The sequence below is a fragment of the Citrus clementina genome, unplaced genomic scaffold (assembly GCF_000493195.1).
Source record: "Citrus clementina cultivar Clemenules unplaced genomic scaffold, Citrus_clementina_v1.0 scaffold_4, whole genome shotgun sequence".
NCBI lineage: Eukaryota > Viridiplantae > Streptophyta > Magnoliopsida > Sapindales > Rutaceae > Citrus > Citrus x clementina.
In genome coordinates, this window is record NW_006262274.1 from 4,355,152 (window position 1) to 4,427,240 (window position 72,089).

General features: G+C 33.4%; 3 protein-coding genes and 1 non-coding gene across 4 annotated transcripts; all 4 read right to left on the bottom strand.

Annotated features, from left to right (window-relative positions):
- Window positions 1-7,517: 7,517 nt before the first annotated feature.
- On the bottom strand, window positions 7,518-7,624 carry LOC112099362. Its single transcript, XR_002906166.1, has one exon. It is a non-coding gene; the product is annotated as a small nucleolar RNA R71 (small nucleolar RNA).
- A 10,638-nt stretch (window positions 7,625-18,262) lies between these two features.
- LOC18045032 lies at window positions 18,263-21,148 on the bottom strand. The gene is made up of 3 exons (XM_024186076.1): window positions 20,150-21,148; window positions 19,557-20,064; window positions 18,263-18,519 (listed from the first exon to the last, which is right to left on the bottom strand). Exons 1-3 carry the CDS (start codon window positions 21,146-21,148, stop codon window positions 18,263-18,265), a joined length of 1,764 nt encoding a protein of 587 aa, XP_024041844.1.
- Window positions 21,149-21,944: 796 nt separating this feature from the next.
- Window positions 21,945-22,666, bottom strand: LOC112099288. The gene has a single exon (XM_024186598.1). The coding sequence runs from the start codon at window positions 22,506-22,508 to the stop codon at window positions 22,065-22,067; it is 444 nt and encodes a 147-aa protein (XP_024042366.1). The 5' UTR covers window positions 22,509-22,666; the 3' UTR covers window positions 21,945-22,064.
- Window positions 22,667-23,994: 1,328 nt separating this feature from the next.
- On the bottom strand, window positions 23,995-50,976 carry LOC18045033 (caffeic acid 3-O-methyltransferase). The gene is made up of 4 exons (XM_006436249.2): window positions 50,773-50,976; window positions 48,412-48,481; window positions 24,387-24,451; window positions 23,995-24,291 (listed from the first exon to the last, which is right to left on the bottom strand). The coding sequence occupies exons 1-4, from the start codon at window positions 50,974-50,976 to the stop codon at window positions 23,995-23,997; spliced, it is 636 nt and encodes a 211-aa protein (XP_006436312.2).
- Between the last annotated feature and the right edge of the window lie 21,113 nt (window positions 50,977-72,089).

Here is a 72,089-nt window from a genome sequence, read left to right on the forward strand (position 1 = left end):
AAAAAGCACACGAGATATCTTGAGCTTCTAATTTGCAAAACACAAAACATTGAATCATTACTTGTTCTTCATTTTTGAATATCTACTCTTTGAGTGAGCTTTATTGTAACTTTCATTTCCTCATCTCAATTGTAAGAGTTTAAGTGTGTGAGACACTTAAATGAAGAGATTGGGAGATAATCGCTTTGTTGTAAAGGTTCATTGACACATTGAAGTCAATTGTAAATGGTTGAAGCCTTGGAAAGACTTGGATAGTGAAATCCTCAAGCTTGGATCGCTTGGAGGCGTGGACGTAGGCGGGGTTTGCCGAACCACGTAAAATTTTGTGTGTTTGTTTCTCTTCTACCTTACTCATTAGTTATTGTGCTTTTATTGAACTTATTGCTTTCAATTTTTATTAAGACATTAGATTGCTTGTTGTGTGGATTGGCTAGGATAATTTTTAAAATTCCAATTCACCCCCCCTCTTGGGTTGCACACTTAAATTTCAAGCTTAACATGGCCAAATTTTAGGCAACACGAGCAACCACTCATGTTCTTGATTGGTGGGCACACCAACCTTCTCTTTAACCTCAAAATAATTCTAAGTTTAGATCAATAATTTCTTAAAGACATTTAAATAAATACTTGGTGTGCCATTTATTAGATATCTTAATCTTAAGAAAACTCTAATATTTTCATACCCAATACACATCCTAATGATTAACTATGATCAATGATGAATCAACTAGGCAATTTAAACAAAAAATTATTCTAAATTAATGAAACAAATTGTGAAAGTACCTAAGCCGCCAAAACCGTAAGTGAATAAACTTGTTGGAACCAAACTATAACTCACGTAATTGCCAATAGAAGTGAAAGAAATTGCTACCGGAAGTGAAGGTTACTCTATCAGAGCGATGTAGCTAAATTGGGCCGAGTATTGAGAGGTTTTTCCCATACTCTACTCGTGCGATGATGATCCCGACGAGTATTGAGAGTTATTTCCCCTGGGTACTATTTGGTGCAGTTTGTGATGTATGTATGTATGAATTCCATGTTTGCTGATGTATGTTATTCAATGTGGAGTTATGTCACATAATTATGCATAAGCGCTAGTACACTATATTATTATTATTATTTTAATATATATAATTACATCCACTCACTGAGCCGCAAGCTCACTATTTTCCTATTTACCCCTTTCCTCCCAGGATTTCGCAGGATTTCGTTCAGATCAATTCTAGTTAATTAAGGTTGGGCCACGAGATGTATTGCTACATGTCTTGCATTTTGAGCACGTTTATGTTGCTTATGTTTTATATGTAAATATACATGAAATGTCAATATGTACAATGAGACATAAGCTATGCAAGTTTTGAATTCATATATGGTTTTAGAAAAGGCACATAGGTGGTTATGTGTTTATAGGAAAGACCATATTTTATACACATTTTCATGAATTAAATTTGTGCTACAAGTTTTAATTATTAGTCCGTACGATTCACCTCAATTCTAACATGCAGTTTGGGGCGGGTCGTGTTAGATTTGCCCTTGAGCTCAGTGGCAACGGCTTTATATTATGGAGCAAGTTTCTTGCTCTGGGGGGCCCATGGTGCATAAAAAAGGACCATCACATGCTGATTCTTGGCTATAACATGACTAAAATTCTTGTCACTCGGTTTCACCGCATCTTCTTTTTCATCAATTGCCGGCGGCAACTTGTGCTTTTGATCATTGAAACTGTTGTAAGAATCTGAAAGTTCAACAGTGTTTCCGTAAGAGACTGGAGGAAGTTTCTTGAATACGGAAACACACAATACATAGCCTCCGTCATAATCTATTTTGTAAACACAGAAAGGCGAAAGACAAAAAAGAACGAACAAAAGAAAAATTGTAGTGGAGAGCATAAGGAGATAAGCTTTTGTTGACATTGTTTGAGCAGTTGGCCTTGTATTTGAGATCTTCAAATAATTGTTAGCTAATGACAAGAGAGAAGTAATTAAATGCTCCTTGTATTATTTATTTTCAAAGATGCAGACAAAAGGCTAAAAAAATTTTTTTTTTAAAGTATTTTGACTTCTATTCAGAAATTACATTATTAACACATTGTTGATAGAAACAAAACCCTCTAGCTTGACAAAGCACAATCGATAAAGACAAGAGCCACGTCTCTATCTCATAAAACCAGTGTTTCTGTAAACATCACTATGGAATAGTACTATCACCGAATCTTGATCATCTCTTATTACAATCTTTAAAATGCATCTGCTTGGACTTTGTATTAAAAACTTTCTGTATGTGAATGGAATGACTACATTTGTTCGCAAATTTAATTAAATTCTCCAATTAGTTCTTTCTTGATCAACTTCATTATTTCAGAGGCTTATGCAGAATTACACAAATTTACCACTAATCGGAGCAATAATGTCGAAGACATCTTGTTACAAATATCACATACTAATGAAAACTTGCTTCTCTTGCTTCCTTATTTCAATTGGGACCAAAGTGACATTTCTTTTGAGTTCAAAAAGGGAAAACATCTCTGTGTACCGTTTGTGTCACGTTCTCTTAATAGAAAAATATAACCCCAAAAGTTCTTGATTTTGGTAGTTTGGTCTTTGTATTAGAACTTGCAACCTGTTTCATGAGAAAAAATAATAAAAATTTGCTCTTATTTTTCTTGCAATCTAACAAGGTGCTTAACAATTTTGGTTACCAATTGATGTTTATCTATTGAATGCAGTTATCAATGAGTTAAATGAATATAATTAAAGGTCTAATACATATTTTTATATATAGAATATATGCCATAATTTAATGTGACCTCTGCCGTACTCGGAGCAAAAGAAACCCCTGCTAATGGCTGCATGTTTATACAACTCCTCAACGCAAGCGATATCGTAAACGACGTCGTCCCAGTTGTGGCATAACAACATCGTCACCTCGACTTCCTCGAACCTCCCTTGCAAATCCTTCAACACGCGCAGCAACTCCAGTACAGTCGCCACACGCGGCCTTGGCACCATATTTATTTATTTATTAATTCTATTAAATCCCATTTAATTTAAATTAAAAAATAATTAAAACAAAAGTCACATTACTTGTTTTTGTGTTATAGGGGCCCACCTTGTAAAATAACACAAGGTCCCTTACAGTTATAGTTATCTTGCTTATTAATCCAGTAGTGGTGCAGTCAATTAAATAAGCTAACTCGAAGATCATTTGGGAACATACAATAGTGGCTATAATAATTAGGCATGTAATTAAACTAGCCCAATTATTTAATTCCAAATCTACTCCACTAAAAGATTGGAACTGACCTCCATAATTGTATACTCGAATAATAATTCGTCCCAAGACACATCAATTTCTTTACTGCATAATCCTTTGTACTATATCATTAATTAAATCGATATCTTAATTGTCCAATTGATTTAATTACATCTTATTCCTTGATACTTATTGATTTTCTCTAATGATCATTTTCAACATACTAAATATGTTGACACACTCTGGCCAAAGAATTCTATGATCAAGTGCTGAAAATCCATCAAGAGATGTGTTGTACAAATTCTATATTGTTAATCTATAACTCCAATACTCATAATTGCTCCCACCAAGATACTGGGTAATCTTGACCACAATTGTGTGTCTTTCCCATTGGTAACTCAAATGGAATAACAATTACAATCATGAAATCATAACTAAGTTAAGATTAAGATTACGGTAAAAGCAATGCCTATGAGATTTAATAAGTCTGACAGTTATTTCAAGGTTAATTAAATCTCATATGTGATCTAACTCAATGTAGTCAATCTACATCAGTAAATTCATACATGATTAAGATAAATTATTCAATGAATTTACTACAGTCTAAACATAAATAGAGCGCCCAACTTTATTTATCAACTACGAATTTAATTTATCTAATCATAAAATGACTTGTATTTATGTCTTCTGTGAATCCATATGATGATTACATAAATACATATAATATGATTAAACGGACCTTATTCAAAATATTATACAATTGAAAATATCTCAAATATTTTATTAATCAGAAAATAAATTAATATGCTTTAAAAAAGCATATAATCCCAACACTATGGCCCCACCCAAGGACTCAAAATATAAAAACGCGGGCAAATCCGGCGCATGTCTTGGAATGACATACCATATGTAATGCTAATTATTTGGGATGAAATTTAAAATAAAATAAATTTAGTATGCTTACTCTTGCATAAAACATTTCTTCTTTTTTTTTTTGGTAGAGTTATTTTGCAACTAATAATTTAATTTATAAATATATTTTTGTTTTATCAATAATAACATTTAATTTGCAACTGTTGGGGATTCCTATTCCCTAGTGTTGGCTCGAGGAGAGCTTGGCAACAACCATTTCAACGAATCTATGACAAGTTTTATCGTGACAATTGATTTCTTTGCACTTGTTAATTGATTTCTTTGCACTTGATATACAATACATATCAAATTATATCAATTTTAAAGCTATATACTAAGAATTCTAACATAATCAAATGCAGATAGGAGCAATTAATTGACAATCAACATGCCAATTGGAAAAGTTAAACCTGTGTAAGGAATTTGTTGAGTATCCGCAACATAGTAGAAATATGGTAAAGTTATGATAAGACAACTGTGACAAAATAATATGTCAATATTCAATTATTGAATATAAATTATGACTCTATTTGGTATTGAGATGTTATGATATAAAAAAATGATAAAGTATGAATACGTAATAATTTTGAAAGTTATTATGACTTTTTATTATATAGATAAAACAAATTTGGTTTTTAGATTATAGCAGTAAGTATTTATTAAGCTAATTAGAGTTAGAATTTAAAAGCTATAGCTTCCAACAATAATTAAGCATGGCGAATATCTAAAAACAAGTCTACTAGAAAAACTTTTATTTCTACAAAATAAAAAATGCATGTGATATGTAATTTTTAAGGATTCGAAGTTATCGCTGCAGAGGAAACAAAAGAATTTTAAAAAGAGAATTGCTTTATGAAATAATTTGTTTGCATCCTTTATTCAAACAGCTTTAGGCTTTTTATAAGAGCCAATTGGAAACACGCAATCTACACTAGTAATTGCACTTGGAACAACAAAAGACACCCTAGACAATAACACATGAAATACAAGAAATAATAGGAAACATGGGTAATAATTTTGCACACATAGTTAATAGACCACTTGTCAAGTGCCCACTTATTTCAAAGCTCTTATTACTAAGTCCTAGACTCCCCTTCTCAAGCACATGGCTATCAGGTACCTGGGAAGCTTGTTAAATGCATGGTTCTTGCTCATCTTTGGGAGACATATCAGCATGCTTGGAAAGAGATACACGCAAGACAATCAACACAAGATTTGCTTTATTTCTAGGATGCATGGGCAAGCACTCTACTTATAGAACTCCATAACCCAGAGATTACCAATAGCACGTTCACAACTCATCCCACTAAAACCAGCGCCAGTAGCCAGGGTCATGAATTCATGCCTTGTTCTCTCCTTTCCATCGGGTCTTTGAATCATCATAAGCACGTCAAAATGGAAATTTGATTTTGATTCAATGCTTGTATTAGGAACTTCTGGAAGCATTAACTCCACAACGATTACCTTTCCATCTTCTGGAATGCTTTTGTAGCAATTCTTCAACAACTTCAAGCAATGTTCATCATTCCAATCGTGCAGTATTGTTAGAGTGCAATTTATGCACTAGTTTTGCATTGCTTACTTCTTTTAATATCGATGTTTTGCACTTAATAATAATGATTTACTTGTGTTTTACTTTTATAGGTGCAATTCTATTGATTTGTGATAAAATTGAGGTATAAGATGATGTTTAAAGATGATTGTTCTCTTGGAGAAATTATGAGCGGTAGAAGAACTTTGTTGATAAGGCGTGGGCGCGTGCTGTCAACTGCAAACCTGCAGTTTTTAGTTTAACGTGTTTTGTATTTTTGGTTATTTTTGTAATTACGAATTTAATATTTCAGATATTAGTATTTTATTTTAAATAGAATTCTAGAGTAGAAGAGAGAGAGAGTATTTAAGGGAGGAATCTATTGTGAAAAAGGGGGATTTTTTGGAGAAAAAGAAAGAAACCCTAGATCTTAATTTTTCTCTTATCTCTATAAAGAACTAAACCTATTTTTCTGGTTGAAGGATAATGAAGCTTTGATTCATCACTACTGTGAGATCTTTCTTGTGCTTTAATTGTTTTATTGCTTTTTGGGTATTTGTTTATTCTCTGAATTATTTTCATGATTATGTTTGTTAATTAGGTAATTGGCCACTATTTAATTATCAACTTAATCTATTGTCAATTAAAGGATTCATCGTATGAAGAATTTAATGTTTGTGACAAATAACATAGCAGAGAGTTGTGTTGTGAGAATAAACAATCTAATTTAAATGAATCATCATATGTGTTGATTAGGATTTGGGTCTCTCTGATTTTTCAGGCTGTCAATTGATTAAATCCTATGATCGTATCTAGGGTTGTCTATTGATTAGGGAAATATCCAACGGTCGTACCTTGGTTATCGACTAGTTAAGGAGAGATTGGCTATTAGAGGGTCTCAATAGCTATAACCGGTGTATTCATAAGTAATAATAATCTATATTTGAATCAATGATCAGTAGTCGAATCAAGCTGAGTTAATTCCTTCAACCATAGCTTTCTCCAATTTGAATTACAACTTTAATTTGCATTCTTGTTATTTTGATTTGATTTTTATTATTGTCAAAAATTCCCCCATTTTACGTTTTACGTTTCAAAAAGATTTAAATAATTATCGATCTCTGTGGACACGACCCTGCTCAATCACTATACACAATTTATTTAGAGTAGGAATTTATTTTTGTTGGCTTCGACAACCATCAAACTTTGGCGCCGTTGCCGGGGATTGGTGTCATTTATTTAATCATTTTTACGTTTTACTTGGTGTATGGTTCGTTCTTCTCGTACAGGTACACTTTCGTTTGATCCTGAAATTGAGAAGACAGCTCGCTAGTTTAGACAGCAGACGAAGCGAGCTAAGCAACGGTCCTCGTCGCCTTTGCTTTCTGAAATAGATACAGTACCTAATTCAGTTGAATCATCTAGCGATTTAGAAGAACAAATGATGGATAGAACTGCACCTATAGAAAGAACTCTTAGAGAGTTAGCTGAACCAAACTTGAATCAGCAACCACTCTGCATTCAATATGTAGACTTAGAGGTAAATTTTGAATTAAAGTCTGGTCTTATTCATTTGTTACCCAAGTTTTATGGTTTTGCAGGTGAAGATCCTCATAAACATCTTAAGGAGTTTCATGTTGTGTGTTCAAGTATGAGACCACAAGGCGTGACTGAAGAGCAGATTAAGCTGCGTGCTTTTCCGTTCTCTTTAGGTGGGTTAGCTAAAGATTGGTTGTACTACTTGCCTCCTGGATCGATTACAACGTGGAATGGTTTGAAGAAGCAGTTCCTCGAGAAGTACTTTCCTACTTCAAGAGCTGCTAACATCAGAAAAGACATTTGTGGGATCAGACAACTTCCTGGGGAGACTTTGTATGAGTATTGGGAGCGATTCAAACAATTGTGTGCCAGCTGTCCTCAGCATCAGATTTCTGATCAACTTCTTATTCAATATTTTTACGAAGGACTATCATTGATGGATAGGAGTATGATAGATGCTGCTAGTGGAGGCGTGTTGGTAAACAAGACCCCTACTCAAGCAAGGGAGCTGATATCAAATATGGCTGCCAATGCACAACAATTTGGCAACAGGCAAGATCTCACTTCAAGGAAGGTGAATGAGGTAAATATTTCTTCTGTTGAATAACGTTTAGATAAACTTACTTCTCTTATGGAAAAGTTTGTTGTAGGTAATGTGCAACAGGTGAAGACTTGTAGTATTTGTTACAATATGGGTCATTCAACTGATATGTGTCCTACACTTCAAGAAGAACCCATTGAACAAGCCAATGCAGTTGGAGGATTTCCAGGCATGCCTCAGAGGAGGTATGATCCTTATGCACAAACATACAATCTGGGATGGAAGGATCATCCCAACTTCAGCTATGGAGTTAGGCCGTCAGGATTCCCACAACAGTATCCACCAAGACAACCAGCACCTCCACAGTCAACCTCCAAGCCAGGTATATCTCTTGAAGAAATTGTTAAATCGCTTGCGACTAACACTCAATAATTTTAGCAGGCAACTACAGCAAGCATTCAGAACTTGGAGAACCAAATGAGTCAATTGGTGACTACAGTGAGCCGTCTGGAGTTTCAAGTATTAGGGAGATTGCCTTCACAATCTGAGGTGAATCCAAAGCAAAACGTTAGTGCTGTCATCCTTAAAAGTGGGAAAGAGTTGCAAGAGCCTAGTAAGAAAGTGACAAAGCATATAGAAGATGAGCTTGAGAAGAATGAATTGATGCCTCAATCTCAAGATGCGCAACCCAACAGAGTGAAACCCCTACATATTGTGATACCTCCTCCTTTTCCAAGCCTGTTTGTAAAATCCAAGAAGGAGGAACAAGAGAAAGACATCCTTGAGACATTTCGCAAGGTTGAGGTAAATATTCCTTTATTAGATGCTATAAAACAAATACCTCGATATGCTAAAGTCCTTAAGGAACTATGCACCTCTAAGAGAAAATTAAGAGGAGATGAAAAAGTTCACATGGGGGAGAATGTTTCAGTAGCTCTCCAAAAGAAACTACCTCCTAAGTGCAAGGATCCAGGCATGTTTACAATCCCTTGTAAAATTGGTAGTGTTAGAATTGAAAAGGCTTTGTTAGATCTAGGAGCTTCTATTAATGTCATGCCTCGTTCCATTTATTCATCTTTGAATGTTGGCCCATTAAAAGAAACTGGCGTGATAATTCAACTAGCTGATAGGTCTAATGCATATCCTGATGGGGTATTAGAAGATGTCTTAGTACAAGTTAATGAGTTGGTTTTTCCTGCTGATTTTTATGTACTTGATATGGAAGATGATAACTCCTCTAATTTTGTCCCAATTTTGCTAGGAAGACCTTTTCTTAAGACTGCTAGGACTAAAATGGATGTACATAAAGGGACTCTCACTATGGAGTTTGATGGAGAGGTTATAGAATTCAATATGAATGATGCCATGAAATATCCTAGTGAGGAACATTCGGTATTTTCTATGGATGTTATTAACCCTATAGCGCAGGAAGTTTTTTATAAGGAAAAGACGAAGACATTTCATGATAGAATGATTTTGAGAAAGGAGTTCTCTGTTGGTCAAAAAGTTCTTCTTTTTCATTCTAAGCTTAAACTTTTTCCGGGTAAATTACGTTCTTGCTGGGTTGGACCTTTTATTGTTACTAATGTTTTTCCTCATGGTGCAGTTGAGATTCGGAGTCCGACCTCTGACAAAGTTTTTAAGGTTAATGGTCATCGCTTAAAACGTTTTTATGAAGGTTTTTCGGTGAATATTGTGGAGGATGTGGCTCTCGAGAGTCCCAATTATAGAGATTGATGCATAAATGTGTCTAGCCAAAGACATAAAATAAAGGCGCTTTTTAGGAGGCAACCCAAAAGATTTATTTATTTTGATTTTAGTTATATCTTTTATTTTTAATTTTGATTCAGATTTTTTTTAATAATGCTTTTGCTTATTTTGACCAGAAGAAAATTTTCGATAAGGCGTGCCCACGTCTTAACTAATAAGTACTTCTGTGATTTTTAAAGTAAAATAGTTTTAAGGCGTGCCCACGTGCTTATTAGAAAAGTACTTCTGAAATTTTTAGTGTCTCAAAGTGATTCATCACTTAAAAAAAAAAATCACAAATCACTGTTCATAAATCCCTAATTCAAAAAAAATAAAATTCACTGTTGATTATCTTTTTCTCCCGCAGCAACCAGCAGCTGCAGCCCACGCAGTAGCAGCAACCGTGCGAAATCAGCAGCAATTGTGCGCGCAACACATCCCACGCAGCAGCAGCAGCCGTGCGCCCCGCCAGCAGCACGCAACACAGCAGTGCGCAAGCAGCCCCAAGCCGCGCAGCAAGCTCCAACTGAGCAGCAACGCAACGCAACCAGCCTACGCACTGTATTCCAGCCGGGTAAATCGAAATCCGTGAGTGCAATTATTGTAACAATGCTGAAGAGGAAAGCATCTATTTCCAAGTCATCGAAAAAGACACCCGTCGCAAAGAAATCTAAGATTGCCGCTCCCACTATGGTTCCATGGAATACAATTTTAGATTCACGCCATGCCGTGAGACAAAGATCGAAGCATGGAAAAGGCATGAGTGTTTTGCCACTTGCGGAATCCAATTTCGGAGGGTGCCTCGCATTCGCAACTCAACAAGAGAAAGAGAGGTACAAAGACATTTCCACGCGCAAAATACTTCCAGCTAAGTATATTCATTACCCGACTCTTGAAAAATTGAATGTTAAGGATAATTTTGATTATTTGATAGATAAGATTGGGTTGCGTAAGTTTATTGATGTTGATTGTTTGGGTTATGTTGAGTTGATTAGGGAGTTTTATGCTACTTTTCAATTTAATATGCCGAATGATTTTACTTTACATACCCCGGATGTCATTAAGTTTAGGTTAATGGGACGAAATTTTTCACACTCTATCATGGATTTTAACCTAGCTTTAGGATTCATTGATGATGATTATTCTTCTAGTGATGCATATTTAGGAACAACTTGTGACTTTAGCGAAAATTTTGAGCCTTATGGTCTTTGGCGTAATTTATCTGTTGATCACAATGCCTATGACCCAAGTAAATCAAAGAGTTCTTTCTTACGTGATCATGTTTTGAAATGTGTGCATCGATTCTTAGCATATATTTTTTTAGGCAAGAAAGATCACTCAGGAGTTTTCTCTAAAACTGAATTTTATTTTATCTGGTCCATGTTAAATGATGTAAGGCCTAATTTAGGTTTTTGGTTAGCGGATCAATTTCAAAGTGTGCTTAAACGGTATAGGACTTTATTTCTTGGTCCATACATTACTTTGTTAGCTATAAACCTATGTGTGCTTAATCCCGACAATAATGATTTACATCCTGCTTGCAAAAAAGAATTTTTGGATATGTCTGTGTTTGAAAGAACAAGTGTGGTCGAATTCAAGGAGGGGAGATTTCAGTTTACTGAACCAGGACCCACTCAACTTCCGAAGAAGCTTTATGCTAGGAGTGGTGCTACCTCTGATGACGAGTTTGACGACGACACTGCTGCCCCGCCAACTATTCCTTCTACATCCGCACCATCTTTGAGCATTCAGTTAGAGAAAATGGAGCATAAGCTGAACAAGATGGAGCAGAATTTGGCCGCATACTTCGAGAGTGTGGGATTTACCCCACCATTTTCGCCAAACCCATAGACGTTATGTGGATCAAAGCTCACAATTCAGGGAAGTTTCTTTTTACCCTTAATCTTTTATCCTTACGCTTTAATTTTTATGTGAGCTTTGATTATCTTACATTGGGGACAATGTAAGTTCTTGGTGTGGGGGAGGGATTTTTGCATTATTGATGCCTGGAATTATTATTTTCACTCTACTCATCCTTAAATGATTTTGGAGTTAGTATGCTTCATATATTATTATTTTTCTTTTCTTTTCCTTATCACTACTTTTTTCCCATCTATCTCAAATTATTCATGTCTATTTTTATTTTACCATACTCTTTCATCACTCACATTTTATCTTTCACTTTTCATATTACTACATACATCTTTCTCACTTCTTATCATTTTTACCTTTTCTTTTATATATCACTCATACCTTCTTCTCATTCTGCACCACTATTGATGGTTGATTCATTTGAAGAGTGTACATGATTTGATGGCAAATTTACCTGTAGTTGCATCACAAACCGAGATATATTATGAAAGAATTTTGAGAAAATATATCATTGCTCACCTCGAAATGCTGTTGCAATACAGGTGAATGTTGATGCAGTGTTGTGTATATCTTCTCAAGTAAGCCTATGGTGCATCCACTTGATCGCCCAGCAGATCCACCTGGAATCCAAGCCACGTAATGAATCTTAAGAAAATTTGCTTGAAACACACTTAAAATGTACATTCATCAAATCCAAGTTAAATTCAGTTTGTTTAACCAAAAAAAAAAAAACTAAGGTGAATAAAACTGAAATTGCAGCTCAAAACCTCAGTTTCAGCCTTCTGGAGATTCTTGCTTCTTCTGATAAATGCTGTTCTGTAGAGTAATTCCCGTTTTTGTATTGAGGAAACAAGTTGTTGTATTATGAAGCAAATCAGTTGGTAAAACGACCAGCCGATGTCGCGTTTTGGAAAGCAACACACTTACTCTTTTGAACGACATGAATGAAGGTCGTTTTGGTTTAAGTGATGCACGAGAGTTTCACGTGCACGATAAGTTGCTTTCTTGGTTCGTTAGAATCAGTTAATTTACATGCCAGTCACGTGGGTTTCTGGGTTCGTTACTGATTCATTAACAAGCTGTTATATGCAGCTGATTCTAACAACAGAAAGAGAGTGAGAGTGAGAGCTATTGTGAGTTGAGGAGATTGAAACAAAGGCTTCTTGAAAGACTCTGTAATCAGCTTGAAAAGCTCTCTGTAACTTCTGTGAACAATCAATAGAATTGGGTTCTGTTTCTCCCGTGGATGTAAGCTAGATTGAAGCTAGCTGAACCACGTTAACTCTTGTTCTTTTCTTAATTCTTTTTAGTTCTAGACTCTTTGTGTATTCTGCTGGATTGATTCTTGGTGCATCTTGTTTGTTTGATTGTGATCTTGGAGAAGTGTTTCGAGTTGATTGGATAATTAGTCACTCTTAAACACTACAATTGGTATCAGAGCCTGGATTCCAAATCAGACACAAGTATGGCTAGTTCAAAGATCGATCTAGAGAAGTTTACAGGGAAGAATGACTTCAACATGTGGAAGGTTAAGATGGAGGCACTACTGATCACTCAAGGGCTAGGTGATGCCTTAGAACCTATCATCAAGAAAGAAGGATTAGAAGCCTCTACATCATCATCATCACTAAAACGATAACAAGCTGCTGAGATTGACAAAAAGGCAAGGAGTACCATAAACTTGAGTTTTGGAGACTCGGTGATTAGGGAAGTTGCAAGAGAAAGAACAGTGGTTGATCTATGGGCTAAGCTTGAAAGGGTGTATATGACTAAATCATTAGCCAACAGACTTTACATCAAGAAAATGATGTTCACACTAAAGATGGCTGAAGGACCATCTCTCGAAGACCACATTGATGAATTCAACCAAGTCTGTAATACACTGGAAATAATTGATGAAGGTTTAGATGATGAAGGTAAAGCATTGCTTCTGGTTAGTTCACTTCCATCCTCATATTCAAACTTTGTTGCACTCATGTATGGGAGACAGACTTTATCATTGGATGAAGTTAAGGCTGCCCTGAATACTAGAGGGCTGCAAGAAAAGTCAGGGAATATGAACTCTGGAGAAGTGTTGGCAGTAAAAGCAAGAACTGATAAGTATGATGGGAAGAAAAAGAAGCAAGGGAACAATAAACAAAATACTAAAGGCAAGAAATGTTTTCAATGCCAGAAAGAAGGGCATTTCAAGAGAGATTGCCCAGAACTCAAGAACAAGAAAAAAGAATAAAATGGAGCTGCTGCTACTGCTGAGAAAGAGGGGTATGAGTCAGCAGGAGTATGTATGGCTACAGAGCATGTGCAAAAAGGTACCTGGATTCTAGATTCAGGTTGTACATTTCATATGTGCCCCTTTAAAGATTACCTATTAAACTATCATGAAACTGATGGAGGAAACGTTATGATGGGTAACAATGTTGTTTGTAAGATTGTGGGGATAAGAAATGTAAACTTAAAATTGCATGATGGAACAATAAAAGAGTTAAGGGAAGTTAGGTATGTTCCTGAACTTAAAAAGAACTTAATATCTCTAGGTATGCTTGACCAAATGGGGCATAGCATTAAGCTTTAATCTGGTGAGTTGAGAATTTCAAATGGAGATGGGGTAGTTATGAAAGGTTACAAAAGAAATGGGGTTTATGTTTTGAATGGGGAAGCTATAACTGGTGTGTCAGGAGTGTCAATCAGTTCGAGCTGTGATAACACTTTGCTGTGGCACCTTAGATTAGGACATATGAGCTTGAGAGGTCTGAAAAAATTACAGAAGCAAGGGGTTCTAGGCAGCAGTCAAATCTCAGAACTGGATTTTTGTGAAGACTGTGTACTAGGCAAAGCTACAAGAAATAGCTTTGGAAAATAAGTTCATTCAACAAAAGGCATCCTTGAATACATACACTCAGATTTATGGGGACCAGCACAGATAATTTCACTAGGTGGCAACATTTATTTCTTGTCTTTAATAAATGATTATTCAAGGAGAGTATGGGTTTATGTCTTAAAACATAAGGATCAAGTATTTGGCAAATTCAGAGAGTGAAAATCCCTGGTTGAAAATCAAATTGGATTGAAGGTGAAGAAACTCAGAACTGACAATGGTCTTGAGTTTTGCAATCAGGAGTTTGATAGCTACTGTGCAGATCATGGCATTGCAAGGCATAGAACTGTAAGGCTGACTCCTCAACAAAATAGGTTAGCTGAAAGAATGAATAGAACCCTGATGGACAGAGTAAGAAGCATGATGATCCAGTCACAACTTCCCAAAGGATTGTGGGCTGAGACTCTGTTAACAGCAAGTTATCTGGTAAATCTAAGTCCCTCTGCAGCATTTGACTTCAAAACCCCATTTGAGAAATGGCATGGAAAACCAGCAGACTATAGCAGCCTCAAAGTATTTGGATGTCCAACTTATGCACATGTGAGTCAAGGGAAGTTAGCTCCAAGAGCCCTTAAAGGAAAGTTCATTGGGTATCCTGAAGGTGTTAAGGGATTCAAACTGTGGTGTACAGACCTTAATCCCCCCAAGTGCATAATCAGTAGAGATGTAATATTCAATGAGAAAGTTGTACTGGAAATAAAGAAACCTACTGACACAGATGCACAAAAGGATAAGGAGAGAACCAAGATTCAGTTTGAGGTGGAGCCCTTCACCAGAGAAGCTTCAGAAGATAAAGATGAATCTTATCAAGGAGCTACTGATCAAGAAACTGATCATGTAAAACAGACTGAAGCTCAGTATCAGGAGTACCAGCTGACAAGAGACAGAGAAAGAAGGAAAGAGAAAGCACCTGTCAGATATGGATACGCAGATCTGATAGCCTATGCATTGACAGCATCTCATCAAATTGATGATGATGAACCCAAGAACTACAAAGAGGCTATCAAGGACCATACAAAGATGAGTGGAAAAAGGCCATGGATGAAGAAATCTATTCACTGAAGAAGAACAATACATGGGAGCTGGTTAAAAGACCTGCCAACAGCAGAACAGTAGGATGTAAATGGATCTACAAAGTCAAAGATGGACTAACAGATACTGAACTTAGAAGATTCAAAGCTAGGTTAGTACCTAAAGGTTACACACAGAGGGCTGGAGTGGATTTCAAATATGTGTTCTCACCAGTAGTTAGACATACATCAATCAGAGTGCTACTGGCTTTAACAGTTGTAAAAGACATGGAGCTTGATCAACTCGATGTCAAGACAGCCTTTCTGCATAGAAGACTAAATGAGGACATCTTGATGACATAACCTGAAGGGTACACAAGTCCTGAATCTGCTGACTGTGTGTGTCTGCTGAGGAGGTCACTGTATGGGTTGAAACAATCACCCAGACAATGGTACCTTAGATTTGATGAGTTTATGGTCACTCATGGATATCTAAGATGCATCTATGATGTATGTGTTTACTACAAGATCATACAATCAAGTAATTACATATATCTGCTGTTATATGTAGATGATATGTTGATTGCTTGTAGTGAAAGAGAAGAGATTGAGGCTTTGAAGCAACTGCTCAATTCAGAATTTGATATGAAAGACTTGGGTCCAGTTAAGAAGATTTTGGGAATGGAAATAATAAGGAACATGAAGAAGGGTACTATGATTCTGTCTCAAATGAAGTATCTAGAGAAGGTATTTGGAGCTTTTGAGATGTCAAGTAGCAAGTCAGTAGTAACCCCTCTAGCATCTCACTTTAAGCTGTCTTGTTCACAATGTCCCAGTACAGATGAAAAGAGAAGTGAAATGATAAAAGTTCCTTATGCAAATGTTGTTGGTTGCATGATATATGCAATGGTACTTACAAGACCAGATTTAGCTCATGCTTTAAGTGTTGTAAGTAGGTTTATGGCTACACCTGGAAATGAGCACTGGAAGGTTGTTAAATGGGTGCTGAGGTATCTGAAAGGTACACAAGAGTATGGCCTAGTATATGGAAAATCAGCTAGAAAGGTTGCAGGTCTCTGTGGTTATGTTGACTCAGACTATGCTGGGGACTTAAACAGAATGAGATCTTTAACTGGCTATATGTTTTTCTTGGATGGTTGCCTTGTTAACTGAAAAGCAAGTTTGCAGCATGTTGTTGCCTTGTTAACAACAGAGGTTGAATACACTACTGTAACAGAAGCTGTCAAGGAGGCTCTGTGGCTGAGAGGGTTGACAACAGAACTGGGAATGAAGCAGGAGACTGTTGAAGTTCATTGTGACAGCTCAAGTGCAATTTACTTGAGTAAGAACCCAGCCCACCATGAAGAAACTAAACATATAGATATAAAGTTACATTTCATCAGAAATGTAATCTCAAAAGGTGTGATTAGTATGGTGAAAGTGCATACAGATGATAATCTTGCCGACGTGCTTACTAAGGTCGTAACTACAGCTAAGTTCAAAAGTTGCTTGGAAAAAACTGGGCTGAGTGATTTCTAAAATACTCAGGTTGGAGAAACCAGGATCAGGGAGTGATTTGTTCAAGGTGGAGAATTGTTGTATTATGAAGCAAATCAGTTGGTAAAATGACCAGCTGATGTCGCGTTTTGGAAAGCAACACACTTACTCTTTTGAACGACATGAATGAAGGTCGTTTTAGTTTAAGTGATGCACGAGAGTTTCACGTGCACGGATAAGTTGCTTTCTTGGTTCGTTAGAATCAGTTAATTCACATGCCAGTCACTTGGGTTTCTGGGTTCGTTACTGATTCGTTAACAAGCTGTTATATACAGCTGATTCTGCCAACAGAAAGAGAGTGAGAGTGAGAGTGAGAGCTATTGTGAGTTGAGGAGATTAAAATAAAGGCTTCTTGAAAGACTATGTAATCAGCTTGAAAAGCTCTCTGTAACTTCTGTGAACAATCAATAGAATTGGGTTTTATTTCTCCCGTGGATGTAAGCTAGATTAAAGCTAGCTGCACCACGTTAACTCTTGTTCTTTTCTTAATTCTTTTTAGTTCTAGACTCTTTGTGTATTCTGCTGGATTGATTCTTGGTGCATCTTGCTTGTTTGATTGTGATCTTGGAGAAGTGTTTCGAGTTGATTGGATAATTAGTCACTCTTAAACACTACACAAGCTCAACAAGCAAATCTAATTGATGCTTCATCTCTTCCAACCTGTACAAAAGTAGCGCAGTAAAGGTCAATCACTTGTTCAAACAACTAATATTTGATGGAACATAAATATCGTAACACAAATAGCCATAGTCAATGTTCACAGTAAGATTAAATTAAAGCATTTGAGGGGAAATATAAATGTAAACTGAAGTACCTCAAAACTTTGTCTGCTAATTTTTCTTGTGCTTGGAGCTCAAAATTTCCAAATACTTGTGAAAACTCCAGTATAGGTGTAAACATGGAATCCAATTGGTTTCTAGAAATCTCTTCATTGTTTTGTTGGAAAGTTATGGAATTTTTGTCATGCACATTATCTGCAGGAATCATTTGATCATCAACTCTTTCTTTATCATATTCGGCTGTGCCTAAACTAGATTCCAACTCACTCATTATTGTCTTACTTGTAGCTAACCGATCTAGGCTTTCTCAAGTTTGCTTCTCACCGAAGTAAAAGTGGACTCATCCTCATCCATCAGTTCTTGAAAGATCTCATGCTCGTTCAGCTGTTCAGTTTCCATTTCCACCCAGTCAAGTTGTTTCTTGTGTTCATTTACTTCAGAACTTGCACTTACCATTAGATCTCTATCTTCTTCCAAACACTTCAATAACATATCTAGTTTTTCGATAAAACTATCCTCTCCATTTCCCTCAAAATTTCCGTCTATATTGTTGGCGGAACTTTTGTCTTGCTTCCGGGCTTCTCCTTCCGTGAAACATAGGCAAGCATCTTTCATCGTCTCACGAAAAACAAATTCCTGTATCTCCTATCTAAAGAGATACTCAATGTTGCAAGCATCTATCTCTTTCTTCCACTCATCAATAGTTTCCCCAAATAAAACCATATACACATTCTCCTTCACAAAATATTCCGTTATTATAAGTGACTTGTCAGGAACCTCAACCTCTTGGAGTTTTGTAAATGTGTAGTTCGCAATATTCACATCTCTGATGGTCTCATCAAAGACAGCACGAGAAACCTCTTCTGTTATAAGCTTGTCAATTCTATAGTTTCTGTTTTCAACTGATTTTGGGGTAGGAAAAGCCAAATCAATCTAGAACAATAAATTTATATTTTTGGGGAGATGGAGTACCTCACTAGTTTATTGTGTGCGGTGCGGTGTATCTGAAATTCGGGGGAGGTGAGAAGGGGAGAGAGAGTGGTAACAATGGTGAAAGGTCAAAACCAAGAGGGGTGTCCTTCAAAATGGGTTTCACGCCTGCAAAATAATGAAATAGAGATTAGAGGTGAAGCCGGAGTATCTCGGCGTTCACACTCCGACGCTCAAGTTAGCAAACTCAAGCTTTTATGGCAAAGAGAGCTGGCTAGCACTCTGTAAATTAAGGTTTAAGGTTGAAGAAAACCAATTTTTTGAAGTGTGAGTGTTAATGGTGAGTGAGAGCCTGATGGAGAATGAAACCTATGCGCCTTTATATATGGAGTACCTCAGCTGCCACGTGGCGTACCCTTTTTTGCTAACGTCCTTTTACCTCTTTATAATTTTTTGGGCCGTTATTTGCATGTTCGCGGCGTATCTCATCTTTTGGAAACATGGCGCGTGCTGGAGAATGGTCCAGGGTACTTCTGCAGTAGTTGTCGGGTAGGCGGCTAGGGACCACTATCCTTGGGACAGTGTCCTTCACTTTTGGCAGAGGTAGCAGGCGGCTGTCCCTCCTTTTTGCACGTCGTTTTTTATTCCTAATTCTGACAAAATCGAATAATATCTTTTAGGAGGCGGAGACGTTTCTCATGGTAGATATTTTCGGAGGATTCTCTTGCATCCGTTTTGCCGGGTACCTTGAATTACGTGGGGTATCTCCTATTACGCGGGGTACCCCTATTTGTATGGGGTACCTCTATTTGCATGGGATACCTCATATTATATGGGGTACCTCTATTTGTGTGGGATACCTCTAATTGTGCAGGGTACCTCTATTTATACGGGGTTCTTCAAGTCATATCGGGCATCTCGGATTGTGCAGGGTACCTCCAATTGTGCTGAAATCATTCCATTAGTTGACACGTGGCGTTCTGCTATCTTTCTTATTTTTCCCCCAAACAGTTTCCAATTTTCTCATTCCAATACTTGCAAATTTCCCGGTACAGGACTGAGCATATATCCTCACTTAAAGAGCATTCATCTCGAAAATGTTTTAATTTCTTATCCAGTGCAGAGCAAAACCCCTTAACTGCCTCACTGCATACAGTATAATATATTTCCTCTCTCATCTGAGCCTCAAACTTGTTACTTTCAACTTCCTCTTTCAACATCCTTATTTCAATTTGTAGTTCTTCATCGGCTGCATCAGCGACTGACCCGTTATTCATTTTCTTCCAGACGCCATCCAAATTGTCAATGTCCGAGTTCATTTCTTTTCTCACATCAGATTTCAATAGGTTTTTTGCTGCTGAGGATTCGTCCCATTGATCACCTCCATATTCTCCAAAAGTCTCAACCAACCTGGCATTGCAGTTCATTAAATTATCCAATCTTACAATAACTTCTTGGATTCTTCTTTTTAGGCTAACCGGATCCTTCTCTCTTCTTAAGTTTGAACACTCTTTTTTCTGGAAGCATTTCTCGCTTCAACCATTTAACCTCTTCACTTTTTCTTCGAATTATAAACTCGTGACTCTTTATGATCTTAGCAACAGATTGACCAACACCCTCTTCTGATTCTACTTCTTCAACCTTTGAGGAAAAATTCGCACAACTGTCTCCTTCTGATAAAGATCTTCGCAGCCTCGGAGGAATATTCCTCTCAATATTAGTTTTGGTTGAAGATTTTAAATTCTCATTCCCTTTTGCAGCTTTCAGTTGAGCCTCGTTCTGATTGATAAAGCTCTCAAGCTCATTACGCAAGCACGTAACCTCCGTCATCAAATCTGACAAATGCTCACTCAAGCTCATGAAAACTTGCTTCTCTTGCTTCCTCATTTCTATCTCAAAGTTCTCCTTAAAATCGTTAACAAAACCATTAATCAATGTACAAATTGCATCCTTCTCAATAGTCCACCTCCATTGCTGCTCCTGGGGCCCCAGCTCAGACAAAAAAATCGCATTCTGCATTTTCCCAAAAGCCTGATGCAAAGTCTCTTTCAAAATATTAATATCAGAACCCATCTGCTCAATCTTTTTGTGATCAATACCGCCATTCCTTTCCTCATCAATAACTTCATGCTCGATATGCAAGACTTGTTGATCAACTGAATGCATCAACTCAGAAATTTCACTATCTCTATCCTCATCCCGACTTCCAGGACTGCTCATACTGAGCTCAGCGACACCATCACTCTTTGTTCTTTCAATCTCCACGTTAGCATTTTGCAAAGCAACCAATTCTTTTTCCTTCGCATCCAATGCTTGCCTAAGCTTCAACTCATTTTCGAACCTCTCCGTCAATTCCTTATCCTTTTCGCGGAAAGCCATTTCTGAATCCTGAAGGCGACACGGGAGACGGTCTTTAATTTCTTCCAAGTCTGCCAGGACTTTTTCATGGCAGCTTTCAAACATGTTGTTGTCTGCATCCTCCTGGACAAATTTCATGCACCCTTCTAGCTGAATTACTGCGAGTTCATAGAATTTCGATATCTCATTCAAGCGCTGAATGACGCCATCTTTGGACTTTACTTTGCCGTGTGCTCTGTCCATGACGCCATCATTGTTGCATCTGTTAAAGAAATTCTTAGTGTGCCTCAAGCAATCCAAAAAGACCAGCCATTTTTTTTTTCTTTTTGTTTGGCTCATCTATTGAAAATGAAGCAATAGAAATGTGAATGAGATCTTCTATTTTTATGTTTCCTTGAAAATTGGTGATCTAATTGACTTATTCTAACTTGTTACTTGTTACACATATGTTGAAAATGTGACCAAAATTATTCCTATATTTCATTTAAATACTAATGCATATTACCATTTATGCAAAGATAATAAGGAATTGACAATTTTAGGGAACTCACGTTAATTTTTTACCTTTTTTTAATAGAATTTTTTATCATTAAATCAAATAGATTTGTTATAAATTTGAAGGTTATGAGACCTTTATTACTTGAAATGACTGGTTTGTCTTTCGTTTCCTTCGAGAGTCCGAAAAGTTCTAAACGTTCAACGTTCAAACCAATATTTTTTTTTTATTTTAACCACGAGGTATCCTGGGGAGGGTCCCAACTATGGGAGATACTTTTAAGTCCGTACCATAACTCAGACTAGAAGTCCCCGCTCGAATAGAGAGGCACAAATTCTCCCAAGAAAAGCGATTTTTCTGCGACTCAAACTGGGAAGCAAACCCAATCAAACCACTTAAGGGTGACTCCATTGCCAGTGGAGCCAACACTTTATTGGTAACGCTCAAGCTAATATAGACGGTTAAGATGTTCTCCTCAATTAATTTAAAAGGAAAATTACAGATAATATGTATGGATTGATGAAGGAGCAAAGGAACATTAAAAAGGTGTAATTAACATTGCCAACGAACGTGCCCAACATTAATTTATTAGTTGTTTCAAATAAAGCATCCACTTGGCATGCTATAATTGGTTGTTTCCTACAGCAGCCACTACAGATCTCATTAAGCGCCAGAATCTAACTCAGCGGTAGGGCGCGAACCATCACTGCCCTTGGCAGCGCGTGAGGCTCTTTCTCTCAGCCACTCCACCACCTCTCCAGAAACCAACTCAACGTTCTGCCCAGGCTCGCCAATCAGTTGATGCCACGTGACTGGATAAATCCTCAGTGTCTTATCCTTACTGGCTGCATGTTTATACAACTCTTCAACGCAGGTGGGATCGCAAACGACGTCGTCTTCCTCTTGGGGCTCATTGAGCATTTTTATACTCAAATCCCTTGCAAATCCCTCGACACGCGCAGCAACTCCAGTACGGTCGCCGCACACGACCTTGGCACCGAGCTCCTGGGGCTCGACAACGCCAGCTTCCTCTTCCACTCCTCCTTGAAGGAGACCATCGGGAGAGAACCGTGGGTAGGACCCACGCGCTAGGAAGGCACCAGCCATACGACTGTGAAGAGAAGGTGCTCGAAGGGCCACAGAGGCTTGAATTTCTGGCTAATCCCGCACATGGCCCCATCCAAAATCAATCCATCCCACGCGCCCTTCTGACGGAGCGTGATTAAAGAGCTATGGCCCCACCCAAGGACTCGAAATACAAAAACGCGGGCAAATCCAGTGCGTGTCTCAGAATGACGTATCACATGTTATATTAATTATTTGAGATGAAATTTAAAATAAATAAATTTAGTATGCTTGCTTTTGCATAAAACCTTCTTTTTTTGTAGGGTTATTTTGGATCTAATAATTTAATTTACAAATATATTTTTATTTTATCAATAATAACATTTAATTTGCAACTGCTGGGGATCTCTACTCCCTAGTGTTGGCTCGAGGAGACCTTGGCAACAACCATAGCAACGAATATATGACAAGTTTTATCGCAAACAATTACTTGCTAATTGATTTCTTCGCACTTGATGTACAATACATATCATATTATATCAATTTTAAAGCTATATACTGATAATTCTAACATAATCAAATGCATATAGGAGCAATTAATTGACAATCATCACACCAATTAGAAAAGTTAAACTTGTGTAAGAAATTTGCTGAGTATCAGTAACATAGTAGCAATATGGCAAAGTTATGGTGAGACATCTGTGACAAAAAATAAGTCAATATTCAATTATTAAATATAAATTATCATTATATTTTATTTTTTTGAGGAAATTATTATATTTGGTATTGAGGTGTTGTGATAAAAAAATGATAAAGTATGGTAATATGTAATAATTTTAAAAGTTATTATGACTTTTTATTGTATAAATAAAATAAACTTAATTTTTAGATTATAGCAGCAAGTATTTATTAATTTTTAGATTATAGCAGCAAGTATTTATTAAGCACATTAGTGTTGGAATTTAAAAGCTATACTTTCCAAAAATAATTAAGCAGGGTGAATACCTAAAACAAGTCTAACATAATTTTTTTTATTTCTAGAAAATAAAAAATGCATGTGATATGTAATTTGTGAGGATTTGAATATACAGAAGCAGAGGAAACAAAAGAATTTTAAAAAAGCGAATTGCTTTATGAAGTAATTTTTCTGCATCCTTTATTCAAACAGCTTGAGGCTTTTTATAAGAGCCAATTGGAAACACGCAATCTACGCTAGTAACTGCCCTTGGAACAACAAAAGACACCCTAGACAATAACACATGAAATACGAGAAATAATAGGAAATATGGGTAATAATATTGCACACATAGTTGGTAGACCACGTGTCAAGCACCCATTTATTTCAAAGCACTTATTATTAAGTCCTAGACTCCTCCTCTTAAGCATGGCTATCAGGTACGTGGGAAGTTTGTCAAATGCATGGGTTCTTGCTCGTCTTTGGGAGACATATCAGCATGCTTGGAAAGAGATACACGCAAGACAATCAACACAAGATTTGCTTTATTTCTAGGATGCATCGGCATGCACTCTACTTATAGAACTCCATAACCCAGAGATTACCAATAGCAAGTTCACAACTGATTCCACCAAAACCAGCGCCAGTAGCCAGGGTCATGAATTCATGCCTTGTTCTCTCCTTTCCACCGGGACTTTGAATCATCATAAGCACGTCAAAATGGGAATTTGATTTTGATTCAATGCTTGTATTAGGAACTTCTGGAAGCATTGACTCCACAACGATTACCTTTCCATCTTCTGGGATGCTTTTGTAGCAATTCTTCAACAACTTCAAGCAATGTTCATCATTCCAATCGTGCAGTATCCACTATATAAATTCTCATATTAATCAAACTATTGTTTGTAAAAATTTAATTTAAGGAACTCCTCATAATATGTCCGCAAATTAAATTAAAAACTTACCTTCATAATAATGGCATCACCTTTTGGAACACTTTGGAACATATCACCCCCTACATGCTCAATACCTATAAAATATTATACAATTAAGAAATCAGACAATTAGAATTATGCCACTCTATTGTCATTAGCAAGATGTATTACGTCAAGAACTGTTTGCTCAAACTTAATTATGCCAATGTTATGGAAGTTCCTGATATACTGGCACACACAACAGAAGAATTATACACACACATATATGAGAGCAGGTTCAAGGGATTTTTTTTAATACAATTTTACATATAAATTTCTAACAATTAGGTTAAAGTTTATCACATGGTTAATATTAAAACTGCATGCAGTTTTATAATTCTAAAAATTAATTAACTAGACGCAAGTCCTTACGTCAAACAATAAACGTGAAACACGATGCTCTTTCCTCTCTCTTATCATCTAAATTTATTTAAACTCAATAATTTCATTCAAAGATTGAAATTACACTTCATTTCGGAGGAAGATCTTCCAATCAAATTACAGGCAACTTAAAATTAAAAGCTGCCTTAGCTAACACGAGTATGTGTGTTGCAGGCTCTTCGGATGAACTGAATTCTAAATCAGCATTGTCCTTAATTTCCTCTTGAATGTCCAACAACACTTAAAAGATTTCCTTTGCTTGACATCATGTTTAGGACATTCATATATTTCTCTTTTTAACTTATGTGCTCATCTCCTTCAATCCTCCCTCTACTCATTATAAAACATTTTTTTTTCCGATGGCTATTGGATGGATGTTACTACTACAAATTAAAATATAGTACTTCCCTAGTTCTCTGCATGTTTACTTTAGTTATCCATTAAATCGAACAGTGATTAGATGACTATGCTTTGTTAATCTTTAAAAAAATATATGTAGAAACGATTGCCAACATTTTTTTCCAATATTTACATTTGGTTTAATAAACAAATTTATCTAGATAACATCTTTTTTTATGGCTACATGGATGTGTACCTTAGTTCACTGGTAATTTAGAGGGAGAAATAAAGGGTAATACAAAGGTGAAAGAAAAGTATTTTACTTTTACTATTAAATTTAATAATATGACACCTACGCGAATTAATTAGTTTTTTAAAATAACAAAATTACACGTGAGCTTTAATCTTAATCCTTGGATGAACTCTATTAGAAAGAAATTTGTTTCTAAAAGTATCTTTTTTAAACTTGCCCCCAAAATAAGGAATCTTCTACAAAAATAAAAAAGAAAACAAACATTCTGAGTATTATCCTTAGTTTATCCTTTATTTTAAATACAAATTTTCTAAATTTAGCAAGCAACAAACACTATTTTCCTCCAAAAAAATAAATACAAAATTTCTAAATTTAGCAAGCAACAAACACTATTTTCCTCCAATTTCTAGCATCCACCTTTGAAAAAAATTAAATCCATCTAATTTATCTCCAATTTCAATTTATTTTGGGTTAAATTGTAATTTTGAGGGGTAAAAAGGTCATTCCATTAAATTCAGTAACGGAAATTAGACGGAAGTGGACGAATGCAACAAAAAGCAAACTTCAGGTAGCGCGCTGAAAAAAAATGTGTTTGTGTATTTTTTAAAAAGACAAAACAAACAGGTGGATGATTGTAAATTTCCCAAGTCTTTTTGGACTCTGAAGGCATTTGCAATTACATGAAGGTGTTAAACACAGAAGAAATTCAAAAACATTAATTAAACACTGCTTCTTATGATTCAGCGGAAAATATTGGTCACAAAGACCAACTGGAGTTGATAGTGCTCACCATCAATCAGTTGTTGATGGGTAGTAACAACCTTTAATTGCAATCAGTGATATTGAGATTATGGGACTTTTGTCGTTTCAATTGCAATCCCAAATGGGACCTAACCATTGGCTATATTATTATCATCGCTTGCCAAACCCAAAAGCAAAGCTGCAAAGGGCTTGCTGACTTCAAAGAAAAAGAATTGTTTGTTCAGGCCATATTAGACCATTTGCTTCGTTGTGTGATGGCTGTATTTTAAGACCAACAAAATTATATACATATAAATGTATAGTCTTATATATATATAAAGAGAGAGAGAGCTTTTAATGAGGAACTCCTCATTTTATTAAAATAAGTATCAAATTAATAAATAAGAAAAATACATATTCAGAATGTTTTATCTTATAATATATTAAAGTTTATATTTTTCTAATTTTTAAAGCTTAAGAGGGACTTCAGCCCTCTGAACCATTATTTTTTTTAAGTGTGCCCCGAGCACCTTCTGAATGAGTTAAATAAAAAGCATTTAGAAATATTTTTTAAATAATAAAACACTTGTAGTCCAATGGTATATGTGTTACTTAGTGGTTTTAGAGACTTGATTCGAATCCCAATAATTTTTTTGAATGTGTGCATGGTCCTCAATTTTTTTCACGTTCAATATAAAATTAATTGAAGAAAAAATGTTGGCCTAGTTAGAGGTAGGTTATAGGTAGGTAGGCTTTTAAGAAAAGAGTAAAACTTTATTGGCAGGACGCAATTAGAAAACATGGGTCCGAAACATTTATTGAAAACTAATTTAAGAGAAAATGTTGGCTTAGTTAGAAGTAGGTAACAAATAGGTACGATTTCAAGAAACAAGTAATACTTTATTTACGAGATCCGATTAGAAAACATGGGTTTGAAATACTAAAAAGAGTATTTTTGTATAAAAATTTGAGTGTTAGCGAAAATCGCCTATCGTGACTAGTGTCTTGGTCCTTAATTTTTTTTTTCACGTTCAATATAAAAACTAATCGAAAAGAAAATGTTGGCCTAGTTAGACATAGGTAACAATTAAGGTTCTAAAAAAGGAGTAATACTTTATTTGCAGGACCTGATTAGAAACACATGCCGAAACATTTATTTAAAAAGTATTTTTATATAAAAATTTAAGGAGTGCTAGCAACAGTTGTCCTTACAGATGACTGAGACAGTCATTACCAATCCCTCTCCAATTTAAGTGTTTGGTCCAGCCTCCGAAGAGAACCCATGTGTGATTATGTACTATGGGTGCATTGGTACATTGTTATTATATTGTATGTTTTGCATTATTTTAATGCAAGCATAATGTATTATGTTGTATTGCATTAACACTGTATTATATTAATATTGTGCAACATTTAGTGCTATTTGTCCTATATTAATTTTTAATTATACTATGTTTGGTACTGCATTGCATTGCATTGCACTATATTTTTTTGGTTATCATAAAAATTATATTTTTAGAAAATAAATATTTACTTTTTGATAACTTTGTCAAAAATATTTTAATAAACTTTTCGATGATATATCTTTTGAAATAAAAATCCAAGTGAATAAAATAGATAACTTAAAAAATATCCTAACATAAATAAATAATTAAAACATATAAGCTTTGTTTTTAAAAAAAGACATAATAGAGATCATTAATACAAAAGTTTGCACGTACTATAACATAGTCACAAATAAAAGGAGTTGCATTTTTAAAAAGGGTTGCTTTGTCTCATACATCAAATCAAGATAAATAATTGTGCACAGATAGAGACAAACACAACTTTCACTCAATCCTTAGATAGGGTGTATTTTTTCCCAACTATCCAAATGTTAGTTAATTTGTGACCACTGCTCATCCTCGCAATCAAGAATTTCTTCTATTACATGTCTAAGAAAAAATGTTATTAAATGGACAACAAAAGAACCACAACAACATCATTTCTAAGCAATGTACAAAACAAATGGACTTATGTACCAAGCTTGGCCTACCATGCATGTATGTTATGCAAAATATTGCACAATATGCAAAAATGTGGTTGCATGTGTGGAAATTTAACCACATAGGTAGAATAGGTGCAATTTTACTAAGTTGGACGAACATGCCCCATAAGCTATCCAGATGTAATGGGATGCTGAGATGGGTGATGGGAGAATGCAAAATGGAAGCTGATGCCAAGCAGTTGTCAATGTAGAGTTTATGTCAACTTAGGAGTGCTTACAAGTTCCAAAGATGAACCAACATAATTTTAGTTCTAAACACGTACTGATGTTAAAAGAAACATGTGAGATGAAGTGCCTCGAGATGCTGTAGATGTAGTGGGATCCCAATCAAATGCATGATTTTTTGGGAAAAAACCTTCTTACAATAAGACCACTGAAAAACTTCGATCATAATATTATCACCATCATTATTTTCCACATTTGTGGAATGTGAGAGTTGATTATGATAATTTTTTTTTATCTCTGTATCATGTGACTGAGATGTTGGAACAACTTTAACCATCTTTCAGATACAACTCAAAGATCAGAAAATACAAATTGTTCGTGAAAAAATCTGGTCGACTATTGCGTGAATAGGTGCCCTCGCCAACACTTAAATTGTTATAGAGGAGATGGTTTAACACTACAACTTTACTGAATTAGTAGTTGTAGGCAAATGAACATGCATGAAAACCATGTGCGAACAAGGTGGATAAAAAAGCCCATCTGGCCTAAGCCCGCAAGCTTTTGGCCCATCCTTCTACGCGAGGAATTAGATAAGAGCTTAAGAGAAAATGCCTGGACTAGGCCCAACACTCTATTTTTTTTTACAAAATAAATTTATAAATTAGAATAATCTATTAAAATTTAAAACTAATAAAAAAAGAAAACTTAAATTCTTAATTCATAAATCAATAACGCTTCACAAAACCTAAAATTATAATATTAAACTCTCTCTTAATCGTTAATCAATAACGATTCACAAGATGATGTTTAAATTAGAAAATGCAGTATTAAAAAAATTAAATCTTTAGCATTTATTTGCTTAATTTTCTTCATTTATTATTTTATTTTAAAATATTCAATTTCTTTAATTCATTATTAATTATAATAACTTGTTAATTATTAACTCATTTCAAATTTACAACAATTAAAAAAATAAAAAAATAAGTGAAAGTCCAAGTCTGGCCCTTATGCTTCTACTAAAATGGGCTTGGGCTTGGAAAAGCTCGGCCTAAGCCCACATTTTGTCATCCCTATGTTGATATTATGTAGGATTGTCAACTTCAAATTATTAATATTAGGAGTTGCAAAATAAAAAAACGAATCGAATTTGAATCAACTTAATAAACGAATTGGGTCAAAATTTGATGGATTCGAATTCGATTTATTTAATAAGTAAATCGTAATTTTATAATTTTAATTCAATTTGTTTATTAAATGAATCAAATAATCATTCACAATTCATTTAATTCATTTATGCAGAATTATTATTTTTGTCTTGTTGTTACATCTTATAATTACAAATAAAAATTTAATGGTAAATAAATAATTGAATCAAACGGATAATAAATGAATAGAGTCATATTCGATTGATTTATAAGCAGTTTATTAAAAGAATGAATAAATCAATGATCATAAACCCAGATTCAATTCGTTTATTTAGCAAATTGAATCAAATTCATTTATTTATTAAACAAATTAATATTTTAAACTCAAATCCATTTAATTGGAATCAAGTCGAATAGAATCGAATAAATAAATCTTCGTCCAAATTGCCACCCCTTATTAATATGCCTACAATTAGGGCTGGGCAAAATCGGATTCGGATCGGGTTCAGATCAACCCGATCGGATTTCGGGTTGATCGGGTCGAACAAAAACTCATCCGAATTCAACCCAAATTGACAACCCGACCCGATCCGATCCGAATTATATTCGGATCGGATCGGATCGGATCAAAAAATCGGGTTTAATTCGGTTCGGATCGGGTTCGGTTAACAATTCCTAATCAATGATTTAACATATGTTATATAATTTATTACACATTACAACTGTTCGTATTTGAACTAAACTCAAAAATCCAAACTCAAAACAAAAATTCGACTGCCGCTTGCTGGATTTCGAATGGAACTTGGAGGAGAAACTTGGTGATGAAGTGTGTGGAGGCGTGGAGACAGCAGATCGGTAGGCGGTAGCAGCAGATCTGGTCGCAGTCCTCGCGGGGCAGTAGATCGACTGGTGGTTGGCGGCGGCGGTGATTGTGGCAAGCATGTGTTGGCTGCGGCTGTGTGTGTGTGTGTGTGTTTCTACTTGGCGTTGGCGATGTTGAGTGTTGACTTGAGGGTGGGGCAGTGACCCATGAGGCGTGAGGGAGGGGAGCAAAGGTTGGTGTGTGTCGTGTGGTCTCTCGTTGAGGCTTGAGGGGGAGGCCGTGAGGCGTGAGGGAGGGGAGTGAGGCTGCTGGGTGTGGCTGGGTGCGTTGAGTGTGTGGTCTACTGTTTTTGTGCCTCTATCTCTACTGTTTTTGTGCCTCTATCTCTACTGGTTTTGTGCCTCCATCTCTGTGATGTGTGCCGTATACGTGTGTGGTGTGTGAGGCTGTGTAGCGTGTGGTCTGTAGTCCTGTGCTCTGTGGCGTCACTGGTGCTTGACTGCTTGTTGCTGGATGCGTGTGTGCTGTAATCAGTGAGGGTCGTTTACTTTCTTCTTTAAGCCAACCTGTTCAGGTTGTCGGATCGGATCGGATTTCACCCGATCCGATTATAATCCGATCGGGTTGGCAACATTTCATCCGATCGGGCATTATAGTCAATCCGATCCGATTTATTTCGAATCGGATCGGGTCGGATCGGGTCGGATCGGGTCGGATCGGTTATTTTGCCCACCCCTACCTACAATACCAAATGGACGGAAGATGCCATAAAAATCTTTATGGACTCTTAAAGCATTTGCTATCGACTGACGGTGTTAAACACATAAGAAATTCAAGAAAATTAATTAAACATGGCTTCATATCATTCAGCAGGAAATACTGATAAGCCAGACCCAGCTGGAGCTAATGTACTGATCACCCATCAGCCAATTGGTGGTGGGTACTAACAAGCTTTAATTGCAAGCAGTGATTGAACGACTTCTGGGGTTTCAATTATGATACCGAACTGGAACTTGGTTGGATCTCGCTCATGGCTTTGACCAAAAGCAAAGGGCTCCTGGACATTAAACAAAAAGAATTGTTTTTTCAGATCTTAACAGGCCATTTGCTTCGTTGTGTTGAAGGCCCTGTTTCAAAGCCAGAGACAAAATCAATAAATCATGAGCAGTAATATATATATATATATCTATAGAGAGAGAGAGAGAGAGAGAGAGTCTCCTTTTCTAACGAGAACATTTTCACTTTATTAAAGTTAAGATGTCACTAAAATATAAAAAATATAAATTTTAACACATTAAAAACTTTATTTTTTTTTGTTAGTATATTAAAATTTATTTATTTATTTATCTTTTTTTGACATCCACACCTTAATAAAGTGAGGATGCCCTTACAATATATATATATATAATCTTTTAATCTTTTAACTTAATTCCCGCATTAAAAGCTAACTCTTGCATAATTACCCTAAAGAATCAGCTTAACAGAAGTACCAATTTGTGATAGTGTACTATGTGTCGTACGTTTATGCTACTGGAGCCACATTCAATTTGTGATTGGTCCTCAATTTTTTTCACGTTCAGTATAAAAACTAATTGAAGAGAAATCTAGGCCTAGTTTTTTTTTTTTTTTTTGCTTAAAGGTAGGTAGGTTTTAGGAAAAGGGGTCCTCTTAATAATATACAGCGCGCTGTATGAGATACAATGGAAGTTCAGTCTTTGTTTTTAATAAATTATAATTTTGAGTATGTTTCAATATATATTTTTATGTTGAGAGGGTTTTTGATAGTCTCCTAAATTAAATGAAGTTTTTAATATTTAGTTAAAAGATGAGGTAGCCACGTGATAATTACGTTGATATCTGCCAGTTATGCGGCTATACCATTTGCTTCGGTGACCATTTTATGCCTAAAATCATCACCCAGTCGTTATATTATTTTTTATTTTGACACTATAAATCTATAAATATTTTGTAATATAAAAATTAGTGAAACCTCTTTGATTTTTTTCGTTTTGGGAGTTTATGTCTCTTTGATCAATTATATGATGGTGCAGTGCAGTCTACACATATAGACCAATAACATATCAATTTTTTTTCTAAGCATTTAGAAGAAATCAACTCCAAAATGCACCATACAGGAATTCAAATTGTATCCATCAATATCGATATGAGAATTAAAATAGTTTATCATTCTAAAGCTCGGGTAGTTTTCAAACAATTATATTATTTGATAGTGCCAAGTATCGTAATTGTCCATAAAATATTGTTGTTTTTAATATTATTTGTACTAATGACTCATATAATTAATAATATGATTTAATTCTTGATATGGACAAATATAAGGTAACAATATCTAATTAAAAATATTTCATACAAATTTCTATCAAATTACCTTTTTATGGATTCATTTACTCACTAATTTGAAGTCACAAAAATTTCTTTGAGTTGTTATCGGAGCTTATACATGATTACATTTAACTTTAATACTTGATGATATTGTTTTATTACTAGTATTATGATTGATGATACTATAACTCTTAACATCTATTATTAACATTGTTAATAAGTATATTTATTAGATAGTACTATTATTATTATTTATAAACAGAACACATATATGATAATTTTATCAGGCCTCCGAACTCGAACTCAAAATATTTTTTAACTCAAATTTTATTTTAATTTAACCAAATAATAAAAAAAAAACAAGACCCTAGATCTAAACTCACGACCTCTCTCAAAGCACTAGACTCTACCCATCGTCACCTCCAAGTTCCACACGAAGCTTCCTTTCCTGGCCGCGTCCAAAAGACCAAGCTTTGCCATCAACACCAAAACACCAAGTTTTACAAACTTTACCGTCAGTCTGTGTGCGCTCCACTGAAATTGTATGGCACATTGGCCACTGGGTAGAAGAAAACATGTTAAGGAAAAAAAAATTCTCGTAAGATCCAACTAGCTATAAAATGCAAGAAAGCATCAAATGCAGCATATTATTTATTTGCATACCTTTCAAATATTCCTTTTTTTCACCTCTTGGTTATTGACACCGACAACACCTGGATATTCAATAACATGAAGCACCGAAAACGCATCTTCAGCTCTTTCACCTTCAAATTCAAATGGTGATTTGTTGGGACAAGAAATCCTTTGGTGAAAACCAGCACCTATATCCAAGAATGTTCATGTTGTATCACAAAAAATCAATAACAAAATTATGCAGAAGCGTACCTGAATCCATAACATTGAATTGTTCTTTAGGGTTGTGTGGTTGGCCTTCCAAATCTACACGTTCTCCTAGAGAATCCTTTAAGTTTTCTCAAGGCTATCTTTCTGATGATGAGATTTCAGAAGGAATATAAAAATACGTGTGACTTGAGAACCATAACCACTTACATAGACAATATTTTTCCTGTTATCTCTACATATTAAAGGCCCACATCCTATTAGATATATTAAAGTCCATAACACCGAAAACTTAAATAAATCACTTTTTATTGGGTTTAACTTTATATGACAATCTGTAACACATAATTATTCACATATAGGCCCAATATTGGATTAAGGATCCAACAATATTGGATTAAAAATCCAACAATCTCCCACTTGTGCTATATGTGTAACCTTATAATTAATCTTTGCAAAAATAACCGTATGAGCTCAACCTTACTTTCATTACCCAAATGTATCTATAACCAATCTGGTCTATCAATCATACTAACATAGGATCAAAGCGACCTTCGTTACAATTATCATAACTTGAGCCATCAATCGTCACTATGTCAATACAACTGAATGACATGGATCATGATGTGGATGCGTAGCATGGAAATTTCATGCAATGTGATATCAACATAAGCATTTCTGACTGGTCCACCTAAAACCTTAGTGAAATCAAACCATACCAAAATCAGAGTGTGAATACACCAAAACTTTATTTCTGCAGAAAATAACCTAAATATCCATAAACCAAAATAACTGAAAAATGTCTATATTACACGAGTATCTAAAATCAAAAACTCCCACTAAAACTGAATATCTTTCAATGACATGACACCCATATGAGCAGTGTGCTCATGAAACATTTTGGGTGACAATCCCTTAGTAAGCGGATTTGCAATCATGGAGTTTGTGTCGATGTGGTCAGTAGACAATTGTCCACTCTAAACTCTTTCTTTAACAATTAGGAAGTTGATGTCCATATACTTCGACTTCGCCGAGCTCCTATTATTATTAGAATCACTACTGATTTATTGTCACAAAATAACTTGAGTGGTCTGTTAACACCATCTACTATGCTCAGCCCCGTGACAAAATTCCACAGCCATATTCTATGATTAGATGGCTCATAACATGTTATAAACTCTACTGCCATCGTAGAAAATGCTATAAGAGACTGTTTAGCATTTTTCCAAGAGACAGCACCCCCAGCTAGTAGATAGATGTAACCCAAAGTGGATTTCATACTATCTTGACATCCAGCAAAATCAGAGTCGGGATACTCAACGATCTCAAGCTTATTCGACCTCCGATAAGTGAGCATGTAGTCTTTTGTTATCTGTAAGTATCGTAAGAATCGTTTGGCTGCTTTTCAATGGTCTATTTATGGATTACTTAAATATCTGCCCAACATCCCAATAACGTACGTAATATCTGGTCACGTACAAACCTAAACATTCATCAGACTTCTTACTGCTGACGCATAGGTATCTTTTGCATTTATTTTTTCTCAAAATCATTATTAGGGCACTGATTGAGACTAAATTTGTCTCCCTTAGCAATAAGTGTATTACTTGGTCTGCAATCTTGCATGCCATATCTCTTGAGAACTGCTTCGATATAACTCTTTTGTGATAATCCTAGAATACCGAAGGAGCGATCCCGGTGTATTTGTATGCCTAATACAAAAGAGGCGTCAACAAGATCTTTCATCTCTTGGTGTCATGCAATAAACCTATATTGCTGCTGGCAAGTAAAATGTCATCGACATACAAAACCAGAAAAATATATTTGCTCCCATAGAACTTATGGTATATGCAATCATCGACTAAATTCATCTCAAAACCGAATGAGATGATCACTGGACATCCCTAAACATGCAAGTGCTTTAGACTAGGCTGATTGTCTATCCAAAGCTCGTAAGGAGTTTTGGCAGTTGCTTTAATTAGAACTCTGTTAAGGATATATGTTGCAGTCTCAAGCACTTCTCCTCAAAGTGATTCTAGTAAGGTAGAATGACAAATCATACTCCTCACCATGTTCTTAAGCGCCCTGTTTCATCTTTCAACAACACCATTCATAATGGCGAACCCAGCATAGTGTACTGTGAGATGATACCGTATTCCTCTAGGAACTTAGCAAATGGTCTTTGAATCATCATATCTGCCATAATATTCGCTACCACGATTAGATCTGATGCTTTTGATTTTTTGTCGAGTTAGTTCTTAACTTCAGCCTTAAAAATTTTGAACATATCCAAGGACTATGACTTTTCATGGAGGAGATATATATAGCCATATATAGAAAAATCGTCTATAAACGTCATTAAATATTGTTGACCATTCCAAGCAGCCGTAGGAAATGGCCCACGAATGTCTATATATATGAGTTCTAAGACATTCGAAATCCTGTTAGCTTCAAATTTCCTTTTATTTATTTGTTTCCCCTTGATACAATTAACAAATATGTCAAAACCTGTGAAATCTAAGGGCCTGGGAATTTCATTTGACATAAGTCTCTTTATTCTCTGTATGGAGATATGACTAAATCTCTTGTACTATAATGCAACTGAATTCTCATTTGTTAATTTTCTCTTTACACCTCGTGTACTTAATTGCAAAGATTCATTAAATGAAGCAATTGTATCAAGCATATAAAGATTATCATCACCTGACAAAGAACCGGAACCAACCAGTTTTGAAATATGAAACAAACTAAATTTTCCATTCCCAAATGAACAAAAAAAGCCAAATTTGTCCAAACTAGAAATAGAAATCAAATTCCGTCTAAAAGATGGAACAAAATATGTTTCATCAAGATCCAAATAAAATCCAGTTTTTAACAATAATCTAAAATTTCCAATTGCTTCTACTTCAACTGTCTTGCAATCGCCAACATAGATATATCTTTCACCATCACTGGGTTTTCGGCAACTCAGGCAACCCTGCATAGATACAGTGATGTGAGTGGTTGCACTAGAATTTATTCACCACGTGTGTCTAGATATCAAAGTTAAATTAACCTCAGAACAAACCAAACTAAAAAGCATACCTTTCTTAGCACTCCATGCGGATAATTAGTGTAATGCTTCTTCTTATGCCCTTCAGCCCCATAGAAGAAACAACTAGTACCTTCATGATCATTTGGTTTCTTTTGTTATTTCTTTTGAGGTGTTGTATTTGCACATTCCTTATTTTTCTTCATTTTCTTGCCCTTAGAGATAGAGGCTAGGTGAGCACTTTTTGCCTTATCTTTTTTCAGCATATCCTCTTCCTAAACATAATGTGATATGAGCTCATTCAGAGACCAAGTCTCTTTCTGACAATTATAGCTCACCTTAAATTAGTTAAACTGTGTTGGTAAGGATATTAAAAAAAATGCACTAGTAAGTCCTCAAAGAGCTTAAGTTTAAGTGCTCTTAACTTAGAATCAAGATGAGACATCTCCATAATGCACTCCTTGATATTGCCTTTACTCGTATACCTCATTGAAATTAGGCTTGTCAAGAGCGTACCAATTTCAGCCTTTTTGTTCTTGACAAACATTTGTTCAATTTATTCAAGAAACTCTTTAGCAGTAGTTACTTTTTCAATCATTAAGCCCCTGAATGCTTCTAGAATGGTCTTCTACTTATCATGACACACATGCGATTTGATCTCTCTCACCTTTCCATTTAATTTCCTTTTTATCACCAGGGGTACTCTCACCCGTAAGAGGTGGGAAGAATCAACCCTTAACGCAAGGTCAAGATCCATGACTACAAGAACTATTTAGAGTTTCTTGTTCCATGATTTGAAGTTAGAGCCATTTAACATAGGAATATAATTCACGTTGGCAGTAATATTAGTAGCAAACACAATTGAACAAAAAATAACAAACAAACAAAACAAGCTCATATTAGTCTTAAAACAAACATAAATTCAAATAAAGATAATCCCCATCTTAAGATACTGGACACTCCATTAATATTCAACTTGTAATTGATATCTTGGTGTAGTAATCAAACACTGATAATAAGAACATGTCAAACAATTAATATTCCTTTGGGCCGATTTATTGCTCACATGCAAAACCGAATAATCATCACATGTTTATTACCATAGGTGCACATGTAATTCTATTAAATATGGACATTCCTTAGAGCCGATCGATATTTATAGAAATTACATATACAAAAATGTTTATATTCCAAAATAAATTAATTCTTATAAGAGACCTCACTTTGGCGACATGTTGCTTCAATTAATTTATCTCAAAATATATATAAACCTACCAATATTTAAATTTAAAATTGCACAAAAATTACCCCAAAAATTAAAAAAATTCAGGTCAAAGTCAAAGTTTGACCAGTCAACTATCAAATGTTGATCGGTTTATACAGCTGATCGCTTTGAATTGGACTCGTTCAGGTTAGACCGAACCGGACCAAACCAGTCCTAAATCAGAAACCCTAATTCGTTTTCCCTTCTTCTTCTTTGGTCGCCTTCCCACCTTAACCTGCAGGCTGCGACTTAGTCGTCGCAACCTCTCCTTCCCGTCGCTAGGGGTGTTCGTGGATTAGATTTTATGGATTAGACATCAATCTATATCCGATTCACGATTTTACGGATTATAAAATTTTAATCCAATCCAATCCACGGATTAATGAAATTCAATCCAAATCAATCCATACGTCTGCGGATCGGATGTAGATTTGACCCAATCCATATCCAATCCATCATTTTACGGATTGGTTTACGGGCTAAAAAATTTTACTCATGTCCTATCCACGAACTAACTAAATAAAAAAATTAATATAAAAATAATTTTACTACCGATCAAATTCAAAATTAAATAATATTTAAATTAATTAATTTTTTAAATAAAGGTAAAAAATACATTCAAAGTTTCAAAATATAACACACCAAAAAGAAAAAATCTCATTTGTTTAGATCAGTACATGAAAATTAATTGCTAAGGAAGATATATTTTTTATTTAATTATTTTTATTTTATATTATTATCAGATAAGACATAATATGGTGTTAATGTAACTATATTTTAACTTATTTATTTAGTAGTAAGAATAATGTTATATTTACAAGTTTTTTTTTTGCGGATTTGTGGATTTTTGCGGATTCATTGTGAAGCCGAGATTAGTTATAATCTGTTATGGACATGCTGAGGTGTCATATGAGCTGGCATAAGTGGGATTCAAGTCAAGAGTTGGTTAGTTAGTTAAATAACAGACTGACTCATTGCAAGTGGAAACACACGTGAGAAGCTTACATATATAAGCTGTCTCTAAGCTAGTGAAACATATAGAGAAAACGGAGAGGATTTACAGAGAGAAAACATTCGATAGGCTTTAATCTGTAATCGGTGACTCAGTTGTAAATGATCTTCTTGTTGTTCAATAAAGCTTCTGCCCTTGCTGGTTTTACAGCCGTGGATGTAGGTTCCTTTGTGGAGCTGAACCACGTTAGTTTCTTGGTGTGTTGAGTAGATTTGATTGCTTGGTTCTTTTGCTATTCTTGTCTTAATCTTGTTTCTGTAAACTCTGGTTTAGTGGGTTGCTTAATTCTTGTTCAAAGTCAAAGAAGTAAACACGTTTGCCATAACATTCACAGTAGTAAATCCATATCCAATCCACTGACTGTGGATTTTCAAATTTTCAATCCAATTCAATCCACCAATCCATGGATCAAAATTTTACGGATTAGATTTCTGCGGATCAGACGGATTGAGCGGATCGAATTGGATGCTGAACTCCCCTACCCGTCGCAGCCTGAAGCCGCGGCACAGCCGCCGGCTAAAACTTTGAAACGTTTTTTTTCCTTCAATTCCCTTTCCCTTTATACCGTGACTAAGGGTGGGCAAACGGTTCGGTTTTATGAGCAAAAGCAGAATGGTTTTAAAATCAAGGAACCGATTGGTTAAACCGGACAGAACCAAAAAACCAATTGGTTCCTTGATTTAATTATAAATAATTTTTTAATTGAAAAATAAATGAAAATATATAAACCAAAAATGAAAAAACAAATCACTCAAAAATCAAAATCTCAAATCCCTAGCTGCGTTTCCCCAATTTGCAACCCACGACCTCTCTCTCCTCTCCCACTCATCTTCCACTCATCTTCCACGCCTCCCTCCGTCGCCTCTCTGCCGCGTGTTTCTCCATTACCAGACGGCACAGAACTTCAGCTCAGCCCCTCTCAGCTTCTTCCTCGTAACCGTCTCTCCCTCGCGTTAGCTCAGTCCCTCTCTTCCTTGTCTGCACAGCACCTAGCACAGCCCTTATCTTCCTAGCTTGCACGGCTTCCTAGCACAACCCCTTAGCAGCGACACAGCTCCTCCCCTCAAGCACGGTGACAGCCCCTCACACGCGGTGTTACAGCCTAGCACAGGCCCTCACACGTCGTGTTGCAGCCTAGCACAGCCCCTCTCTTTGGTGCTGCAGCCTACAAGTGTTATTTTATTTTAATTTATGCCATGGCTCGTACATAGTGTGTATAGTGTATACTGTTTAGTTTCTGCTAGTGTTACTTGTGTTAGGGATTGACTATTTGTGGACTGTTGATGTATACTTGTTGGTGGAGTTAAAAATGGTGGGCAGATATAGTGGTTGTGGAGGCTTGTGAGTTGTGGCAGTGAACTGAAATGGTTGTAACTTGTAATGTTGTATTGTATATTGCAGTCGAAAATTGAACAATTGAAAATAGATAAATGTATAATGCTTCTATCAATGAAAAATTAGAAATAATATTTGTTATTTAACTTATTTGGCATAATGATTAATGACTTAATTAGCTTGGTGAGGTTGCAATTTGATATTGGCAATTTGGCATGGAGAATTCAAATTAAATTAATAAATAGTGGAAGTATATTATGATATGTTGGCCTAATTTGTTAAATTAAATTATGATTTATTAGCTAGTAGTTAATTGAACTTTAATTGATCTTTTTGGCGTGGATGTTTTAAATTAAATCAACAATTATTGGAAGTGAATTATGATATGTTGGCTTAATTTGTTAAATTAAATTAAATTAAATTATGATATGTTCGCTAGTAGTTAAATTAAATTAATAAATTTAATTGAACTTTTTGGCATGGACATTTTAAATTAAATTAACAATTATTGGAAGTAAATTATGATATGTTGACTTAATTTGTTAAATTAAATTATGATTGGCTAGTAGTTAATTTAAATTGAATTGATCTTTTTGGCATGGATGTTTTAAATTAAATCAACAATTATTGGAAGTAAATTATGATATGTTGGCTTAATTTGTTAAATTAAATTATGATTTGTTAGCTAGTAGTTAATTTAAATTGAATTGATCTTTTTGGCATGGATGTTTTAAATTAAAATAACAATTATTGGAAGTAAATTTTGATATGTTGCCATGTTGGCTTAATTTATTAAATTAAATTAAATTATGATATGCTGGCTAGTAGTTAAATTAAATTTAATTGATCTTTTTAGCATGAACATTTTAAATTAAATTAACAATTATTGGAAGTAAATTATGATATCTTGGCCTAACTTATTAAATTAAATTATGATATGTTGGCTAGTAGTTAAATTAAATTTAATTGATCTTTTTTCATTTCAATAAATTGTTAATAAAACAATATTACTTATTTATTTTTATTTTATTTATTGTGGATATCTAATTATTCAAGAGTTCAAGACAACCTCGATTGTGTACCCGATGATCTTGAGCGTAAAGTTGAAGTTGATGATAGTGAAAATGATTCGCCAACAATTTGTCACTATCGGAAACAAGAGGAAAAAGTCTTTGTCATCCAAACCGCCACTACCAAGGAAAAAAATGGCTCCAAGATCAACAGTGTGGCAACATTTCACTAGACTTCTAGATAATGATAAGAAGTGCAAATGCAACTACTGTGGTAATGAATTTGAATGTGGCTCGGTAGGGTACGGGACTAGCACTTTGAGGACTCATTACCAAGAAAGGTTTCAAAAGTACCAAGAACCTTCAGAAAGACCAAACAACTTTAACTCAAAATGTCGGTAGTGATGAAATTGTAGCAAGATATTTTAGTTAGGATGCTTATAGATGAGCAACTATGAAGATGATGTTCTTGATGAATTGCCTTTTTGTGTTGTGGAGAATCCAGGTTTTAAGCATTTTAACAGTGTGGCGGCTCCTAGATATCTCCTAGCATTTTTACGAAGAACCATTACTAGGGATACTCTTGATATGTATGTTGAGGAAAAGGCTAAGTTGAAGAACTTATTAGTTGGGAATAAGCAAAGAGTATCTTTGACCACTGATATTTGGACTTCCATTACTACAGTTAGCTACATGGTCATCACAGCACACTTTATTGACAAAGATTTGAATTTACATAGAAAGATTATCAGCTTCAACATGGTTAATGATCATTCATTGGAGACAATTGGTAAGCAAATTGAAAAATGTTTGATTGACTGGGGCATAGAGCGAGTATGTGCTGTAATGGTTGACAATGCAAGTCCAAATAAGGGTGCTCTTAGGTACTTAATTGATCGACTAAAGACTTGGAGGGATGATGCCTTAGTGTTGAATGGGGATTATTTGCATGTTCGTTATTGTGCGCATATATGGAATTTGACTGTGACTGAAAGGTTGAAGGAACTTGAGCCGAGTATAGTTAGTGTTTGGAATGTTGTGAAATATGTGAGGTCTTCCACTGCCAGGATGCAAGCATTTCAAATTCGTGTGCAACAAGAGAAGATTAATTCCCGAGGAAGTATGATTTTGGATTGCCCTACTCGGTTCTACATATTCCATATTGAGTACATCATTGAAATTTAAGCCGGCATTTGATCGGATGGCACTTGAAGATAACCTTTATGATGCTTATTTCAATGAAAAAGAGGGGGGGAGGGTAAGAAGAAAAGTGAGGGGCCACCGCTATATAGTGATTGGGAGTGCTCTTCGCATAGTTAAATTTTTGAAGACTTTTTATGATGCGACTTTGCAATTTTCTTCTTCTTTGAAGGTAATATCACATCTTTATTATGCTTTTGAATTTTGATATATGATATGGAATTTATTTTAGCTTTATTATACTTTTGAATTTTTATATATGATATGGAATTTATTTTAGCTTTATTATGCTTTTGAATTTTGATATATGATATGGAATTTATTTTAGGTGACATCGCACACTTGTTAGAATTTGATATGTCAAATTGAACAATCTTTGGAATCGTTGTCTACTAATAATGATAGCCTTTTGGGTTTGATGGCTATTAAAATGAAGGAGAAATTTGATAAGTATTGGGAGGGCTGTTTCAAGATAAATAAAATGTTGATTGTTGCTTCTGTGCTTGATCCACGGGGAAAGATGAAATTCACAACACATTGCTTTGAGAAATTATATGGCAAGGATAGTGCCAAATGTGTTGAGATGAAGGAAATGGTAAAAGATTTGTTGACTAAGCTTTATAAGTCTTACAATGCACAATATAAACCGTGTGGTAGTGGGAGTACAAGTGGAAGTGCAAGTGGAAGTACAAGTGGAAGCCAAACTTTAGCTATTGGAAGTGGAAGTGGTTCGAATTTTTGGGATTTAGGTGGTGATGATGATGTTATGATTGAGGACCCTTTCTCCGAATTTAGTAAGGTGGTTGCGGTTAGTGAAGGTAGCCCGGAATTGTGTGCTTGTGTTATGGTGGATGTAGCTATGGCTTGTGTGCTTGTGTTATGGAGTTTTATCGATTATTGATGCTCTGTTATCAAAAATACTACAATACTTTGAGGGTGTATCAATCGTCCACCTTAAATTAACAAAAGCTATCTGCCGACCACCAAACTGTTAGCTGCCGTTTGAAAGTTAACGAAATAATAGTGAATTGATGATTTTACCCCTTAAAATTATCACTTGTATACCCTTAAATTCTTTTATTATCACTTGTATACCCTTAAATTCTTTTATTATCACTGGTATACCCTTAAATTATCACTTGTATCATATGAAAAGACCAAATTACCCCTCTGGTGTTATCCTATTTAAACGGCAAGTAACGGTTTGGTGGACGGCATATACATTTTGTCAACTTAGGGTGGACGATTGATACACTCTCAAAGTGTTGTAGTATTTTTGATAATAGAGCATTTATAGGGTATATGAATGATAATTTCCCTTTTTTTTGTTGCCATGGACTTATAATTTGTAGTAGACTTTTAAGTTTAAGCGTGTTTATGAATTGCGAATATTTGTATTGGGAATTTTTATTATATGGCTTGTGTACTTGTGTTATGGAGTTTTATCAAATATTGATGCACTATTATGGACTTTTTTTTTTTAGGTTGCCATGGACTTATAATTTGTAGAATTGTCAATTGTAGTAGACTTTTAAGTTTAAGTGTGTTTATGAATTGTGAATATTTTGTATTGAGACATTTATTATTTCGCTTTTGATTTAATAGTTTTATACTTGTTTATTCATATTATATAGTGTTATTAATATTATATGTGTAGAGTGTAGTTTGGTACTTGGTATTGGTAGTTAATGGGAGTGTAAATTGCAAAATTAAGTAAAATTAGGTGGAAAGTATAAAATCTGATAATATTAGGGTAAATCTATAAAATTAAGAAAATGAAAAATCCGAACCGAATCGAATTTAGGAACCGAACTGAACCAAACCAAAATATTTCAGTTCAGTTCAGTTCAAGTTCGGTTCACACTCTTAAGGCTCGATCGATTTTGGTTCGGTTCGGTTCGGAGCCCGATGTTGGATTATTCACATATAAATCCAATGTTGGATTAATGATCCAACAATATTGGATTAAAAATCCAACATTATCCACCCAAATGCCAGAGCAATCTCATGCATAATTTTCCTTGAAAGGTCAAACATCAACAAGAGATCAAAAGGTGCAGTAAGATTTTCTGCCAGATCATGAACTGTAGAAAAGTCCTAAAAACGAGACAATCAATGTTTTGAAAAAAAAAATTAAATGGGAATAGTGTCCCCGTTATAATCCCCATTCAATTTGTGGATTTTTTAGGACATGCCCAACCTATCCTCAATAAAACTTTTTGAGGTATGAGGTGGGTTTGGGGATTGCTTCCAAACTGCATTCAAGTTCGTGCATCATGATCCCCGTCTCGAACCCGGCCCATTCCTATCACTACTTAATAGGATCATTAAACACAAAACTAAGGACTGAAAAGTTGAAAAAAACGAACCAATAAATGAGAAGACTAACTAAAATTAGAGACATATGAAATAAACTTGGAAGAAACATCTATTAAATTGATATTTAACCAAAAGAATTGCAATATGATTAACAAATTTTAAAATGTTTTCTCATTCAATTATTTTTTATGTTTATTATTTAAAAATTTCCTTCTTTTTTTCATTTATTGAATTTTTTAGCATTAAAAATAAAATTTAAAAATTATTTAATGAAATACCGCCATACGAGTTGTTAAAATATTTATCAGAGGTTATATGAAATTGTAGGATGACCCTAAGAAAAGAGAAAAACATTTATTTGTGGGACCCGACCGATCACGGAACATGGGTTCGAAACATGGATCCAACTACCTTGCAATAGTTGCAAGGTACCACAACTTTTGTCTTTTTATGCAGTAAATTTCATTTGACCCCTTACTTTTCTTTTTTTAATTTATTTTTAATTATAATTTTATTTTTCTCTCTCATTCTTTCCCTCCACTCCATAGGTGGCCCAATCTTTTTTCCTTTTATTATTATTATTATTATTATTTGCTTAATGATTATTTTAATTAAAAAAATCTAATGAATCAAAAAATATAAACCATAAGCTATTAACAATTAGCCTAAAGGAGTACAAAAGCAAGCATTGAGTTTGGGCTTTGGCTAAATTTTGGAATTTTTTTTAACATTTTAATTAAATTAGAAAATTAAAACAATTTGATATAATTAGGATTCCATCGGGATTCCGATTGAAGTCCTGACTAGTCCTGAGTTTTAATGAGAATAAATTTAATCTCAAATTCTTATTTATTTTAATTATTTTTTAAGTCATATACCATTTCATGTACCATTTGGAACAGGATTTGGGATTCCGATTGGGATTCGATTTTTTCTACCAACTTTAATTGGCAAAAGAGTTTTAATTAGCTATTTGAGAATGTTATGTTAATTAACAAAGTTATAATAATCTACGATTGTTATAAGAATCTACAATGTATAACTTAGGAATAGTAAAGCTCCTATTATTTAGCTTATTTGGGTGTATAGGCTTATTGAATTAATTCATACCAATATAATTTGATTAGAATCGAAGTATCTTAATTATGAATTTTATTCTTCTACTCTTTTGCAAATGTTAATATGTTAAACATATTCTTACTATTTTGAATATTAAACATTGACACACTAATATAACATCATAAAAAATAGTAATAATTGGAAAATTTCACTATAATTTGGGTGGAAACTTAAATTAATAATCTGGAATTATATTTTTTTTATTATTTTATGTTGAAGTTCCAGCCTCCAAGTACTAAACCAAATTAATGGCTTGGGCTAATGCAAGGAATAATTGGTTAATGCTTTTCTAACTTAAACTAACGATATCTATTATTTCATTCTATGATTATTTTTTATTTTTTTAATTACTTTCGGTTCCAGTTCATGGTACATGAGATGCATGAGATGAAGAAATTAGGAATTATTTTTGAATTATTTTTGATTATTTTTAATTTTTAATTTTAATTTTATTCAAAAATTAAATTTACTTATTTTTTTATTTATTTTGTATTTTTAACAATGAAAATGTTAATGAAATTTCTCCTAATTTTAATTGTCTAATTATTTACAATTTTGAGATAATTCGGACTTATGCATTAAAATTTGTAACTTTGTAATTTTTTTGAATTTTTAAAAAATATAGGGACTATAACGTTAATTACCAAATAGACACATCCTTACCATGGACGCTACTTTTCCATTAAATCGAACGGTGAGGAGCTAAAGTCACAAAAAGATAAAAATCCTGGTACGTTGTAACTGTTGTAACGTAGGCGAATCCTTAAAACATTTGACAAAGGGAGTACTTTTCTATAAAAAATTTATCATTTACAATTTTTTTTACCATCTCATTTTGTCACTAACTCCTTTTGCCTTTGGTCAGAGCCACAAGCAATGATGATGATCCAACTGACAGTTAATTATAATCCATGAATTATTCTTCTTTTGTGTAATTTTTTTTAATTTTCTATATTTATAGCACAGTTTAAAGTTTGAAGAATTTGGTGGAAAGAGGAGCGACTACAATCTATACATAACTTGTATTTTTAAAAGAAATTATCTATGTACTACCGCTATTTCCTGATATATACAACTAATCACTATAAAATTTTAACTTTTTTTGCACTACTTTTTTTTTTTTAAAGTTGTATCAATGAACCACTTTGACACTAAGAATCTAAATAAAATAATTATTTTACTCCTAAATGAATTAAAAGATTATTTTATCCTATAAAATTTTTAAAAACAAAAAAAATTATAATTACAATACAACTAATTGATAAAATTTTATTGAAAAATAGATGTGTAAGAACCATTTAATCAATTGATAAAATATTATTGATTCTTTCAATCCTTTTCACCTAAAATACATGTACTACTCATCTCAAATATTTTCTTTTTTTTTTTGGTTTTTTTAATCAATCATACAATCACAATTATCAAATAATTTTCATTGTTTAAATTAATCACCAAAATAATAATAGTCTCAACCAACTTTGAACAATAAAAAAAATTATAATTACAAAAATTATTGTTTAAAAATTATAATTATAAAAATTAACATCTTGGATTTTGGTATTTATTTGTTTTATTAAATTCAGAGCTATTCTTATAATTATAATTTTTTAAAAAAAATTGTAGAATAAAATGATCATTTAATTTATTTAGGGTTAAAATTGTCATTTTTAAAAAAATCTTAGTGTCAAAGTAGTTGATTGATACAAGTTTAGAAATAAAAGTGGTGCATAGAGAATTTTCCTATTTTTAATTTTACTCAAATTAGTGCCCTAGTCTTGATATTAGCCATAAAATTTAAATATTTTGAGAATATGAATCAAGTGAAATGGCTTATATGCCCACAATGATTAAATTAACTTAACAATGAATTATAAATTATGACAAAAAATTACCTAACATGTATATGTATGTATGTATGTATGTATGTATGTATCTTTTATATTCACAAGACTTATTAGGGTAACAAGTTATTTGTCAATGGTATTTGTGTTTAAAAGAGGAAATTTTTTTATATAGGGTAGAGTGAGTTGGATTTTATGACAAAAGGTTAAAACAAAATGAATGCATATACCTACCCGTGGTATATTTTTAGGAACCATTTAATCATCTTTTGTAATATCCCAACATATATATTGCAATGGACACATATGCCCAAATATTATTGCTATGTTAATTTATATATGAGCATATTATATTTGCCTCCTCTTTATATAGTACTACAATTTATGTGGGTGCTCCAGTAGTCACACATGGCCAATTGTTATTGCAATTTAAATGGACACTTTATACAACTATTAGGGGCATTTATGATAATTCTCTTACTTGTAAATTTTCTCTATAATTTACAATTTATTATAAATTAATTTTATCATTAAGGGTCTATCAGTCATTTTAGTTAATCTATATTCTCAAAATATTTAAATTTTGTGGTACATCAAGACTAGTGTAGAAAAGTAAAATAATTATAAAATTAAAAATGATGTAACTTGAGGGAGTTTGAACCTGTTCTAAAATATGAAGGTTTTTTTTTTTTTATTTCTCGAAACAACAAGGGTAATTCTCATTTTTCCAATTAGTTTTGGAACTCTATTAATAACATATATTAATTTCTTTATTATTTAACAATGGGATTATGAATATAAATCATGCTAGGATAGGCATAAGCATGCTGAATGACACGAGGCAAGTCGAAATTAATGACTTTAATATAGGGGTATGCCTGAAAGTGAAAGCAATAAAGGTTACTCTAAGACTGCCACCAACATCGACAAGGTGCTTGATGTGGTTGAAACCCTAGTAAGCCTTATTAATCCCTTAGTGATGCTGTTAATAATGAGAGCAATATGGTTATAACAGTGGCGGATTCAAAAAAAAAATTATTGGGAATTTAATTAAATAATAGTAAAATATAAAAATTAAAATTTTGAATATATAAAATATTTGTTAATATATTTATAATTGTTTTCAAAGCAATTTTATATTTTTAATATGTTATCTAATAGATTCATTGTATTAAATTTTTTTTTTCATAAACAACCAAACTATTATTCATCCCATCCAATTCTAGAGATGATTCTTGACGAATTTCATTGCCGAAAATGTTTTCTTTATTGTTGCGGCAAACTAGAAGAATTATCCTTATTTTTGGAAATAGAAAAATGTTTTGGACGGTGGGCTATTATTATTTTTAATTAAAGTGTAGGCTTTATAATTCTTAACAATTAAAGTTTAAATTTTATGGATTTTTAAATTTATAGAATGGGGGCCATTTAGAAACCCAAAATAATTTTTTCTTTAATTCTTTGATTTTGTTTTTGGCTTGCTTGTGGGGGCTCTGGTCACATGTTGAATCCACCACTGCATTATACACCTCTGTTTTTAAACTTTTAGGGAAATTTACCCATTTGACCACTTTCCAACTTTCAATATAAAAAAAGACTTCACTCTAGTTTTTCTTACAATAACAACCATTTACAAGGTTCTTAGACCAAAATACCCCTAAAACTAAACAAACAAACCCCAAACTCCCAAGCAACAGTCGAACATCTCCACACACCACCAAAATACTCATCATTTCACCTCTCCCACATTATCCAACTATCACTCAGCCTCCCTTTTATCTATCTCACATTCATCAAACTATTATATTTATCAAAGTATTGAAGACAAAATCAAGCAATAAACTAAAGAATAATAAGAAGTTAGGGTTAGTATTTCTTCAATATCTATCTTTTATTTTTTGGTTGGGTTTAATACAAAAGATCGGTTGCTCATTTTACTACAATGTGGGTACATTAAATGGTTAATGTGAGGTCAGAGATTTATAAATTAGTAAAATTCTAGCAAAATTCGACGAAAATGGGTTTTGAACAATGTTGAAGACGAAACCTAGAATCCAGGTGACAAGTACCTGTCACCCAAACTTAGAATAACTTGTCGTACTTGTCACCTGAATTCTCGTATTCATCACCCAGGTGACAAAATACTGCATGTTGGGCGATTAGTGCTCATGTCACCCAATATACAATCGCATGTAATTTGGGCGACATTATCTATCACCTGGGCGATAGTACTGTCATCCGGATCACCCGAATTTGTTGATAATTAGTTATTTAATTAATATAGTAATATTATTGTTTGCAGTATTTTTAATAAAGTATTATTATTATTTTGCATCAGGTTAATAGAGTTGGTAGTTCTTATGATGTATTTTGATAGAGCGTGGGAGACTTTGGAGGATGGTCGTATGGAGTACGAGAATGGAAAAGTTACTGCATTTTGTTTCCAAAACGATGTAACATTTGAACAATTTATTGCAAAGTTGTATGAAATTCTGAAGAAAAGTCCGGATGAATATTCCCTCTTAGTAAAGACAAATGTGAAATCAACTCATCCGACGAAATCCATTGATTCCTGCTTATAGACATAGTAGACGATGAAATGGTGAGAGTGATTATGCGTATGAACTCTGATCCAATTAACTATGGGTGCACTCTTATTTATGTAACGACAAGTCCTAAAGTTCCGATAGAACTTTCTTTGATGCCATCAATTCAAACTTCAGCCTTTAAACACTGCTCCCCATTCCGCTCCCATAATGATCCTATTGATGACAATGTTGTTAATACAGATGTGAATGCATGCAGAAACATATAACATTGAATCCCAAATGTATTCTAAACATTGCAATAGTCCAATCAACATTTTGGAGGATGTAGATCGGTTTCAAGAAGTTAATGATTCATCTCAAAATCATCTTATCAGTCCAAGGACCTGTAGCCAAAACTTGTAGCCAAAGTCAGTCTATTAGTCTAATGGCTTGTAGCTAAAGTCGATCTAGAGTTCCAAGTCCAATAGACCAACTACAGTTGGAGGCTCCAATTGTACCATCAGATTGGGTAGCTTCAGACATGGTTGATGGTTCTATTTACAGGGGTATTTTTGTGGGCCATACCAGTTATTCAGCATGAAAAAACTTAAAGTATTGTGCACCACCGAAATACTAATCACGTATTTGTCACCCAAGTATTTTTTGTGCAAATTTTCCACATTACCACATTTCAATCCTGTCACCAAGCACCATTCTCGAAGAGAGAAACGTAACATCTCGTTGCCAATCCTAAACCACATTTGGTATTCATCATCAACTTGTTTCATGACTAGTTTGAGCAACAAATAATGTACAAGATTGTCGCTAAATCCAAGGTCCCCCATCGTTAGAAAATGACCAAAAATTGACTTTTTGAATAGGCTAAATTGAGTATCAGTTAACTGGGTCTGTATATACGTAATGACAAAATTAAATCTTGTTAAATTCGAAACGCAACAGGCGAAATGATCCTCGATTGGTATCTTCAATGACCAGTGATGCATCTACTTGTCAGACATATCTAAGCAATAAATTAGGACAGCATTAGCATAAATGTTTCAAAAACAAAAACAAAAACAAAACTGAAACGGTCGGAAAACTTTAGGATAACATTAGCATAAATGTTTCAAAAGAAAAACAAAACAACAATGAAACAATTGGAAAACTTAGGCGACAGCATGATTCAGTTGTTGTCACCCTGCGTTGCCCGGTACATGGGCAACATGATATATCATCCAACCAAATCTGGGCGACACAATTCTGTTGTCCAGATTTAGTTCCTGTCACCTAGAACGCACCAAATCACGTCGTCACTCATTTGCATGCCTGGGTGATGCAAGCTTGTCACCCGCGTTGCTCAGCCTCCCATGCCACGCATGGCCATTTGGTTAGGTGATGGAGGGGAAGCCACCCACTTTGCCCAAGCTTAACATGGCCAAATTTTAGGCAACACAAGCAACCACTCATGTTCTTGATTGGCTGGCACACCAACTTTCTCTTTAACCTCAAAATAATTCTCAGTATAGATCAACAATTTCTTAGAGATATTTAAACAAATACTTGGTGTGCCATTTATTAGATATCTTAATCTTAAGAAAATTGTAATATTTTCATACCCAATACACACCCTAATGATTAACTATGATCAATGGTGAATCAACTAGGCAATTTAAACAAAAAAAAATTCTAAATTAATGAAAAAATTTGTGAAAGTACCTAAGCTGCCAAAACCGTAAGTGAATGAACTTGCTGGAACCAAACTATAACTCACGTAAATTGCCACTGGAAGTGAAGGAAATCGCTGCTGGAAGTGAAGGAACTCAGAGGAACTCAAGAAACACCGAAAGTGAAGGAACTCTGGTGGGCGTAATTGGAGCGATATGAGATGTTTTTAGCTGAATATTGGGCTAAATGTTTTGTTTGTTTTGTTTTGAGAATTTGTAAGTGGTTGTTGTTGTAAGAAAAATTAAAGTGTGGTCTTTTTTTATATTAAAAGTTGGAAAGTGGTCAAATGGGTAAATTTTCCAAAATTTTATTAAACCTAGGTTTCAATCCGAGGTTATCATAAGGCATGTGTTCCATGGTTTTGATTAAATGGAATTCCTTAATCCTCCTTTAAGAATTCTTCTTTCAGTTGGTACTTATATATAGACCAATTATTTTATCATTTTTAAATTGACAAGCTCGATCTCACCCCATATACCTAAGAGAAACCATGAATCAAAATAGAAGAACTTTCTCCACCAATGAGTAAATATTTCATAGTAATCTCATTAGACCGTACGTCTTTTTTATATATCTAGATAATAGGTAGGACCATAAACTGAAATATTCTAAAACTATAAAGATAGTTATTAAATCGTTAGCACCCATAAAAACATTCCTCCTAACACCAAATTTTGTGCCTAGTTTCGAATTTAATTAATGCAAGTGAATGATTTCGAGTACGAAAGGTGCAAATCAGCACCATTATCATTATGATTGATTTTTTTTTTTTTTTTTTGTCAAGATCATTAGTATTACGAGAGGATCATAGTGTTATATAAAGTCAATGATTTTGAAGAGAAGAAGCACATAAAGTAATAGATAGAGAAGAGATCTTGACATATTGCTATACTAGATCTCATTCACAAAGAAAGATATACTTAAATAGCCGATAATTCACCTTGTTCTAGATTAAAAAAACAAGAATTTCCTTTGGTCGTATTAAAAAGCACATCGAAATGTACATCAATACACCATTTTACACTCTATCTTATTTGAAATATATTGAGTGATTGGTGCGTATTCCCTCGAAGATTCTTGTTGAGTGTGCGATTGGTGGAAAAATAATCAAAACCCCCTGTTGTTTGTCCAATTTAATCATTTTCCTCTCATATTTTAAAATCTCCTACTGTTAAATATTTAAATGTAACTTCTTGTATATATTGTTGTATATTGGGACAAGGTTGTCAAATTTTCTCGAGCAAATACATTTTTTTAATATTCTTTGTGTCCCAATATATATAACAAGTTACAGAATCATTAAAATAAACAGAAGTTTTAAAAAACTTACTAGTAGTATTCAGAAACGTAACTCTGACGGTTTAATCTTGGACCTTTTGGATGGTGTGTTGTCTTGATAAAATTAAGAATATTCATTTGATATTCATTTGTGACAAACCAGAATTCCAGATGTCCAGTTAATTTATGAAAAAAATAAGTGCCTTTGTCTTTGAACATTACGTGTTTCATAAGGTATTGATCACTTTCAACGGCTTGTAATTGGGTATAATAAACTCTTTTTTTATCTTCTTCTCCTTCGTTGTTTTTTTCTCTTTTCCTTTGCTACTATCGTTGTGATTGAAACTTTTTGTTGTCGTGATCATTAATTAGTGTCACAAGAGAATTGTTTCATTGATTTGATGTAGGTTGGTTGCATGAGACAAGCAGGATACCCTTTAAAGGTCATAATTGATACTACAAGTATTTGTTTTGGGCATATAATATACTGTTTTGAAGTTTGAGAAGAGACAAAGCAAACCCGGAATGGTTTGCAAAGTTTTGCCACATGGTCAAATCAAAAATTTTATTTTCCTCCTGTCATTTTTCAGTTTTAAGATATTTTTCTTTTTTTTAAGATTTGTATTTTTTTCTAGATGTCTAATTTGAGAGTCGTTTGTTTTGTATTTCTTGTTTAGATTAAGAGAATCTTATTATAAAATAATATTTCTGATTTGCTTATTTTAATAAATTCGCGATAATTTAAGGTTATTATATAATGAGACCCAAAACCCTAGTTTTGTTAATTTAGACTTTTTCAATAAAACTTTTATTATTCAGAAATTTTGATTCTTCTATCAATCACCTTTAAACGTTTCTGCATCGTCAATTCACTTCTAGTTATTTCATCTAATCCATAAAGTTAAATTACATCATATATAACATGAACTCCATGCATGGGCTTTAATGGCGGAACTCGGAAAATTTTCAGGGGCCAAATCTTTAGTGGCGTAAGCAATATGCATAAATTGTGCACATAGGGTATTGAAGAAATAACATAGCAGATAAAATATTCATGCTCAATTAGATGGCTGTGAGTATTAATGGAAAAAAAAAAGGCCAAAACGAAAAAGCAACCAAAAAAAAATCTAGGGGCCCTAGATTTATTAACATCGGACTTTTAAAAATTGCATGGGCCTTGTCTATTTATTTTTTAGAGTTGAACTATTGGCACCCCTCTCATCTCCTCATAAAATCCCCTTTTTAGTTATATTCATTTTATTTTCGAAAATGCCATTTTTTTTAGATACATTTTTCTAAATTCTCAATTTTCATTTGATTTGTTTTATTGTTGAAACTCAAAGCATTATTGTACTATTTTTTTAATTATTTTCAATTTTATTATTAATCTACACACAAATTAAATTAAAAAGTTATATGGATGATAAGTTTTTTAGTGTTAATCATTGGCTAAAATAACACATATTTAAAATTATAATTTTAAAGCAATTTTAAGTATAAAAATATTTAATCAATAAGAAATCAAAAGAGAACAATAGATTATTTTAAATTTGTACAATTTATTTTAGTTAAATAAGAAGTAACATATAGAATTTATTTTTTTTTGAAAAGGATTGATTATGAATTAAGTAATTTGCTGGAAAAAAATTTATATGTGTTTAATTTTTAATTTTCTTTAATTATAATTTTATTTAAAGTGGGGTTTTGTAAGAATAGTGTAGGGGTGTCAATACCTCCACTCTATTTTTTATTTTATTTTTGGTTATTATTATTTATTAACACTTTGACTTTATTTCAGATTAACACTTTGACTTTATTTCATATTAACAGTTATATTTTTATCCTATATATAACGGTTATATATCACGAGTGCATAGGCTAAATTAGTCTTTTTAATCGAATTTTTCATATTTTATTCAGAAATTCCAAAAACTTTCCAAACTCTGCCGGAGGCATGACCCCTCTAACCTTATAAAGCTCCACTGCTAGCTTCAATTGATTATCATCTTTTGCATTCTCTGCTTAATATCTAGACATCCTTTAGCCCTCTATGATAAAGCATTGACCATGTATTTTTCAATCATCTTTCTTTTACTGGCCACTCGAGTTGAAATCCTAGAGAGATATATGCTAAGAAATTAATTTGAAATTTACCCAGCCCTGTCTTTTAAATAAACTAAAAAAAAAACTTTAGGTCTCTACAAAATATATTTTCAATTTTACATGGATTAACAAGCTTTAGGAATGATAGTAGGATAGGGTACGGGTGGAGAGGCCTCCTCCATTCTTGAGCCAATTAAAAATTTAGCCCTCATTCCCCAATGGATTTAATGGGGTTGGGTGAATCTCTATGTACAGAATAGTTTATCCATCCCCGCCTTATTCTCCATTTATCTACTTTGTAGTAGATTTTTAAATATAAATTTCATGAAATAAAAATTAAAATGACTCAAATAAAACCATCACTTACATTGTAAAGTATTTAAAATTATTAATAGTAAATCATGTTCAATTTATTGGAACAATATCTTGAATCACATAAAAATGTAAAATATTTGAATAAATAACAAAAAAATTTGGAGCCTACCTTTGAGCTCCTGCATCAATTCAACAAAAGAGATAAAATCCCCTATATATGGCACTACAAGAAAAGGTACCTACTATGACAATCCTCTGTGTAACAGTTTTTGGTCTGGAGGCCTACAACAATATGAAATACAAGTGTGCAACCCAAGAGGGGGGGTGAATTGGGTTTTTAAAAATTAAGCTAAGCAAACCACACAACAATTTAATCTAATGCCTTAATGGAATAAAAAACAATAAATTCAATAAAGCACAATAATAAGAGAGTAAGGGAAGAGAAAATAAACACAATGATTTTTACGTGGTTCGGCAATCCCCGCCTACGTCCAAGCCTCCAAGCTCACCCAGCCTGAGGATTTCACTATTCAAGCCTCTCAAGGGTTCAAATGCTTACAATTGACTTCCAAGGTGTCAATCAACCTTTACACCAAGAGATTATCTCCATTCTCTTAACTCAAGTGTATCCCAACACTTACAATCACTCAAAACAAATAGTACAAATGTGTTTTTTCCTCACACAAAATATATGATTACAAATCCATACTCAATGTGTGAATAAATGAATCAAGAACAAATTTAAAGCTTAATGAATGTTGTATTCTCGATTACAAGCTCAATGATAATGTTGTGATCTACATTTCTTTGAATTTGATTGAGCTTATTTATAGTTGGAGCTGAAAACTAGCCGTTATTGACTTTCTGTTCGAAGTCGGATTGTCGTTAACTCAAAGTCAGATCGCTGTTTTGACTGGTCCAAGTTACCGTTAGACAGAATTTTAAATTGTTAGATCACCATTTTCAAGATGTCGGCTCGTCGTTAGTGTCCAAAGGCTAATATTTCAATTCTATGCAATGTCGATTAGCTGTTATTTAGATGTCAGATCGTCGTTAGTGTCCAGAGGCTAATCTTTAGTTTTGTTCGATGTCGGCGAGCCGTTATCAAAATGTCGGATCGCCGTTTTCTACAGTAAATGCTACAGTGAACTATTTTGCAAAATGACACTTTGACGCCAAAACTTTATATAACTGTACTATGGCCCACAACGTTATAACTTTTACAAATAGGTCCAATTTCAGAATTTCTAAATAATACTTACTATTTCCAAAACTTTCTAAAATTATAATATGGCCCAAAATGCTATGAATACTTTTCAAATAAATTCTTCTCCAAAATTTCAAGCAATACTTGTTGATTTCAAAGTTTTCAAAACTTTTTCAATTAAACTGTAAACTTGAAAAACAACTAATTTCATAAAATCATTTTTTCATTAAGTATAAAACCTTTAAAATGTGAAAATAATGATTTATTTAAAATGTATAAAAATAATTTGAGCTCTTAAAAACTTAATCATTCTTAATTTTGTTTGTTATCATTAAAATCAACCTTATGAATACATAAATGTTAACACAATAAAATCGTGATAGATTTACTTTTTGTCATACACTTATGACATAGCTGTGATAGAAATATCGTTTATCAAGAAATTATGATATATTGGTGATATAAATATCATATATCAAGAAATTATAATAGACTAGTGATAAATTATTTGGCTATCAAGAATGAAAGACTGATTTTTTATGTTGACTTTAATTGCGTGGGTTTGACTTGATTTTTAAAAATATTATATTACTAAAAAAAGAAGTGAAACAATGTCGTCTCAGTTGTATGCCAAATTAAAAAACATTATGTTTTGCAAGTGTTTGAGGAAAACCAAAAACGTAAATAACAAAAAATAATAATAAAACGTTGTGTTTTGTAAATGGGGGAAACAATTTTGTGAGAAAGGAGGCAAAAATTTTTCTAAGTGTTCAGAAAATTTGCAAGCGTCACTGTGGAATCTCAAAATCGATTAGCACACTTGTAGCAAACCCTCAAAGGCCGGCCATAGCAAACTAACGACACCCAAACACCCATCGTTTCAAAATCGTTCTGGTTGTTTCATTGAATCGTCTCTCTTTACTGCAGTTGTCACTGAACCATCTCTCTTTGTTGGGACGAAGTCAGTGCTAATCGAAACCCAAATTGGAATGAGAACAACATACATGGTACTTTTATTGACTGAAAGAAACCCAATCGCTTACCATGAAAGAAGACCCAAATCATTGTTGCCGAAGTTGAAACCCTAGGCTTGACGGTGAATTGAAGCTTCACACCAACTAGTGAGTCGTTTCTACATTTGCATGTATTTAATTTTGACTATTTATTCAACTTTTATGTAAAGTAGTAAATAATTTGTAAAAAAATGAAATGTATTTGCATGTATTGCATATATTGCATATATTTCGGTAATCAATTTACTAAATAATTTCCTAGTAAATAATTTCCCAGGAAGATAGTCTTTAAAAATATTTTGAGTTCTGTTTTAAGTTGTAATCGTGCATTGCATAATGTTGTTAATTTTTTTTATTCTAGGTAATTCTGATTTATATTCATGTGTCTGTGTGTGATTTTTTTTCTAGCTATTTCTAATATTGAAGCTTCGTTAAGTTAAATGAGTGTTAGTGTATGAAGATGGTGATAATCTGCAACTTATATATCTTTATGTTCTAATAGTTGATTCTTTAAATATTGGCCTGAAATGTCTATAACAAAGCCTGAGGAGGCATTCTTAGTAATTGATTCTGTTATGTAAAATTGAGGGATTCTCACATCTCATTGTCATCTACCTATACATGAGGTGTTGTAGCTATTTTGCATCTGCTGGTATTGTTGTTACTGTTGTTGTCTTCAGTTGTAACATTTGTGTGTCAAATATAAATAGTTGTGATTGCTGCATAAACGTGACAGTTTGATGTTCTTGATTTGTGGAAGACTTTGTATGAAGGTACTTGAAGCTTTCTTTGTGTTTGCTTTCATTTTTGTTCTACTGATGTATATTATTTGAAGTTGTAGTTTATTATTTCTTCTTAGGCTTACTCATATGATTAATGTAATTTCTTGGTACCTTTTTAGCCCTTTTGAATCCAAGTTTTGGAATTCTTTCAACTGATCATTCAAAATATATTTCAGTAATAAATATTGTTGCTGGATTTGTACCTGGAATTGGATATAGCAACAGATTGTTGTGTTTAATCTGGTAAGTTCCATTTCTTATCCTCTATTATTTGACTTTTTGAAGTTTATTATGCACTTGCTTAAAATTTACATATCTTTAAATTTATAATTATGATACTATGTAATGTGTTTGTTGTGGGGCCTATCTTATTTATTATATTTATAGTATAATAAGAGAGTGAACTTTTGAAAAGTATGAATTTCAATTTATTAGCTTTCTTGGGTTGCTATATTTTTTAATTTTGAAATTTGTTTCTGGACCATGACTATGCTTTTCCGTAAAGTAGGTTGTTTCTTTAATATAAAAGAGAAAACTATATGGGCCAAATTGTGTTTAATTTGAAAGGCTTCATGTAGGTTTAACTTTGTTTATTTCACATGGTGCTGTAACATTAGACAAATATTCTAAGTATGTATATTCTTTCTTTGTTTTATGTATATGTCAGGAACATTAATTATTAAGCCAAAAATGGATAAATCTTGGATTCAATGTAATCGACTGTCGACTGAATATGAAAAGGGTGTCGAGAAATTTATAAATTTTGCTATAAAAAATGCTGGAGGCAGTAGTGTCATTAGGTGTCCATGCCTTGATTGTTAGAATTTATCATTTGAAACACCTACAACTGTAAAAGATCATTTATATATGCATGGTTTTGATGTGAAATACGATAATTGGTTTTGACACGGGGAAGAGATTCGTAAGAGTCATTCTCTTCAAAGAGAAAACCATTTTCAGTAACAAAATATAGAGTTTGACAATGGTAATGAGTTAGAAATGGTTAATGATGTTTATAAGGGTTGTTGTGGGGACCCTAAGGCATTCAAAGAGTTGCTAAAACAAACTGAGAAACCCTAATACCTAGGATGCACAAAATTTACTAAGTTATCCTTTTTAGTGAAATTGTTCAATGTGAAGGGTAGATTTGGGTGGTCTGACAGTAGCTTTTCTGCATTGTTGAGTGTTTTAGCAGATGCTTTCCAAGAAAAATAATGAAATTCCAACCTATATGTATGAGGCCAAAAAGACAATGTCAGCTTTGGGCTTAGAATATGTTAAAATTCATACTTGCCCAAACGATTGCATACTCTATAGAAAAGAGTATGAAGGTTTTTTTAAATGTCCTACTTGTGGGTTATGTAGATGGAAGAAAAAAGATGGTACTGTAGACCAATATAGGAAAGGGGTTCCTACAAAAACTTTACGGTATTTTCCTCTTATACCTAGGTTTAGGCGCATGTTTCAGTCATCAGAAACTGCTAGGGACTTGACTTGGCATGCAAATGAGAGAATGGTTGATAGTAAACTCCGACATTCGGCTGACTTACCATCTTGGAAGTTAGTATATGAGAAATGGCCGATCTTTGCATCCAATCCTAGAAACCTTCGCCTAGCTCTACCAGCTGATAAAATCAATCCAGATAGCTCTCTTAGTAGTACATATAGCTGCTGACCAATAATTCTTATTACTTATAATCTTCCACTATAGTTATGCATGAAACGAAAATTCATGATGTTGTCCCTCTTGATTTCTGGTCCTCAACAACCGGGTTTATACATTTATGTGTATTTGCAACCTCTTATTGAGGATTTGCAAACTTTATGGGATGTTGGGGTGGAGGCATATGATGCCTACAAAAATGAGTATTTTAATTTGCGGGCTGTATTACTATAGACAATAAATGACTTCCCGGCATACAAAAATTTAGCGGGTTGTACTGTTAAAGGATATTATGCCTACCCATATTGTGGTGTAGAAATACCAAAATGTAGACTTAAACACAGTGGAAAAAATGTATACATTGGGCATCGGCTTTGGCTTCCTCATGGTCATAAATTTCGGTTCCAAGCAAAAACCTTTAACAATAGTGTGTGTGATGAAACCCCTCCAAAACTGTTAAACGGTGAGGAAATTTTCCAGCTGGTCAACTCTATTGATAATAGATGAGGGAAAAGCAATAGTAAAAAGTGTAAAAGTGAGAACAATGATGATCTCGTGTGGTGGAAGAAGAAATCCATATTTTATAATTTAGAGTATTGAAAGCACTTACTTGTGCGGCATCAATTAGATGTTATGCACATTGAAAAGAATGTGTATGAGAACATCTACGGTACACTGCTACATATTCCTGGAAAGTCCAAAGATGGACTGAAGTCGAGGATGAATCTCTTGGAAATGAAAATTAAGCCCAAATTAGCACCACAAGTTAAGGGAAACAACAATCGTACATGGCTTCCTCCTACTTGCCACACCTTAACTAAGGAGGGAAAAACCTTACTGAAGAAGAAGTGGACATGAGTGTTCTTTGGAAGAGAGCTCGGCAAATGAAAAATAGAGGATACCACCCTGATGTTGAACCAGTTATTAAAAAAATTATAAGAAATTTTTTGCTTACTACTGTAATTTTAGATGTGATTACTTATACTTTGATGACATTAGCTTACTTAATTCATTGGTGTGGTAGGATAACTGGAGATGGAAGCTAAAAAAGGAAAGATGCGGCCATCCGAAAAAAATGATATTCTCACACAATCTTTGGGAAAAGCTCCAAAATGTGGTCATATACAAGGAATGGGCAAGTTTGTAACCATGTCTCTATATTTTCAAACTTGCCAGAGGCCTGCTGATAGAGACAGGCAAAGAGAGAACCATCTATGGAGGGAATCAATTAACCGGCAGTTGGAAGAAATGAGAAAAACACATCGTCATTCAGATATAGCAAGTTCCAACTACCCTCGCGTGCCTGTTGAAAACAATAATGCTGTCGGAGATGATGGCCTAGAGTTCGTTCAAGCTGAAACAGTTGCTGAAACACCAAGGGTCAGTTTGTTTACTATTTTACTTATTATTTCTGGATTTATTTTGTTGCAATTTTACTTCTTCTACTTAACTGTATATACTTGTTGATGGATAAGGGTTGCTGTAGTTACTGTTCTTACCTGTTGTTTGTGGATTTAGTTTGCTGTATGTTTACTATTTATACATATGTTATTTCTGGATTTTCTTTGATACTGTTAACTACTTTGTAAGATAAATTTAGAGTATTTAGAAACTACTTATGCCAATCACACTGAACAATTATGTTTGTAGTAGCCTGATCATTTGAAAAAAAGAAGAAGCAAGGGACACCTAAAAACACAGCAGATATGAACTTGCCAATAGTAAACTGTAAGAAAGAGACAGACATAACAAACAAAAACAAGGATACACCTGCCAAAAAACTCTCTGTCATTGCAAGAAAGAGTCCAAGATTGAACCCAACTGAAATCTTAGTGGAGATGCCTGATGATTTGTTACAAGGAAAAAAAAATGGCAACCCTAAATATCAAGGCACAAAAAAACATTTAAACTTTGAATCAACAGAACAACATAATGATATAATAGAGATAAGACATACAGATGCTGTAAAACAGACCAAGGACGAGGGCAAAAAAGTTGCAGTGAAGCCTTTGCCAGCAAGGAGGAACACAAGGCATGCAGGAGGGGTACAACAAAACAAGATTCTGTTGCTGCAGTTTTTTGGCACAATGTGTAAAGCTAAGATGTCAGACCAAGAATAGATTCCATATCTACTGGATGATGGTGTTTTCCAATTGGAATGGATTAGAGCTCATATTGGGCGGCGTGACTGCAGTGCAGTTCTGGCAATGGATACTATAGGAGTAAACGTAATTGAAGTCTATATTGCGTAAGTGATTTATAATCATTCTAGTTTTATGTGTACTTTTTATAAGAGTCCCAATTAATGGACTTTAACATTGTTTGTCTTTTGTTTATCAGGATGTTGTATACTTCCATTCTCCATGGGAAAAGAGGAGTCAAACCATTTGGATTCATTCATCCAGGTCTGGTTTCACTAGGCAAAGAACGTAATCCTACTACATCATTTGACTTTAAGGCACGTGGAGTTTGTGATTGGTTGAAAAAAATGAAGAAGTGACAATTCATCTTTATGCCTTATAATCCCTAGTATGCTTCTTTAATACTTTTCAACTCATATTAATTTCCTTTCTTACCTTAATTTACTGAAATTGCTACCTTAATGTTCTTTCTTTTATTATAGTTATCATTGGGTGCTGGTCATCTTTGATGTGTTGAAAAAAGAAGTTTATTATCTCGATTCTTATGGGGGAGATCCTTATGATGATTTAAAAGAGCTCATTAAAGTATATGTTCAATTTTTTTTTATTACCATTGTCAATATGAAATTACTTTTACATAATTTACAGATACTTTGTTACAATTTTTTTTTTTTGTATACAACTCTATGACAATGTTTATAGCACAAGAAGATTAAGAGAAATGAAATTATAATAAGGTGGTCAGATCTGTAAAGGTAAAAAGTATTACCTTAACTATAATTATATATTACCATGCTTAATTGTTATTATAATGAACTGTGCAATTGCTGATTGTGAATAGGTCCCACAGCAACCAGCAAGTTCAGTCGTGTGTGGATTTTACGTCATGAGATTCATGAAAGACTTAATTAATGACTTCTCTTTGCTAATGAACAATGTGAGTTCCTTGATCATAATTTGCTTCATAAAAAAGAACATGTCATGTGTCAAAGTTTCACTACATAATATTTATTTTTCATAAACAGTTCAACGGAAAGACAACATATTCCGATGCTGAATTAGATGAAGTCCGTATTGAGTGGGCAAACCATTTTCCTAGAGTACTTGTTGTTATGTGAGGTAACCCTTACCTATTATGTTGTTATTGTGAGTTCATTGATGAAATAAATTAATTTACTAGCTATATTTTACTTGGGCAGTTATCTAGCTTATTATACTTCTATGTTGCATTATGATAAAGATGGTGGGTACTGCTGGAGTTGACTAGTTTTTTTCTTTGTTTGGAAAATAGCTCCTGGATATTGATGCAATTTTACACATTTCGATTGTTCTTAGGTTGGATTTTCACGTTTGGGAACAACTAACCTTGTCTGATCAATATTTTTGCCTTCCTCTTGTGTTTCTGGAAATGTTGCTAGAAATGAACTATGTTGTTGCCTTTCTTCATGTTGGTAGAAATGACTCTGTTGTTGGCTTCCTTATGCTACTAGAATTGAATTGATCATGGTTCATTGGTGTTATACATGTTGCTTGAATTTAGTTTTTATGTTGGTATAATACTCCTCTTCTATTTATGTTGGACTTGTCACTCTCAAATTTGATTAAATTATGTTTGCTGACAATTATGAATAATTAGTCAATGTTATCCATTTCATTTTCTTTGTCAGTGAATTTTTTATGGCAATATTAATTTTAATAATCTAATTAATTAGCTAATTTATGATATATTAATTTCTAATAAATCAATTATAGGATTGTTATTAAAATGATAATATTTTCATGGTGCAAACAAAATACCCAATTTTTATTAATTATAATTTCAATTTTTGATTTAATTGAAAAAAATCATTTAATTATAATTTGCATTTCGTGCCAAATTTAATTTTCCCGCCAAAAATTCAAAATATGGTGCGCAAATTTTTTTAAAAAAGAGCCAAATTCAAATTTATTATATTCCCCTCTAAATAAAGTTATGACAGTTATGTGACTAGTAATATCTATCACATATTATGACTGGTATTGTTCTGTCATCAATTCTTGACGCTGGCTACAATGACGGTATGAACAACCGTCATCCACCCCTACTATGACAGTTTTTGCCTGTCATAGTAGGCACTTTTTCTTGTAGTGTGGGGATTAGGGTGAGAGTGGGATGAGAAGTACAAAACTAAGGCCACCTCATTAAGGATTTGAGGATTATGTTTCTTGGCCTATTCCCCATAAACTTATCAAAATTTATCTCATTTAGAATGCGCCCCTTGGAGTCCCAAACCTATAGAGAATTTTGCCTCCCATAGCGAGCTTAGTATGCTGCTTACAATACTCAAGATTAACCGTTGATTATTCATCACTATGTCTATTATTACATACGACCTCATATATATTATGAGTGTATACTAGAAACATAAAATGACATATTGACTCTTATACGTACCTCACTGTAGTTGCTTAACGTCTAGTAACAGTAGCGAAATGTACATCAATACATCAGCTTCCACTGTTATGAGTGTACATTTTTTTTGCGAAACAAAAAATATTGGCTGCTCGGTGTGTAGAATTCTTGCCATTGGTGTATGGATTTCTTGTAAAATATTTGTTTGTGCTCAATGTATATTTATTTCTCATTAGGCAGTTGGTGGAAAAATTATCAAATCTCTTACTGAAAAAATAATTTTTTTTACGTTTTTTATTATTTTACCCCTAAAAATTTTATTGATCAAAAGTTGGTGGGTTTTTAATGATATCAGGAATAATATAATAAAAGACACAAAATTTGAAATTTAACAATGTCTTTTTAACATCTTATGATCTACATTGTTTTAAAAAAGAAGGGGAAATAATTATTTTTCTCAAACAATAGGGAGATTTTGATCATTTCTCTCATTGCTAGTTGAGATGTAAATGTAGAGGACTAAAGAGTGTGTGTATTTATGCTGCGAGCGCCTTTATTTTTTTTTTAACACAAACAAATTGTTAAGCTGTGGAGTTTAATAACATTAAAAACTAACTCTATTAAACCTCATATCTTAAAAGCCTATCCGCATAAAAAAATAATAATAGGGTGTCCGCACTAGAGAATGACTATATATATATATATATATATATATATATATTCAAATATAGTTGTTAAATTTTAATTTTGTCAAGCAAACACTTTTTTTTAATATTCTTTTCTTTTCTTTCTCAATATATAACAAGTTATATCACTACAATAAATATTATCTTTTACAACCAATCAAAAATGATGCGAAAACACAATTACAACATTTATAAAAAATGTCCTAACGAAGGATGCAGTAAATAACATCAAACTTTTGTAGCCTTTTTCAGCTGTAGTAAGAAACGCTGCATAAAATGCAGTTTTCTAGGCCATTTGCTATAAGAGTAAATGGCTGCAAAAATTAGTAAATAAATATGGAAATCTGCTGCCAGTAAAATTGATAATAGTTCAATCAATTAAGAATAATCTCCATAAAATCATTTAAACTTGGCATCCATACAACAAAATTTTAGTTGAAGATTGTTAAATCTCTACACTAAATATAATACTCAAAGTGTAAACTGAAACTCTTGCCCAGGTTAATGTTTTTTTTCCCTTGACTTGTAAGATTCAAGTATATGTATGAACAAAATTAGAAACTATAAGCCTGCTCCAACAAGATGTAGTTTTTTGGGCAAGCAATTGTGCTTCCAATTGCATCACTAAGAACATGAAACTCAGATGTAGCACGATATAAGGGAGTATCTTCAACCAGTGCAATTATCACCCAAACTTTCCAGCAATCTGGTCCAAGACATATATGATGTACTTTGGCAAGTGGATCTCTTGATGCAATTGTTCCTTCCCCTACAACTTTTCCTGTTCCCATCCAATCTAGTAATCTACAACGAGCATTTTCAATATTTGTGAAAGTGCTTCCACATGTTTTAGCTTTCTATAATAATAAATAAAAAATCTGATTAGAGGCAAACAATTATAATACGAATAAATTCAAACAGTTTTTCCAAGCTCAAAATTCTAATATTTTTTTTTCATAAAGAGAATGGTTCTTTATTAGCAACAACTCAAAAATCTATTCATTTTAGTGTTAAACAGAGTTTTGAGGATCAACAATAAATGATGCATAGCATTTATAAAAATCATCACTTACTTTCGCATGTGAAGTGTCTTTCGAACATTTCCTCTTGTGGCTTGTCTCATTGTGATCCTGAAATATCATAAAGAAAGAACAATTCACGTAAGCAAAATACTTGGTTTACGTATTAAATAATTCAAAGCTAATAGTAAAATATTAACTTACTAGTCGAATGTCTCGAGAATTTTTCATCATGCTATCTATGTCAATTCGATCCTAAAAATATATGAAAAAACTATTATTAATCAAGTATTTCTTCTAACTATATTGAACATAAATTTTCTTAATCATATTTATTACCTCTTGTTTGCTAGTGTTCTTAATGAATGCAGTCTTGAGTTCCTCAAATAGTTTTTTGAGATCTTTTAGTTCCATTTTAATTTGTGCAGTATAAGACTTGCTAAGTGCTTCTAAATTCATCAACGTTGGTGTAACTCCAAATCCAGCTCCTCGTATACGCCCATTACGTTCTTTTCCTATCACATGGTTCAGAGCATCATCGTGAATTATTGAGGCATCTTCACTCACATGTGTCCTCTGATATTCATTAATTGTTTTTTAATCCATGGAGAATTTTGATTGTTAATAGCAAAAAAATAAGAATAAAGAACTAAAAAATCATAAAGAATTTATCACCAGTTTTTTAGCAACATCCTCATTAATTGTAGTCCTGTCCTTCTTAGTATGTGCAAGAATCCACACATCAACTCTAGTTATCGGTGAGTTTGGTCTCCCTTGCATCTAAAATATGTAGTGGAGAACATTTTATTACTCATCTAATTTTTTGTTTAATAATAAATAAACTTAATGATATGATTTTTCTAACCATTTCATGTCTTAAACGAGCCATCCCTTTTCGACTTGTCCTGTGGATGTTAGTTTGTTTTGATCTCATTTTTTTAAACCTCTTACTCTTCAACTATAGTAAGAAGATATGTTAGATTAATGACACTATTCTTGTACATTAATAAGAAACTATACTTGTACATTAATTGGGAAAGAAACTTACTTTAAACCTTTGCCATTGTTGCTTAGATTTTATGTTCCTTGGTTTCAAGTCTTTCAATGCCTCAAGCTTTCTTGTTACATCATTGCTTTTAACCAATGCTCTGATTTTATGTGTTAAAACTGATTTGTAATTCCTCCAGCTCCTACCCATTGCACTCATTATATATCTTCTATGACTTCCATCAACATTAAATTGTTGCTGCATTTAAAGGGAAAAATAACATTAATAATTAAATTTGATAAGTTAAATAATATTTACCACAAAAGTAGGATGCTACCTTAACACAAGTCCAAAGTCTTTCTCTTAAGTCTGATTCCACTCTATGCCAACTATCCAAGGTCAACGGTACCATTTGTCGTACTAAACAACCAATAAAAAAAGATAACCTATTTGAATTTCTACCAACGGGGTTATTATTGGTTGCTTCGAATTGAGATAAGTGGATTCATGCATAACGTTTATTATATATATGTACGAATTTATGTATGAAAAAAATAATGTTGTTCATAAGGATTGGCATATTTATAGTTTTGAAGTATTTTGTTGTTATAGTTTATAATAATTATTTACATTTTGGTTTAAAGTTTATTTAAAATGTTTTCTTAAATTTTTTTTAAAAAATGGCTTTAAAATACTTGTGTTCCATAAATTGTTTTTCCTTAAAAATTATATAATTTGTAAAGCTTTGCCAATTAAATGTCTTATAAGAGACTTAATTGAATGATTGATATTGAAAGATTGAAAATTATTTTAAGGTTTTGGCTCATTGTCCTTAGTTACCAGTACTGATAGGATTTAACAGTTAACTGTATTGTGCGCTCCTATTGACGATTATTGCGGGGTAAAGTACCCTGATTGAACTATCAACCGGCTCACCAAGAGTACATGTGACACTATGAGGCATGAGCAAAATTAAACAAATGAAAGGTTTTATTGACAAATGATTATTTATTGAAAATGGTCATTATGTTATGACATTATTGGTTATAAATTTTACTGTATAAATGTATTAGATTATAAAATGATTACTGATTCATGGCACTTAATAATTATTATTATGTACTTCATCCTTATTAGCAACCTTATGTATGAGTTTACTTACCAAGCTGACGGCTTATCCCTCGTCTCCAACATTTTGCAGAGTGATGTTAGAGATGGTTTTTAGAGAAGAAGATTTGTTAGCCGAAAGCTTTGGGCATTTTCGTGATGGATAAATTGTTGCTATTTTGGTTATTATTTTAGAGTTGAATTTGGTATTGGAGGATTATTGTTATATTTATTATTTTAGAGACTATGTTTCGACCTTGGACATTATTGATTTTCTTTTGGGAATAGTAATAAGAATTAATTGTTTAGAGATTGCATTCTAAATTTCTTTTAGAATTCTTGGGAAAATTTGGGGTGTTACAAAACTATTGCTCAAGATTGTTCCAAAGCTCACGACAAATTTTAAAGTTTAGCATAAGACTGAGAATTTCCAAACTGATAGAGGACATCAGCCAGCTCAGTAGCACTTGATTCTTTCTCTTCTAGGTAGTGAATGCTAGATTTTCTTATGTAACTTCCGCAGTGGAGTTGTTAGTTTCATCAGGAAGAAACTGATCTAGATAGTGTTTGGAACTATCAAGAAGATCTTCAAGTCCATTAGCACGAACTGAAGTGAGAGTTTGAGATTTCCATATCATGTAGTTTCATATATCAAGCTTAACAAGTGAGGTAAAGGTGAATGAGGAAACAGAGGACACTGTGTTTGGATTTGAGCTTGAAGTAGCCATAAGAGCTTATACATCTAGCTTTGATACCAAGTTAAAGTTTGAGTTCTTGTCTGGTTAGTGAAATGAGGGAAAATTTAGAGAGTTGTGAATTGATTCAATTATATTAACACTGCTTCATTAAAATCCACTTTTCCAACCATAGACGCAACCAATGAGATACATAACCAGTGAGCTAGATGCATAGAGTTGTATGTTTTGGTGCAACTCTTTGTTATGATGTATAAAAAATCGCCATCACATTTCAATTGTTTTCTATGAAGCTAATGAAATTTTTGTCTGTCAAAGTAACCATGTCGTTTTCATTAATAAGTGGTGGCGGTGTGGTGGCAGTGCCTTGTGGTTGGCCAAGCGGTGAGTATCTCCAAGGTTTAGAACGACCTTGACGTAAACTTGATTGGGGGATGACAAATTATAATATTGTTGAGTAAGAGGTGTGAAGGTGCTAAGGATTTTGATGAGAAGAAGAAATGAAAGTAAGAGAAATAGAAATGATTCTGCTCACTACAAGAAAAATGGTATTTTATTACAAAAAATTTCGTCATTAAAGATAACAAATTAGTCATCTTATATTTTTTATGATAAAAAATATATCGTTACACGTTAGTCGTGGAAAGACTGTCTTAAAAACTTCTAGCGACCAGAATTATTTTCGTCATATTAAAGATATGTTTTTGTGGCAAAAATTATTATTGTCTTAAAATTAAGTTAAAATTGTCACAAACAGTATTAAAAAAGATCGAATTAGATATTCAAAAAAGCAATTAATGACACTTCATATTTGTCACAATTGTTGATTTATAGTGACTATAGTATTTGTCTCAAGAGTATGTAAATAGAGTCTCAATTTGTCTCAAGAGTATGTAAATAGAGTCTCAATAATTATTAAAAATTGTCATTTTAGAGGTTTGGATATACAATTAGCAATGCTATTTTTCTGTTATTGAAGTTCACGCGGCAATATACAATTGGTAATTAATTTAGTCTCAAATTTGTTATGAAGGCGGTTTATATAGTCTCACATAAATTTTAATAACAATATGTAGTTATAGAAATCAAAATTTAATGACAAAAGAACTTTAAAGTGAAAAATATTATTAACATAAATACAATTCATGACAAAGAAATCTAAAATCTAAAATGTAAAAAAAAAAAAAATTCATGTCCAAAAATATGATTACATTGTAGAAGAAAAATAAAAGTAACATTACACAAACGGAGAGATATGTAAACCATAGTTGTTTCATGAATTCTTCAACTTCCTTAGATTTGCTATTTTCTTCCTTGATTTTAATTTTTGATTCTCGTTTTGTTGAGTCAATGTTGTGGTAGATGATGACTTTAAAGGTACATGTCATTTTAAATCTTTACAAAATTAAAGATTTTCCCCAAAACTATTTAGCAAATTTAATCATATATTACTTCAAAATAATAATATAATCAAAAGATTACAAGCACATAATCATCCTCGATTCACTTGCACAAATTTTACATCCAAAACTCTTTAAATTAATCTATCAAATAGTTGGAGTCAAACTTGAACCAAATTAAACTATTAAGCAGTCAATGAATCAATATTTATAATAAATATAAAATTGAAAGAAATAAGAGATTGAGTAAATAATAATAATAATAATAATAATAATAATAATAATAATAATAATCATCATCATCATCATCCTCCTCATAAGATAGCTTACACATTTAGATTTTGTATGGAAACTACTTGAACCTTTTACGCTCACTTTAATACATCTTCTGAAACAAAGTAATCTGGGAGAGACTCCACACTTTTTTATTACCCCAGTATAAAAGAAGATAAATACATTAATTTTAATTAAACATACAACAACCACATTAGGGGAAAAAAACCAAGGCTTGTTGACCTTTATTAGTTTATTTAATCACTTCATATATGTTTCCTGGGAAATTCAACAACATTTTGAGCAAATTGTACCAACCCAAGCTTCAACACCATCCTGCGAACCAACATATCAAAGCTTCATAATATTTGATAGTTAAGATTTTGTTCTATAACTCTAACTTATAATTATTGGTTGGACTTGAATAACTTATTAACTCTTTTCATTATATTAATACTAGCTAAAATTTTCTTTAAAAATTAAAGAAAGATGATTAATTACATACCAAGATGAAGTGAACGATAATAGAAATATCCCAATTTTCTAAAGTTCTTACGAAGAAATTTTTTGGTTGTTTTGGTGTTTTGGCGGGGGGGAGAATCTAATGTCATCACACCTAATTCCTAAATCCACTGCCCAAATTGAAAAGCAAAGTCATCTTAATATCCTAATTTTACAAAAGTTTCTCAAAAACAACTAAACTTCGCTTCCAATTTCCTTCATTTATTTTGTGTATTTTATGTTTTTCTTTTACTAGATTATATTAGGAATTTTATCAAAAACTTGATAAGCATAAAAATATTCAAATAATAGATCCAAGAATTTTAATCTCTAATTTCACCAAACACATGATGCAATCACAACTAAACTAATCAAAATTAAATTTGATGAGTTCATAAATGATACTTAAAAGTACTAGGAGAGATGAGAGTGAATTTTGTCGAGTGGCTTATTTTGGCATGCATGAGTGGACTGGTGAGGGGTGGCGTCCTTCTGGGCGGCAGCAAAGGGCGTGGTTCTAATGGCCCGCACGGTGGCTAAGGTAGAATTAAGATGTTGCCTCCCCGAATTGAACGTATCAAACAACAAACAAACAACATATTTTTGAATTAACGAAAAACATAAAAGGGGAAACAAGACAAACCAATGACAAAAATCAAATCTTTTACTC

Excerpts from the sequence above, each read along its gene's own strand:
- LOC18045032 (XM_024186076.1), bottom strand. The coding sequence starts at position 21,148 with ATGGACAGAGCACACGGCAAAGTAAAGTCCAAAGATGGCGTCATTCAG. Across the intron at positions 20,065-20,149 it reads AAGAGGGTGTTGGTCAATCT|AAAAAAGAGTGTTCAAACTT; the intron begins GTTGCTAAGATC and ends AAATGCTTCCAG. Across the intron at positions 18,520-19,556 it reads GAATGAGAAAATTGGAAACT|TTGAAAACAGAAACTATAGA; the intron begins GTTTGGGGGAAA and ends CCCCAAAATCAG.
- LOC112099288 (XM_024186598.1), bottom strand. The coding sequence starts at position 22,508 with ATGGCTGGTGCCTTCCTAGCGCGTGGGTCCTACCCACGGTTCTCTCCC.
- LOC18045033 (XM_006436249.2), bottom strand. The coding sequence starts at position 50,976 with ATGGGGGACCTTGGATTTAGCGACAATCTTGTACATTATTTGTTGCTC. Across the intron at positions 48,482-50,772 it reads AATACTTGGGTGACAAATAC|GCATACCCCTATATTAAAGT; the intron begins GTGATTAGTATT and ends TTTCACTTTCAG. Across the intron at positions 24,292-24,386 it reads GTGATGCCATTATTATGAAG|TGGATACTGCACGATTGGAA; the intron begins GTAAGTTTTTAA and ends GAATTTATATAG.